Source organism: Gobius niger (genome assembly GCF_951799975.1).
Source record: "Gobius niger genome assembly, contig: SUPER_10_unloc_3, whole genome shotgun sequence".
Classification (NCBI taxonomy): Eukaryota; Metazoa; Chordata; class Actinopteri; order Gobiiformes; family Gobiidae; genus Gobius; species Gobius niger.
In genome coordinates, this window is record NW_027639330.1 from 67,605 (window position 1) to 139,693 (window position 72,089).

A 72,089-nucleotide genomic window follows, 5' to 3' on the forward strand; every position below is an offset into this window, starting at 1 on the left:
GTTTGAGTCTGATTCACAAATTCACATGTAATGGACTTTAAACATCATCGTATGACATGACAAAGAAACCACAGAACAGGATTTAAATACCGTGAAACATGTCATGCTGCCTTCACTTTACTGAATGTTAGCATCGTTGCATCGCTAGCATCGTTAGCATCATTAGCGTCGTTAGTATTGCTAGCATCGTTAGCATTGTTAACGTGATTAGCGTCGTTAACGTCATTAGCATTGTTAGCATCGTTAGCATAGTTAGCGTCGTTAGCATCGTTAGCGTCGTTAGCATCGTTAGCATTGTTAACTTGATTAGCGCCGCTAATGTCATTAGCATCGTTAGCATCATTAGCATAGTTAGCGTCGTTAGCGTCATTAGAATCGTTAGCGTCGTTAGCGTCGTTAGCGTCGCTAGCTTCGTTAGCATCGTTAGCATCGCTAGCGTCGTTAGCGTCATTATCACCGTTAGCATCGTTAACTTCGCTAGCGTCGTTAGCATCGCTAGCATCGTTAACGTCGTTAGCGTCGGTAGCGTCGTTAGTGTCATTAGCATCGTTAGCGTCGTTAGCGTCGTTAGCGTCGTTAGCATCGCTAGCGTCGTTACCGTCATTATCATCGTTAGCATCGTTAACGTCGCTAGCGTCGTTAGCATCGCTAGCATCGTTAACGTCGTTAGCGTCGGTAGCGTCGTTAGCATCGTTAGCGTTGTTAGCGTCGTTAGCATCGTTAGCGTCGTTAGCATCGTTAGCATCGTTAGCGTCGTTAGCATCGCTAGCGTCGTTAGCGTCATTATCATCGTTAGCATCGTTAACTTCGCTAGCGTCGTTAGCATCGCTAACATCGTTAACGTCGTTAGCGTCGGTAGCGTCGTTAGCGTCATTATCATCGTTAGCGTCGTTAGCGTCGTTAGCATCGCTAGCGTCGTTAGCGTCGTTAGCATCGCTAGCGTCGTTAGCGTCATTATCATCGTTAGCATCGTTAACTTTGCTAGCGTCGTTAGCATCGCTAACATCGTTAACGTCGTTAGCGTCGGTAGCGTCGTTAGCGTCATTAGCATCGTTAGCGTCGTTAGCGTCGTTAGCATCGCTAGCGTCGTTACCGTCATTATCATCGTCAACGTCGCTAGCGTCGTTAGCATCGCTAGCATCGTTAACGTCGTTAGCGTCGTTAGCGTCATTAGCATCGTTAGCGTCGTTAGCGTCGTTAGCATCACTAGCATCATTAACGTCGCTAGCGTCGTTAGCATCGCTAGCATCGTTAGCGTCGTTAGCGTTCTCTGTTCATGTAAACGCTTATTTCTGTACAAAAACATTCCCCAAAACAAAAGAGCAGAGACCCCTCCCCCCCAGAGCCAGAGATGAAGGTGAAGGTTATTTTTACAATATTATTTTTAGCTTAGCTTCTGTGTCTTCCAGGTTTTTCCCTTGGCTTCTGTTTACATTCGGGACCGCGGAACCGGAAGTAGCTTTTAGCAATAATATTGTTTAATTTAAAGAGACTATACGGAGTTTAAAAATGTTAAAAGTATAAGTATGTTCCTCCCCCTACATGTTCCTCCATGTCCTCATGTGTAGAATGAGCTCAGACCTGTTCACCACAACTGCCTCTACAAGCCTGTACGGTCAGAAAGTTGTTACTTTTTTGCACAAGCTTAATATAGAAGCTGCAGTTACACATGTGACCTGAGGTGGCAGTAGTGAGTATAAATGGGTAACTTGCATCTAGTCTCTTTAAATCATAGAAAACCATGAATTGTTTATTTATTCCGCCAGTCCGCCCCGGACCATATCGCCCTGGCCTAGACCAACCAAAGGGAACATGGGCCTCATTTGCAAAGGAAATTCGTTTTGTGCGAATCAGGGACTGACTGTTCTCTTTCCTGAAACCTTCTCCAGTGTTTCCTCTGAGTCACTACAGTCTGTGAGTGATAAACATCCATGAGCATCACCATCTTATCTTCTCTCTGTGGCTTCAGGTGGATCATCATGGCGTCCAGACTGGAGCAGGACCTGAGCTGTCCCATCTGCTGTGAGCTCTTCAGAGATCCTGTGGTTCTGAGCTGCAGCCACAGCTTCTGTAAGGTCTGTTTGGAGAACTGGTGGAAGGACAAACCCCTGAAGACCTGTCCAGTCTGTACCAGAAGGTCCTCAAGGCTTTTTGCACAACCAGGCGAGGAGCCAGCACCGAATAAGTGGACAGCCATTCTGTACTCTTTGGGCTCTGTGTCCGATTGGCCGTTTTCCCACCACAGGAATCTCAAATATTTGCGCATCTCAGTGCAGACAAAGAGCTGGTGGAACATCTTTTGGATGTCACAGATTATGGAAACTCTTTCTCTTCGAAAGCCACATAATACTCCCACCAACGAGTTAGTCATATCAGGGCCGGTGAGGAGTGAATCGTTCAATGAGATGTGTGACGAAGTGACACATGTGTGATGAAGGGACAAGTGACTTCACTTGTCCCTGTATATACACATATATATATATATATATATATATATATATATATATATATATATATATATATATATATATATATATATATATATACATATTAATATATATACACACACATATATATATATATATATATATATATATATATATATATATATATATATATATATATATATATACATATATATATATATATATATATATATATACATCAGTACACATCAGTCACTGACGGTGTTGGGACTTCTTTCACTTTGATACGATAGCTCTGATTGCCTTGTCTGTCTAAGTGGGATTTGCTGACCCAATGATACTCCAGCCCAGTGTAGTTCTTTGAGCAAACGGCTCCTTAACATTTCCAGTAACTTCCTCTAGAGGCGCTAGGGCTGATGGGCAGTCATAGCCAATCAACAACCCCACATCACAATCTTGGAGTGGCTTCATTTCATTGGCTAAGGCTTTTAGGTGTGGCCACTGAAGTGCAGTTTCTCTGGTGGGAATATGGGACTTGTCAACAGGGATAAAATCTGGAGAGTAAGCTTGATCTATTTGGACGTGGGCATCAGAGTCAAACCCACACACTTGCAAGTTGCAGGCAAGTTTACTCGCTACTACAGTGTCGACAGAGGTCATTGTACTTAGTTTTAACTGCACTGGTTTAGAATCAACATTCAGTTCAGAAGCCAAATCTCCGAAAACAAGAGACGAGTCACTTTGGGTATGGAGTAAAGCATAGGTGAGTATTTCCCTTTAGGCTGTGAGGCAGCTGAGATGAAGACTGGTACTGGATGTGGCAGATGTTTTCCTTGTTAGTACGTGAGCCATGACTTTGTGTACTCCTTTATTTGTACTTTCCTCTGTGTTTGCACTTTGTCCTGAGACATTCTCAGTTTCCTTTTGCTTTGGTTCTTGTACCTTTTCTATGTGCAGACATGTTGGGTGCGTCGGCTGCACTTACCACAGGAGTGGCTTTGCATGTTTTAGTCACGTGGCCCTTTCTTAGGCATCCGAAGCACAGGTGATTTTCACGAGTGAATGTTGTCTTTTCGTCCATAGTGTTTGCTGTAAATGTAGAACATTTCACTTTGCCGTGAGTGTCGTCTCTGCAAAAAAAACAAGGTAACTTTGTTTAGGAATGGCTACAGGAGTTGAGCTGTTTCACTTGGTTTGAGCGGTTGTGGTGAGTGCTTTGCCTCTCTTAATGGATCTCTCTTCTGAAGTCTTTTCGTTCAGAATGGAGATGCTACTCTAGCTTCCTTCTGCATGAACTTTGTGAAGTGAGCAAAGCCGGGATATTCTTGACTTTTGTCCATCTCAGCCACAACAATACGCCTCCATCTTTGTGTTATCCAATCGGGTAGTTTCTTGAGTAGCTTGTGATTTGTGAATCTCTAGACCCTTGACTTGAGGAATAGCCTCAGCACAACTTTGTAGGAAATCTGCAAACTCTCTCAGTGCTAGAGGGTCATTGGCATTTATTTTCGGTGGTCAAACCGCCTTTGCTCTGCCCAATCCCGTCAGACCTTGGAAGCTCAGCAGGGAAGGGCCTGGTCGGTACTTGGATGGGAGACACCAGGAAGCCTAGCGAATGTAGTGAGTGAGTGGTGGTCAGAGGGGCCGATGGTGCAGACTGGTTGCCTCGCTTCCGTCAGTCTACCCCAGGGCAGCTGTGGCTACAATAGTAGCTTACCATCACCGGGTATGGAGTGAATGAATAGTGCAATGTAAAGCGTCTTTGAGTGTCCAAAAAAGCACTACATAAAACCGATGCATTATTATTATTATTATTATTTTGGGCCAATTCACAAGCTTCCTTCTGAAGGCTCTTTGAACCATGAATGGACTGCCATACCTTTCCTTCTGCCGTCTCCGTCCTCGCCTAAGCCAGCCTGTGCTTCCTCCTCGTTACCCGCTCCTCTGCTTCAAATGGTTCAGTGTCCAATAAAAGCCCATGGTCCGCCACCAGCCGCCACGCTCAATGGATAAAAACTAGGTTAAAACAGCCTGCCACAGGTGTGAGGGTCCAGGTGATTAAAAGCAGGAAATAAAAAGCACAGCAACGCACCACGATAAAAACACTTCAAAATAAAAGCACGCACACAAATCAAATCAAATGTGCAAAATGCTGCGTGCAAATGTATCACCCTGTGACATCTGGGTTCACCTTTCCACAAGTTTGTGCTTTAACTTTAAGACTTTGGACACAACGCTCAGCTCAGACATTTACACCTTTTCAAAACTGAGTAAAGCAATCATACATATGACAAAACGTTACAAGCTTGAATACTGCTGATGCACTACGAGGCTTCCTACTCAGAAGGTGATGGTAAACAGATCCATACAGTTTAAGAGATTGCATTGACTCAATAATAACTTCAGGTAAGCTAACTTGTGATTAGCAACAGTCTTTGCTTAGCATTACACCAAGCTTTCCAATGTAAGCAAACCGAGAACTCAAATGGCGGCTGGCGTAGACATTTGGCTGGCTTGCAGATCCACTGGCCACACAGGGGATCCGACATGGCATGGACACCGGCTGGATGGGTCTTCTCACTCTCTGCGTCGACTTGTCGCTCATTAGCGATCGAGATCTCACTGTAGCGGCCCCAGGAATGAATGAAACGGAGAGTTTCGAACGGGTGCAGCAGTTTTTTACTGTTGGCTGCATCAACATAACGCACCGTGAAAACTACAAAATAAACACAGAAAATATGATAATTAAACATGTGCGCACGGGACGAAAAAGTCTGTTGACTTCCGGGTAAGCGAACAAGAACTAGGCGTGAGCGCCCTCTAGTGCAGGGTTTTCAACCTTTTGGAGCCGCGACCCCCATTATAACAGGTAAAGGGGTTCGTGACCCCCCACCCGGGCTATTGTCAAATAGTGGAGATAAGTTCTCATAATGTTGTTTATAGGACCGCATTTTATTTTATTTTTAATTATTATTATTTTTTATTTGTTTCATGTCTTTTAATTTCATTTAATTTTATTTATTTATTTATTTTCGGGGGGGTTTATGTTTTTTTTTTTTTTTTGGGGGGGGGGGGGGGGGATCAAAGACCTTTGTTGTAACTTGTTCTGACAAAAAGTAAAAAAAAAAAAAAATGTCTATGAACAAATAATGGCCGTCTGGTACAATAACACATGCTACAATAAAACATTAGATTATACACTAACGAAAATATGTATATTTTATCTGAATGATCTGGCGACCCCCCAAATTTGTCTCGCGACCCCTATGGGGGTCCCGACCCCCAGGTTGAGAACCACTGCTCTAGTGGACAACTAACGTACATTTACATACAGGATCGGAATGATTACTTCCATTATTGTAGCATTTTTAGACCATTTTAAACGTATGAAATGACTGATGAAATATTTGTTAAAGAATAAACTGCCTTAAAGGAAACACAACAGCTGTAAATGAATTTTCCCCATCGGCTAAAGGCTTTGAGTTTGAAGAATTTTGTCAGGTGTAAATTATATCATTAAATATATGTACCGTGATATACATTTTTGGCCATATTCAGGGGCGGACTGGGACTAAAAAACGGCCCTGGACTCTGAGCAGCCCGGCCCAAGTTAGTGTAAACACCAGTGGCGTGTGGTGACATTTTGAGTTTGGCAAGCAGTGGCCTGGGACTTAAGGAGGGAGACCCCCCCCCCCTAGGAAAATTTAAAAATCATATCTGATGTATTTTAAGTGCACCCGCGGGAAAATAAAAACAATGCGCTGTTTAGATGATGCGATCACGATGTCCGAAAATCTGTATAAAATACACTAGTTATTAATTAATATTTTAGCAATGTGATGCAAAATAAATGAATAACTGTATTTATGGTATTAACTACTGTAGGCCTATGTTTGTTTACTTTCCAAAATACTAAGACCCCCCATCAATGTGTCTCCAGTCTACAAACATTTATATTATTGCTGGAGCCTCGCCCACTCTCACCTTCAGCGTCCTGGTCCAGCCCGAAGCCTCGTTGGTCTTGTATGAAGAAAAGGTCCCGTCAATTTGAATGTCCACTCGGTGTAATAGTCCGTCCTTTCCGTTTTCTGCCCCTGCTCCAACTACGTTCCCACCCTAGGTGAGGGTGGGAACGTAGATCGATCGGTAAATCGAGAGCTTTGCCTCGACTCAGCTCCCTCTTCACCACGACAGACCGATACAGCGACCGCATCACTGCTGACGCCGCACCGATCCGTCTGTCCATCTCACGCTCCATCCGTCCCTCACTCGTGAACAAGACCTGAGATACTTGAACTCCTCCACTTGAGGCAAGGACTCCCCACCGACCTGTAGAGGGGAAGGAGAACCATGGCCTCAGATTTGGAGGTGCTGATCCTCATCCCGGCCGCTACACACTCGGCTGCAAACCGCCCCAGGGCAGCTGAAGGTCCCACAGAACAACATCATCCACAAACAGCAGAGATGAGACTCTGAGGCTCCCAAACCGGACGCCCTCCGGCCCCTGAGGAGACCAACACGCACCGGGAACAGGTCTGACTTACTGCCGGCAATGAACCAAGCTCCTGCTGCTAATACAGGGAACGGACAGCCCTTAGCAGAGGGCCCCGGACCCCATACTCCCGGAGCACCCCCAACAGGGCACCACGAGGGCCCCGGACCCCATACTCCCGGAGCACCCCCCACAGGGCACCACGAGGGACGCGGTCGAACGCTTTCTCCAGATCCACAAAACACATGTGGACTGGTTGGGCGAACTCCCACGAACCCTCAAGCACCCGATGAAGGGTATAGAGCTGGTCCAGTGTGCCACGACCAGGACGAAAACCGCATTGTTCCTCCTGGATCCGAGGTTCAACTATCGGCCGGATCCTCCTCTCCAGCACCCTGGAGTAGACCTTACCGGGGAGGCTAAGGAGGGTGATTCCTCTGTAATTGGAACACACCCTCCGATCCCCCTTTTTAAAGAGAGGGACCACCACCCCGGTCTGCCAATCCAGGGGCACTGTCCCCGACCGCCACGCGATGTTGCAGAGACGTGTCAGCCAAGACAGTCCTACAACATCCAGAGACTTAAGGTACTCAGGGCGAATCTCATCCACCCCCGGAGCCACCGAGGAGCTTTCTCACCACCTCGGTGACTTCAGCCCTGGTGATGGACGAGCCCACCTCCGAGTCCCCAGCCTCTGCTTCCTCATTGGAAGACGTGACGACGGGAGTGAGGAGGTCCTCGAAGAACTCCTTCCACCGCCCGACGACATTCCCAGTCGAGGTCAGCAGCCCCCCACCCGCACTGTAAACAGTGTTGGTGAAGCACTGCTTCCCCCTCCTGAGGCGCCGGATGGTTTGCCAGAATCTCCTCGAGGCCGACCGATAGTCTTCCTCCATGGCTTCTCCGAACTCCCCCCAGACCCGAGTTTTAGCCTCCGCGACCGCACGAGCTGCAGCAGCTTGGCCTGCCGGTACCTCTCAGCTGCCTCAGGAGTCCCACAAGCCAACAAGGCCAGGTAGGACTCCTTCTTCAGCTTGACGGCATCCCTTACTTCCGGGCGCCACCACCGGGTTCGGGGATTGCCGCCGCGACAGGCACCAGAGACCTTACGGCCACAACTACGAGCAGCCGCATCGACAATGGAGGAGGAGAACAGAGTCCACTCTGACTCCATGTCCCCAGCCTCCCCCGGAATCTGGGTGAAGCTCTTCCGGAGGTGGGAGTTGAAGACCCCACTGACAGAGGGATCCGCCAGACGTTCCCAGCAGACCCTCACAACACGCTTGGGCCTGCCAGGTCTGACCGGCTTCCTCCCCTGCCAGCGGATCCAGCTCACCACCAGGTGGTGATCGGTTGAAAGCTCCGCCCCTCTCTTCACCCGAGTGTCCGAGACTCGCGGCCGGAGGTCAGACGACACAACTACAAAGTCGATGCCTCAGACCAGTTTTTAGTAAAGTTAATGCCTATTTTTACGGTTTTGACTTGAAGTTTTGTTCTGTTTTTTAAACATTTGATTGGGCAATCCCTGCTTGCTCTGCTTGTATGGACGGCGCGCCACTGGTAAACACACACGTCCACAAAGACATTTTTTTTTTACATCAAATAGAGCTTTTAAAGAAATAGATTTTTTTTTCTGCTTTGCTGTGCAATTGCAAGGCCGGGTAGCAGCGCCCCCTTACAGGCTGATGGCCCTCAAGCCAGCAGCTCTTCTGTGCTCCTCCAGAATGGACCTATGGCCAGTCCGCCCCGGGCCATATCGCCCTGGCCTAGACCAACCAAAGGGAACATGGGCCTCATTTGCAAAGGAAATTAGTTTTGTGCAAATCAGGGACTGACTGTTCTCTTTCCTGAAACCTTCTCCAGTGTTTCCTCTGAGTCACTACAGTCTGTGAGTGATAAACATCCATGAGCATCACCATTTTATCTTCTCTCTGTGGCTTCAGGTGGATCATCATGGCGTCCAGACTGGAGCAGGACCTGAGCTGTCCCATCTGCTGTGAGCTCTTCAGAGATCCTGTGGTTCTGAGCTGCAGCCACAGCTTCTGTAAGGTCTGTTTGGAGAACTGGTGGAAAGACAAACCCCAGAAGACCTGTCCAGTCTGTACCAGAAGGTCCTCAAGGGAGAATCCTCCACTGAGTCTGGCCCTGAAGAACCTGGTGGAGACGTTCACAGAGGAGAGAAGACAAACATCTCCAGCACAGCTTGAGTGCAGTCTTCACTCTGAGAAGCTGCGGCTCTTCTGTGAGGACCATCAGGACCTGGTCTGCCTGGTCTGCAGAGACTCCAGGACTCACAAAGACCACAGCTTCAGACCCATCGAGGAGGCGGCTCAGGAGCTGAGAGAGCAGCTGAGGAGAGACCTCACACCTGTACAGGAGAACCTGAAGGTAAGAGACCTCACACCTGTACAGGAGAACCTGAAGGTAAGAGACCTCACACCTGTACAGGAGAACCTGGAGGTAAGAGACCTCACATCTGTACAGGAGAACCTGAAGGTAAGAGACCTCACACCTGTACAGGAGAACCTGAAGGTAAGAGACCTCACACCTGTACAGGAGAACCTGAAGGTAAGAGACCTCACACCTGTACAGGAGAACCTGAAGGTAACTAACTCTAACTCTCTCTGATGTTTCTCCTCAGGTCCTGGTTCTTTCTAACTCTCTCTGATGTTTCTCCTCAGGTCCTGGTTCTTTCTAACTCTCTCTGATGTTTCTCCTCAGGTCCTGGTTCTTTCTAACTCTCTCTGATGTTTCTCCTCAGGTCCTGGTTCTTTCTAACTCTCTCTGATGTTTCTCCTCAGGTCCTGGTTCTTTCTAACTCTCTCTGATGTTTCTCCTCAGGTCCTGGTTCTTTCTAACTCTCTCTGATGTTTCTCCTCAGGTCCTGGTTCTTTCTAACTCTCTCTGATGTTTCTCCTCAGGTCCTGGTTCTTTCTAACTCTCTCTGATGTTTCTCCTCAGGTCCTGGCTCGGAGCAGAGCACAGTTGGAGTCTTCAGAGGCTCATATCACGGCCCAGGCCCGACGCGCTCAGACACAGATCAGAGCTCAGTTTGAGAAGCTGCACCAGTTCCTGAGGGAGGAGGAAGAGTCCAGGATGAAGGCTCTGAGGGAGGAAGAGGAGCAGAAGACTCAGAGGATGAAGGACATGATGGCGGCCGTGAGCAGAGACATGGAGGCCGTGTCCCAGAGCGTCTCAGAGACAGAGGAGCTGCTGAGAGCAGCAGACGCCTCCTTCCTGCTCCAGTACAAGACTGCAGCAAAGAGGCTGCAGCAGCGCCCCCTGGTGGAGGACATGGGACCAGGAGCTCTGATAGACCAGGCCAAACATCTGGGCAACCTGGGCTTCAACATCTGGAGGAACATGAAGAGCCTGGTGCAGTTCTACCCTGTGATTCTGGATCCAAACACTGCAGGACGTTGTATGATCCTGTCTGAAGATCTGAGCTCAGTGAGACGAGGAGAAGCTCAGGAGGTCCCACAGTATCCAGAGAGAAGGAGAGATTATGATGTACTTGGATCTGAGAAGTTTGTCTCAGGGACTCACAGCTGGGACGTGGAGGTCGGGGAGAATAAGGCCTGGGCTGTGGGTGTGAGAGAGTTTGTTCAGAGAAGAGACGTCACTGAGGAGAGAGACTGGTCCATATGTTTCTTTTGTGGTGAATACTGGGCCTTTTCTCCCTCAGACGATCAACCTCTCTCAGTGAAGAAGCTGCAGAGAGTCCGAGTGAAGCTGGACTTTGGCTCAAAAACACTGACCTTCACTGACCCCGACACAAACACAGACTTCCACACAGTCACAGGGTTCATCTCTGAGGGACTGACTCCATATTTACACACAGATGAAGATGTTCCTCTGAAGATCTTACAGAGGAACATCACTGTGACAGAGTAGAACCTACAGCTCTGTGTTTCTCTCCTTAACCCTCGTAGTTCCTTCACCTGATGACATCACGAGGTGGTGATCTGTCAGTGCTCAGATTGCCTCCAGATGATGTAAAAGTACTTTGTATATTCTGGGTGATTTGGATCTGAGTGGATGAAACGTTGTTGTTCTGCTCATTCTGTGACTTCTGTAATTACTGAAACCACTTCAATAAAGAACGACTTTCCATCAGCCACGTCTTTCATTTCCACCTTTTCTTTAGCAAAACATTTTTGTGACGTTCAATGTATTTTCCCTGTAGCCGTTAGCATTAGCCACCAAACATCTCACATCATGAACGACTCAGATGTTTCCAGCTGTTCACCCATCGACCACGTTTAGGCCAAAGCCTCGTTAGAAATCATGAATAAATCTCCAGACCTGTGGATCAGTTACTTTAGATACAAAGTCTAAAAGTGTCGTCCGAGCCAAAAACTAAAAGCTAAATCACGTTCAAGTTTGTGATTTTCATGAGTCTGATTCACAAATTCACATGTAATGGACTTTAAAGGGGCTGGAAACAAGTTCGCCATTTTATACTCACTACTGCCACCAGGCCATATGTGTAACTGCACCTTCTATATTAAGCTCGTGCATGACGGCAATTCGGGCCGAAGTGACACATTTTTGAGTGACGTACAGGATTTTAATTTTTTAAACTCCTTATAGTCCCTTTAAACATCATCGTATGACATGACAAAGAAACCACAGAACAGGATTTAAATACCGTGAAACATGTCACGCTGCCTTCACTTTACTGAACGTTAGCATCGTTAGCATCGCTAGCATCGTTGGCATCATTAGCGTCGTTAGTATCGCTAGCATCGTTAGCGTCGTTAGCATCGTTAGCATTGTTAACTTGATTAGCGCCGCTAACGTCATTAGCATCGTTAGCATCATTAGCATAGTTAGCATCATTAGCATAGTTAGCGTCGTTAGCGTCATTAGAATCGTTAGCATGGTTAGCGTCGTTAGCATCGTTAGCATCGCTAGCGTCGTTAGCGTCATTATCATCGTTAGCATCGTTAACGTCGCTAGCGTCGTTAGCATCGCTAGCATCGTTAACGTCGTTAGCGTCGGTAGCGTCGTTAGCGTCATTAGCATCGTTAGCGTCGTTAGCGTCGTTAGCATCGCTAGCGCCGTTAGCGTCATTATCATCGTTAGCATCGTTTACGTCGCTAGCGTCGTTAGCATCGCTAGCATCGTTAACGTCCTTAGCGTCGGTAGTGTCGTTAGCGTCATTAGCATCGTTAGCGTCGTTAGCGTCGTTAGCATCGCTAGCGTCGTTAGCGTCATTATCATCGTTAGCATCGTTAACGTCGCTAGCGTCGTTAGCATCGCTAGCATCGTTAACGTCGGTAGCGTCGTTAGCGTCATTAGCATAGTTAGCGTCGTTAGCGTCGTTAGCATTGCTAGCATCATTAACGTTGCTAGCGTCGTTAGCATCGCTAGCATCGTTAGCGTCGTTAGCGTTCTCAATATTATTTTTAGCTTCTGTGTCTTCCAGGTTTTTCCCTTGGCTTCTGTTTACATTCGGGACCGCGGAACCGGAAGTAGCTTTTAGCAATAATATTGTTTAATTTAAAGAGACTATACGGAGTTTAAAAATGTTAAAACTAAGTATGTTCCTCCCCCTACATGTTCCTCCATGTCCTCATGTGTAGAATGAGCTCAGACCTGTTCACCACAACTGCCTCTAAGATCCTGCACTGTCAGAAAGTTGTTACTTTTTTGCACGAGCTTAATATAGAAGCTGCAGTTACACATGTGACCTGAGGTGGCAGTAGTGAGTATAAATGGGTAACTTGCATCTAGTCCCTTTAAATCATAGAAAACCATGAATTGTTTATTTATTCCGCCAGTCCGCCCCGGGCCATATCGCCCTGGCCTAGACCAACCAACGGGAACATGGGCCTCATTTGCAAAGGAAATTCGTTTTGTGCAAATCAGGGACTGACTGTTCTCTTTCCTGAAACCTTCTCCACTGTTTCCTCTGAGTCAAGTTGTTTAGGAATGGCTACAGGAGTTGAGCTGTTTCACTTGGTTTGAGCGGTTGTGGTGAGTGCTTTGGCTCTCTTAATGGATCTCTCTTCTGAAGTCTTTTCGTTCAGAACGGAGATGCTACTCTAGCTTCCTTCTGCATGAACTTTGTGAAGTGAGCAAAGCCGGGATATTCTTGACTTTTGTCCATCTCATCCACAACAATACGACTCCATCTTTGTGTTATCCAATCGGGTAGTTTCTTGAGTAGCTTGTGATTTGTGAATCTCTAGACCCTTGACTTGAGGAATAGCCTCAGCACAACTTTGTAGAAAATCTGCAAACTCTCTCAGTGCTAGAGGGTCATTGGCATTTATTTCGGGCCAGTTCACAAGCTTTCCTTCTGAAGGCTCTTTGAACCATGAATGGACTGCCATACCTTTCCTGTAGTACATTCCAAATGCCTTCATGTGCCTGCTCAGTGTTACGGTAGAAGTATCCCTCCACAGCTTTCTTTGCTTCACCTGCAAGATAACTCTTTAGATACAACATTTCTTCACATACAGGTAGCGGTTTGTTGCCTGCTAATGCCATGAACGATACCTTCCAGTCCACAAACTTTAGGGGATCACCACTAAATGTTGCGGGCTCAGGTAGGGGAAGGCGGCTCAGTGTCAGAGAACTTGCAAGGGTTCAGGGATCATACACCCTTACTCGAGCAGCTGCCACCTTTACCTCACTGTCTGCCTTTAGTCGCTGTAGCTTCGATTTCTCCTCCTCTATCTTTGCCTGTATTTCAAGCTCCTCTTTGTTGAATATTGCAAGTGCCTGAGATTCCATAATCTTCCAATCACACTCCATTTGAATAACTTTAGCTTCCTGTGCAAGTATTTCTTTAGCGACACTGGCCTGCTCTGCTCTGGCAGCAAGGTCAGCTTCTGCATCTACACGATTATCCAAAGTAGTAGATTTCTTTGATGTGGCAACAGAAAGGACTGTTTCAGTGTTAGTTTCTCCAAACACTGAGCCAGACTCTCCCTTATTTAGTATCTGACTCTTTCCTTTTCAAGACGATCGTTAAAGGCTTCCTCAACAGTATCTTGTCGTTTTTGAATAAGCTCACGTATTTCCGTAGTAATCACACTGCACGTGTAGCGTTTGTGGTCGGATAAAGACACTGAGAGGGTATTTTCTCGCCGTTTATTGTTCTCTGAAATCACGCCATTCTTTGTGGGGCAAAATCTAATAAGGACCCGCAAGGCCCCCCCGAGCTGCCCTCCCCCCGTGCGTGTCCGTTCCCAAAGTATCTCCTGATCAAAATTACATTTTTACATTACACTTCTTGTATGTTAAATAAAATATTAATTTAGTGTTAATTACAAAAATAAATTAATGGGTGGTGTTTTATACTCATGGGCATCTATTACCAATCTATCACCATTTGTCCCACACACGCATCCATCCTTTTAACTATTTCTGGAGTTAAAGAGTGGTTACGACGGACGGGCTCGTAGTTTAGTTGGACTACATTGTGCTTATCTCTAATGTCATGACTGGATTTATTGAGTCCTTCAAGGGAGCAAGCAGGGAAGCCTCGCCCACTCTCACCTTCAGCGTCCTGGTCCAGCCTGAAGCCTCGTTGGTCTTGTATGAAGAAAAGGTCCCGTCACTTTGAATGTCCACTCGGTGTAATAGTCCGTCCTTTCCGTTTTCTGCCCCTGCTCCAACTACGTTCCCACCCTAGGTGAGGGCGGGGACGTAGATCGATCTGTAAATCGAGAGCTTTGCCTCGACTCAGCTCCCTCTTCACCACGACAGACCGATACAGCGACCGCATCACTGCTGACGCCGCACCGATCCGTCTGTCCATCTCACGCTCCATCCGTCCCTCACTGAGAACAAGACCTGAGATACTTGAACTCCTCCACTCGAGGTAAGGACTCCCCACCGACCTGAAGAGGGGAAGGAGAACCATGGCCTCAGATTTGGAGGTGCTGATCCTCATCCCGGCCGCTACACACTCGGCTGCAAACCGCCCCAGGGCAGCTGAAGGTCCATCAGAACAACATCATCCGCAAACAGCAGAGATGAGACTCTGAGGCTCCCAAACCGGACGCCCTCCGGCCCCTGAGGAGACCAACACGCACCGGGAACAGGTCTGACTTACTGCCGGCAATGAACCAAGCTCCTGCTGCTAATACAGGGAACGGACAGCCCTTAGCAGAGGGCCCCGGACCCCATACTCCCGGATCACCCCCCACAGGGCAACACGAGGGCCCCGGACCCCATACTCCCGGATCACCCCCCACAGGGCAACACGAGGGCCCCGGACCCCATACTCCCGGAGCACCCCCCACAGGGCACCACGAGGGACGCGGTCGAACGCTTTCTCCAGGTCCACAAAACACATGTGGACTGGTTGGGCGAACTCCCACGAACCCTCGAGCACCCGATGAAGGGTGTAGAGTTGGTCCAGTGTGCCACGACCAGGACGAAAACCGCATTGTTCCTCCTGAAGGTTCAACTATCGGCCGGATCCTCCTCTCCAGCACCCTGGAGTAGACCTTACCGGGGAGGCTAAGGAGGGTGATTCCTCTGTAATTGGAACACACCCTCCGATCCCCCTTCTTAAAGAGAGGGACCACCACCCCGGTCTGCCAATCCAGAGGCACTGTCCCCCCGACCGCCACGCGATGTTGCAGAGACGTGTCAGCCAAGACAGTCCTACAACATCCAGAGACTTAAGGTACTCAGGGCGAATCTCATCCACCCCCGGAGCCACCGAGGAGCTTTCTCACCACCTCGGTGACTTCAGCCCCGGTGATGGGCGAGCCCACCTCCGAGTCCTCAGCCTCTGCTTCCTCATTGGAAGACGTGACGGCGGGATTGAGGAGGTCCTCGAAGTCCTCCTTCCACCGCCCGACGACATCCCCAGTCGAGGTCAGCAGCCCCCCACCCGCACTGTACACAGTGTTTATGAAGCACTGCTTCCCCCTCCTGAGGCGCCGGATGGTTTGCCAGAATCTCCTCGAGGCCGACCGATAGTCTTCCTCCATGGCCTCCCCGAACTCCTCCCAGACCCGAGTTTTAGCCTCCGCGACCGCACGAGCCGCAGCACGCTTGGCCTGCCGGTACCTCTCTGCTGCCTCAGGAGTCCCACAAGCCAACAAGGCCAGGTAGGACTCCTTCTTCAGCTTGACGGCATCCCTTACTTCCGGGCGCCACCACTGGGTTCGGGGATTGCCGCCGCGACAGGCACCAGAGACCTTACGGCCACAACTACGAGCAGCCGCATCGACAATGGAGGAGGAGAACAGAGTCCACTCGGACTCCATGTCCCCCGCCTCCCCCGGAATCTGGGTGAAGCTCTTCCGGAGGTGGGAGTTGAAGACCCCACTGACAGAGGGATCCACCAGACGTTCCCAGCAGACCCTCACAACACGCTTGGGCCTGCCAGGTCTGACCGGCTTCCTCCCCTGCCAGCGGATCCAGCTCACCACCAGGTGGTGATCAGTTGACAGCTCAGCCCCTCTCTTCACCCGAGTGTCCGAGACTCGCGGCCGGAGGTCAGACGACACAACTACAAAGTCGATGCCTCAGACCAGTTTTTAGTAAAGTTAATGCCTATTTTTGCGGTTTTGACTAGAAGTTTTGTTTTGTTTTTTAAACATTTGATTGGGCAATCCCTGCTTGATCTGCTTGTATGGACGGCGCACCACTGGTAAACACACACGTCCACAAAGACATTTTTTTTTTACATTAAATAGAGCTGTTAAAGAAATAGAATAGATTTTTTTTTTCTGCTTTGCTGTGAAATTGCAAGGCCGGGTAGCAGCGTCCCCTTACAGGCTGATGGCCCTCAAGCCAGCAGCCCTTCTGTGCTCCTCCAGAATGGACCTATGGCCAGTCCGCCCCGGGCCATATCGCCCTGGCCTAGACCAACCAAAGGGAACATGGGCCTCATTTGCAAAGGAAATTAGTTTTGTGCAAATCAGGGACTGACTGTTCTGTTTCCTGAAACCTTCTCCAGTGTTTCCTCTGAGTCACTACAGTCTGTGAGTGATAAACATCCATGAGCATCACCATTTTATCTTCTCTCTGTGGCTTCAGGTGGATCATCATGGCGTCCAGACGTGAGCAGGACCTGAGCTGTCCCATCTGCTGTGAGCTCTTCAGAGATCCTGTGGTTCTGAGCTGCAGCCACAGCTTCTGTAAGGTCTGTTTGGAGAACTGGTGGAAGGACAAACCCCAGAAGACCTGTCCAGTCTGTACCAGAAGGTCCTCAAGGGAGAATCCTCCACTGAGTCTGGCTCTGAAGAACCTGGTGGAGACGTTCACAGAGGAGAGAAGGCAAACATCTCCATCTCCAGCACAGCAGGAGTGCAGTCTTCACTCTGAGAAGCTGCGGCTCTTCTGTGAGGACCATCAGGACCTGATCTGCCTGGTCTGCAGAGACTCCAGGACTCACAAAGACCACAGCTTCAGACCCATCGAGGAGGCGGCTCAGGAGCTGAGAGAGCAGCTGAGGAGAGACCTCACACCTGTACAGGAGAACCTGAAGGTAAGAGACCTCACACCTGTACAGGAGAACCTGAAGGTAAGAGACCTCACACCTGTACAGGAGAACCTGAGGGTAAGAGACCTCACACCTGTACAGGAGAACCTGAAGGTAAGAGACCTCACACCTGTACAGGAGAACCTGAGGGTAAGAGACCTCACACCTGTACAGGAGAACCTGAGGGTAAGAGACCTCACACCTGTACAGGAGAACCTGAGGGTAAGAGACCTCACACCTGCTGCTCCAGTCAGTGAAATGTGTCCACAGAGCTCTCTCTCTCTGATGTTTCTCCTCAGGTCCTGGTTCTTTCTATCTCTTGTAGGGTATGAGGGTTTATTAATCAATTAATTTGTTTATTAATTAATGAATAGGTTGAAGATTAGCCTTAAAATTTAATGGGGCACCAGTTCGAAAAGCAAACAAATTCAAAGTAAGAACAGGAGGCTAAACTACAGATTTATCTGAAGGAAGTGAGGTCTTGGACGTACACATTGACCCTTAGTCTGGAATAATAAACACAGACATTACCAAACAAACTGTGGTTTATGGAGGTTTAATGATCAGAATCAATTAACAGACGGCATTAAATATTAAAGTACAAACAGAATAACCTAGAAGGAACAGGATGACTAATCAGATCAAATGTTCTAGAATTGTATCTGAAAGTCAGTAAGTTTGTGTGTGTACAGGTTATGTGAGTCTTATTGAGCCAGGTCTGTGAGATGCGCTTACGACCGTGAGAGAAAGGTTTTCCACGCCAACTGTGGTCCGGCGTTCCAAAGTCCTGGTGTTCGACGGCCTGTGGTCGTGGTCTTTCGGGTGGTGATTCTCAAGCTGATGAGGCGGGCGGGGGGGGGGGGGGCGAGGCGGGAGGCGGGGGGGGGGGGGCGGGAGTCTCTCTCCGGCTCCTCTGGGCCTTGGGGGTTTAGCTTGACATGCTAGACTCAATATTTATTTATTTATTTATTGACCTTTATTTAACCAGGATAGTCCCACTGAGATTAAGAATCTCTTTTTCAGGGGAGTCCTGGCCCTAGAGGGGAATCTATTGTACATGTTTTTAGTGGTAGGGGAAACCTGAGTACCCGGAGGAAACCTACACAGACACGGGGAGAACATGCAAACTCCACACAGAAAGGCCCGGTCCAGGTGGGAATCGAACCCGGGACCTTCTAGCTGTGAGGCGTGAGCGCTAACCGTGTTGCCCTAATATGGTTGCGCTGAAAGCTCAGCGATCAAAAATGTTGTTGTCTTGTAGGAAAAATGCAAATGTTCTTAAAAGAAGTAACTGGTAGTTACAAAATCACGTCCAATGACGGGTTCAAACTTAAAGATTCTTTTGGTCCATCTGAGACAAAGAGAGGTCAGAGTTCAGCGGGGGATGTACCATGTGCTTATCCTGCCGTCTCTCCTTCTTCTGTCCAACTCACACAAGAAGCATTTTGTTTTTATTACTGGGTCTCTCTCCTTGTACCCATCCTTTATACCGGGGGCGGCCCCTTTGTCTCTGTGGGACTCGACCAATCGATTCAGTCCGTAACTTGATCTGACCGGGACCCAAGTCACAGTGGGAGGAGGCTTATTCTTAGGAGAGAATTCAGGAAATACATTTCTATTGTAATAACATTAACAAACTTCACAAACTTTCCAAATGCATTACCGACATTTGGACAGTATGTTTGTACTTTGCATCTTTGTTGACCTGGGGAAGAATTCATCATTAGAACAGATCGGTCGAGTTCATTCTCACTGTCCATGAATTAAAGAATTGGATTATTACTCAAATCGGACGTTTGAGATTCAGTCTTTAGTCCAATTCGAAGGTCAATAAAGAGTTCTCGTCTCTGGTTGTGAAGGTTAAAGGATAAGATCATCACAGTCTTCTTGTCCTGAACTGTGTTCGATCTGATCAGCCCTTCACAAGACAGGAAGTGAAGACATTCCAAAGCCATAAAATGGCCTGGGGGTTTTGCTCATCTCTGGTATGCGGTAACCATGGTAGGTCACCCTCACACGCTACACTCTATCTGATGTTTCTCCTCAGGTCCTGGTTCTTTCTAACTCTCTCTGATGTTTCTCCTCAGGTCCTGGCTCTTTCTAACTCTCTCTGATGTTTCTCCTCAGGTCTTGGTTCTTTCTAACTCTCTCTGATGTTTCTCCTCAGGTCCTGGTTCTTTCTAACTCTCTCTGATGTTTCTCCTCAGGTCCTGGTTCTTTCTAACTCTCTCTGATGTTTCTCCTCAGGTCCTGGTTCTTTCTAACTCTCTCTGATGTTTCTCCTCAGGTCCTGGCTCTTTCTAACTCTCTCTGATGTTTCTCCTCAGGTCTTGGTTCTTTCTAACTCTCTCTGATGTTTCTCCTCAGGTCCTGGTTCTTTCTAACTCTCTCTGATGTTTCTCCTCAGGTCCTGGTTCTTTCTAACTCTCTCTGATGTTTCTCCTCAGGTCCTGGTTCTTTCTAACTCTCTCTGATGTTTCTCCTCAGGTCCTGGCTCGGAGCAGAGCACAGTTGGAGTCTTCAGAGGCTCATATCACGGCCCAGGCCCGACGCGCTCAGACACAGATCAGAGCTCAGTTTGAGAAGCTGCACCAGTTCCTGAGGGAGGAGGAAGAGTCCAGGATGAAGGCTCTGAGGGAGGAAGAGGAGCAGAAGACTCAGAGGATGAAGGACATGATGGCGGCCGTGAGCAGAGACATGGAGGCCGTGTCCCAGAGCGTCTCAGAGACAGAGGAGCTGCTGAGAGCAGCAGACGCCTCCTTCCTGCTCCAGTACAAGACTGCAGCAAAGAGGCTGCAGCAGCGCCCCCTGGTGGAGGACATGGGACCAGGAGCTCTGATAGACCAGGCCAAACATCTGGGCAACCTGGGCTTCAACATCTGGAGGAACATGAAGAGCCTGGTGCAGTTCTACCCTGTGATTCTGGATCCAAACACTGCAGGACCTGGTATGATCCTGTCTGAAGATCTGAGCTCAGTGAGACGAGGAGAACAGGAGGTCCCACAGAATCCAGGGAGAAGAGGAAAGTATTGTGTTCTTGGATCTGAGAAGTTTGTCTCAGGGACTCACAGCTGGGACGTGGAGGTCGGGGAGAGTGAGGACTGGGATGTGGGTGTGAGTGAGTTTGTTCAAGGAAGATATGGCACTGAGGAGAGAAGGTGGTACATAGAGTTCTCTTTTGGTGATTACTCAGCCTGGTCTCCCTCGGTCCCAGGTAAACTTCTCTCAGAGAAGAAGAAGCTGCAGAGAGTCCGAGTGAAGCTGGACTTTGACACAAAAACACTGACCTTCACTGACCCCGACACAAACACAGACCTCCACACAGTCACAGGGTTCATCTCTGAGGGACTGAGACCAGATTTACACACATCTCAGGACGTTCCTCTGAAGATCTTACCGAGGAACATCACTGTGACAGAGTAGAACCTACAGCTCTGTGTTTCTCTCCTTAACCCTCGTAGTTCCTTCACCTGATGACATCACGAGGTGGTGATCTGTCAGTGCTCAGATTGCCTCCAGATGATGTAAAAGTACTTTGTATATTCTGGGTGATTTGGATCTGAGTGGATGAAACGTTGTTGTTCTGCTCATTCTGTGACTTCTGTAATTACTGTAACCACTTCAATAAAAAACAACTTTCCATCAGCCACGTCTTTCATTTCCACCTTTTCTTTAACAAAACAGTTTTGTGACGTTCAATGTATTTTCCTTGTAGCCGTTAGCATTAGCCACCAAACATCTCACATTATGAATGAATCAGATGTTTTCAGCTGTTCACCCATCGACCACGTTTAGATCATTTACTTTAGATACAAAGTCTAAAAGTGTCGTCCGAGCTAAAAACTAAAAGCTAAATCACGTTCAAGTTTGAGTCTGATTCACAAATTCACATGTAATGGACTTTAAACATCATCGTATGACATGACAAAGAAACCACAGAACAGGATTTAAATACCGTGAAACATGTCACGCTGCCTTCACTTTACTGAACGTTAGCATCGCTAGCATCGTTAGCATCATTGGCATTGTTAGCATCGTTAGCGTCATTAGCATCATTAGCATAGTTAGCGTCGTTAGCGTCATTAACATCGTTAGCATCGTTAGCGTCGTTAGCATCGTTAGCATCGTTAGCATCGTTAGCGTCGTTAGCGTCGTTAGCATCGTTAGCATCGTTAGCGTCGTTAGCGTCATTAGCATCGTTAGCATCGTTAGCGTCGTTAACATTGCTAGCATCGTTAACGTCGTTAGCGTCATTAGCATCGTTAGCATCGTTAGCATCGTTAGCGTCGTTAGCGTCATTAGCATCGTTAGCATCGTTAGCGTCGTTAGCATCGCTAGCATCGTTAACGTTGTTAACGTAGTTACGTCATTAGCATCATTAGCGTCGTTAGCGTCGTTAGCGTTCTCTGTTCATGTAAACGCTTATTTCTGTACAAAACATTCCCCAAAACAAAAGAGCAGAGACCCCTCCCCCTCAGAGGCCCCTCCCCCCCAGAGCCAGAGACCCCTCCCCCCCAGAGCCAAAGGAAAAGCCCGTATGTACAGCACAAACCCATGAACAAAGTCTTTATTGCTGATTCCCAAATATGTGAAAGAGAAAAGACCTGAGAATAAACTAACCCCAACTGACCCCGCCCACATTGAGTGTGTGTGTGTGTGTGTGTGTGTGTGTGTGTGTGTGTGTGTGTGTGTGTGTGTGTGTGTGTGTGTGTGTGTGTGTGTGTGTGTGTGTGTGTGTGTGTGTGCGTGCGTGCGTGTGCGTGCGTGTGTGTGTGTGTGTGTGTGCGTACACGTTCGGGAGAGCGATGCAAACAGAGAGGAGATATAGGAGATATAGGAGATTCTTTGAAAGTTACAAATAATTGAACTCATGTTGCTGCAAACACATTAAACATGTTTTTGTCTGAGAGTAAAAAGTTTAGTAAAGAGTATTTCACTGTGATGGAGATGAAGGTGAAGGTTATTTTTACAATATTATTTTTAGCTTATCTTCAGGTTTTTCCCTGGCTTCTGTTTACAGAAGCCAGGGAAAAAAAGCAATAATATAGCTTTTAGCAATTTTATTGCTAAAAGCTATAATATTGTTATAATATAACAATATTATAGCTTTTAGCAATAATATTGTTTAATCTAAAGAGACTATACGGAGTTTAAAAATGTTAAAACTAAGTATGTTCCTCCCCCTACATGTTCCTCCATGTCCTCATGTGTAGAATGAGCTCAGACCTGTTCACCACAACTGCCTCTAAGATCCTGCACTGTCAGAAAGTTGTTACTTTTTTGCACGAGCTTAATATAGAAGCTGCAGTTACACATGTGACCTGAGGTGGCAGTAGTGAGTATAAATGGGTAACTTGCATTTAGTCCCTTTAAATCATAGAAAACCATGAATTGTTTATTTATACCGCCAGTCCGCCCCGGGCCATATCGCCCTGGCCTAGACCAACCAAAGGGAACATGGGCCTCATTTGCAAAGGAAATTCGTTTTGTGCGAATCAGGGACTGACTGTTCTGTTTCCTGAAACCTTCTCCAGTGTTTCCTCTGAGTCACTACAGTCTGTGAGTGATAAACATCCATGAGCATCACCATCTTATCTTCTCTCTGTGGCTTCAGGTGGATCATCATGGCGTCCAGACTGGAGCAGGACCTGAGCTGTCCCATCTGCTGTGAGCTCTTCAGAGATCCTGTGGTTCTGAGCTGCAGCCACAGCTTCTGTAAGGTCTGTTTGGAGAACTGGTGGAAGGTCAAACCCCTGAAGACCTGTCCAGTCTGTACCAGAAGGTCCTCAAGGCCTTTTGCACAACCAGGCGAGGAGCCAGCACCGAATAAGTGGACAGCCATTCTGTGCTCTTTGGGCTCTGTGTCCGATTGGCCGTTTTCCCACCACAGGAATCTCAAATATTTGCGCATCTCAGTGCAGACAAAGAGCTGGTGGAACATCTTTTGGATGTCACAGATTATGGAAACTCTTTCTCTTCGAAAGCCACATAATACTCCCACCAACGAGTTAGTCATATCAGGGCCGGTGAGGAGTGAATCGTTCAATGAGATGTGTGACGAAGTGACTTCACTTGTCCCTGTATATATACATATATATATATATATATATATATATATATATATATATATATATATATATATATATATATATATATATATATATGTATATATATACACATATTAATATATATACAAATATTAACCTCCTGTACTCACAAGGGTTTATCTAAGTTAAGGGTATTCTTTTCTCTTTGTTTCTACTTGGGATGTGTTTGGGGAGGGGCCGCCCAGACATCTCCATTTATGGTTTCCAGTGGTGATGTCACTGATGATGTCATCGACACATCATCAGCCTGTAGCATTTTGAAATGTATGTTAAGAAGTGACTTATCCGGTTATTTGACTTTGTTAAGTAATGTTGAGTTCCCGAACACTGCTGGTGCAGGTGTGTGTGAGACCCATGGCCTGAAGAGATGTCCTGGGTTATTGTAATTCTGTCAGTGAGGTGATTGGCCATTGTTTTAGGCAGGTGTGTGCTGTTTTGGGGGAAAGGCTGGAGGTGATGTGAGACCTGAACAAAGTCTGGAGCAGAGCACTGTAAATACATTTTGCCACGCAGGAAAAATGAACTTTGTCTTCTGACGTTTCCTTTAAAAGCCACTTTTTGGTCACTCACCGCTACACTACCTCACAAGATGCTGCAAAACTTACTGAACAATCACAAACTACTCGCAACTTGTGAGCTTCTTCGGGTGGTCCCCCCGTGGTGTGGGATGTACCACAAGGTCTCGTTCTCAGGTCCAAGAAGGGCCAGTTCGGCATCACCGTTACCAATAGTGTCTCTCATGAAGGCTTTAACCTTTAACCTCTTGTTATGTGGAAGGTCTGGTGGGAGATTGTCTTTGAAGGGGAGGGGCATCTCGTCGTGCCCGTCTGGCCTTTGCACTATTGTGTCACTCAGAAGTTGAATGAAGCGCACATCATCTTGAGACACATCCTTGTCCTCATAGTTTCTCTCATTGAAGTCTGACTAAAAGACTTTTAGCACATCAGTCGCTGACGGTGTTGGGACTTCTTTCACTTTGATACGATAGCTCTGATTGCCTTGTCTGTCTAAGTGGGATTTGCTGACCCAATGATACTCCAGCCCAGTGTAGTTCTTTGAGCAAACGGCTCCTTAACATTTCCAGTAACTTCCTCTAGAGGCGCTAGGGCTGATGGGCAGTCATAGCCAATCAACAACCCCACATCACAATCTTGGAGTGGCTTCATTTCATTGGCTAAGGCTTTTAGGTGTGGCCACTGAAGTGCAGTTTCTCTGGTGGGAATATGGGACTTGTCAACAGGGATAAAATCTGGAGAGTAAGCTTGATCTATTTGGACGTGGGCATCAGAGTCAAACCCACACACTTGCAAGTTGCAGGCAAGTTTACTCGCTACTACAGTGTCGACAGAGGTCATTGTACTTAGTTTTAACTGCACTGGTTTAGAATCAACATTCAGTTCAGAGGCCAAATCTCCGAAAACAAGAGACGAGTCACTTTGGGTATGGAGTAAAGCATAGGTGAGTATTTCCCTTTAGGCTGTGAGGCAGCTGAGATGAAGACTGGTACTGGATGTGGCAGATGTTTTCCTTGTTAGTACGTGAGCCATGACTTTGTGTACTCCTTTATTTGTACTTTCCTCTGTGTTTGCACTTTGTCCTGAGACATTCTCAGTTTCCTTTTGCTTTGGTTCTTGTACCTTTTCTATGTGCAGACATGTTGGGTGCGTCGGCTGCACTTACCACAGGAGTGGCTTTGCATGTTTTAGTCACGTGGCCCTTTCTTAGGCATCCGAAGCACAGGTGATTTTCACGAGTGAATGTTGTCTGTTCGTCCATAGTGTTTGCTGTAAATGTAGAACATTTCACTTTGCCGTGAGTGTCGTCTCTGCAAAACAAACAAGGTAACTTTTGTTTAGGAATGGCTACAGGAGTTGAGCTGTTTCACTTGGTTTGAGCGGTTGTGGTGAGTGCTTTGGCTCTCTTAATGGATCTCTCTTCTGAAGTCTTTTCGTTCAGAATGGAGATGCTACTCTAGCTTCCTTCTGCATGGACTTTGTGAAGTGAGCAAAGCCGGGATATTCTTGACTTTTGTCCATCTCATCCACAACAATACGACTCCATCTTTGTGTTATCCAATCGGGTAGTTTCTTGAGTAGCTTGTGATTTGTGAATCTCTAGACCCTTGACTTGAGGAATAGCCTCAGCACAACTTTGTAGGAAATCTGCAAACTCTCTCAGTGCTAGAGGGTCATTGGCATTTATTTTCGGTGGTCAAACCGCCTTTGCTCTGCCCAATCCCGTCAGACCTTGGAAGCTCAGCAGGAAGGGCCTGGTCGGTACTTGGATGGGAGACCGTTTAGTAACACCAGGAAGCTTAGCGAATGTAGTGAGTGAGTGGTTGGTGGTGGTCGGAGGGGCCGATGGCGCAGACTGGTTGCCTCGCTTCCGTCAGTCTACCCCAGGGCAGCTGTGGCTACAATAGTAGCTTACCACCACCGGGTATGGAGTGAATGAATAGTGCAATGTAAAGCGTCTTTGAGTGTCCAGAAAAGCACTACATAAAACCGATGCATTATTATTATTATTATTATTTTGGGCCAATTCACAAGCTTCCTTCTGAAGGCTCTTTGAACCATGAATGGACTGCCATACCCTTCCTTCTGCCATCTCCGTCCTCGCCTAAGCCAGCCTGTGCTTCCTCCTCGTTACCCGCTCCTCTGCTTCAAATGGTTCAGTGTCCAATAAAAGCCCATGGTCCGCCACCAGCCGCCACGCTCATTGGATAAAAACTAGGTTAAAACAGCCTGCCACAGGTGTGAGGGTCCAGGTGATTAAAAACAGGAAATAGAAAGCACAGCAACGCACCACGATAAAAACACTTCAAAATAAAAGCACGCACACAAATCAAATCAAATGTGCAAAATGCTGCGTGCAAATGTATCACCCTGTGACATCTGGGTTCACCTTTCCACAAGTTTGTGCTTTAACTTTAAGACTTTGGACACAACGCTCAGCTCAGACATTTACACCTTTTCAAAACTGAGTAAAGCAATCATACTTATGACAAAACGTTACAAGCTTGAATACTGCTGATGCACTACGAGGCTTCCTACTCAGAAGGTGATGGTAAACAGATCCATACAGTTTAAGAGATTGCATTGACTCAATAATAACTTCAGGTAAGCTAACTTGTGATTAGCAACAGTCTTTGCTTAGCATTACACCAAGCTTTCCAATGTAAGCAAACCGAGAACTCAAATGGCGGCTGGCGTAGACTTTTGGCTGGCAGATCCACTGGCCACACAGGGGATCCGACATGGCATGGACACCGGCTGGATGGGTCTTCTCACTCTCTGCGTCGACTTGTCGCTCATTAGCGATCGAGTTCTCACTGTAGCGGCCCCAGGAATGAATGAAACGGAGAGTTTCGAACGGGTGCAGCAGTTTTTTACTGTTGGCTGCATCAACATAACGCACCGTGAAAACTACAAAATAAACACAGAAAATATGATAATTAAACATGTGCGCACGGGACGAAAAAGTCTGTTGACTTCAGGGTAAGCGAACAAGAACTAGGCGTGAGCGCCCTCTAGTGCAGGGGTTCTCAACCTTTTGGAGCCGCGACCCCCATTATAACAGGTAAAGGGGTTCGTGACCCCCCACCCGGGCTATTGTTAAATAGTGGAGATAAGTTCTCATAATGTTGTTTATAGGACCGCATTTTATTTTTTTTATTTTTTATTATTATTTTTTATTTGTTTCATGTCTTTTAATTTCATTTAATTTTATTTATTTATTTATTTTCGGGGGGGTTAATGTTTTTTTTTTTTGGGGGGGGGGGATCAAAGACCTTTGTTGTTCTGACTTGTCAATAAACAAAAAGTAAAAAAAAAAAAAAATGTCTGAAATAAAATTCCTGAAACTATGAACAAATAATGGCCCTCTGGTACAATAACACATGCTACAATAAAACATTAGATTATACACTAACGAAAATATGTATATTTTATCTGAATGATCTGGCGACCCCCCAAATTTGTCTCGCGACCCCTATGGGGGTCCCGACCCCCAGGTTGAGAACCACTGCTCTAGTGGACAACTAACGTACATTTACATGATTACTTCCATTATTGTAGCATTTTTAGACCATTTTAAACGTATGAAATGACTGATGAAATATTTGTTAAAGAATAAACTGCCTTAAAGGAAACACAACAGCTGTAAATGAATTTTCCCCATCGGCTAAAGGCTTTGAGTTTGAAGTATTTTGTCAGGTGTAAATTATATCATTAAATATATGTACCGTGATATACATTTTTGGCCATATTCAGGGGCGGACTGGGACTAGAAAACGGCCCTGGACTCTGAGCAGCCCGGCCCAAGTTAGTGTAAACACCAGTGGCGTGTGGTGACATTTTGAGTTTGGTAAGCAGTGGCCTGGGACTTAAGGAGGGAGACCCCCCCCCCTAGGAAAATTTAAAAATCATATCTGATGTATTTTAAGTGCACCCGCGGGAAAATAAAAACAATGCGCTGTTTAGATGATGCGATCACGATGCCCGAAAATCTGTATAAAATACACTAGTTATTAGTTAATATTTTAGCAATGTGATGCAAAATAAATGAATAACTGTATTTATGGTATTAACTACTGTAGGCCTATGTTTGTTTACTTTCCAAAATACTAAGACCCCCCATCAATGTGTCTCCAGTCTACAAACATTTATATTATTGCTGGAGCCTCGCCCACTCTCACCTTCAGCGTCCTGGTCCAGCCTGAAGCCTCGTTGGTCTTGTATGAAGAAAAGGTCCCGTCACTTTGAATGTCCACTCGGTGTAATAGTCCGTCCTTTCCGTTTTCTGCCCCTGCTCCAATTACGTTCCCACCCTAGGTGAGGGTGGGAACGTAGATCGATCTGTAAATCGAGAGCTTTGCCTCGACTCAGCTCCCTCTTCACCACGACAGACCGATACAGCGACCGCATCACTGCTGACGCCGCACCGATCCGTCTGTCCATCTCACGCTCCATCCGTCCCTCACTCGTGAACAAGACCCCGAGATACTTGAACTCCTCCACTTGAGGTAAGGACTCCCCACCGACCTGGAGAGGGGAAGGAGAACCATGGCCTCAGATTTGGAGGTGCTGATCCTCATCCCGGCCGCTCCACACTCGGCTGCAAACCAGAGCAGCTGAAGGTCCAACAGAACAACATCGTCCGCAAACAGCAGAGATGAGACTCTGAGGCTCCCAAACCGGACGCCCTCCGGCCCCTGAGGAGACCAACACGCACCGGGAACAGGTCTGACTTACTGCCGGCAATGAACCAAGCTCCTGCTGCTCATACAGGGAACGGACAGCCCTTAGCAGAGGGCCCCGGACCCCATACTCCCGGAGCACCCCCCACAGGGCACCACGAGGGCCCCGGACCCCATACTCCCAGAGCACCCCCCATAGGGCACCACGAGGGCCCCGGACCTCATACTCCCGGAGCACGCTTTCTCCAGATCCACAAAACACATGTGGACTGGTTGGGCGAACTCCCACGAGCCCCCCGGAGCCTCACCACCTCGGTGACTTCAGCCCCGGTGATGGGCGAGCCCACCTCCGAGTCCCCAGCCTCTGCTTCCTCATTGGAAGACGTGACGACGGGATTGAGGAGGTCCTCGAAGTCCTCCTTCCACCGCCCGACGACATCCCCAGTCGAGGTCAGCAGCCCCCCACCCGCACTGTACACAGTGTTGGTGAAGCACCGCTTCCCCCTCCTGAGGCGCCGGACGGTTTGCCAGAATCTCTTCGAGGCCACCACGGGGTCGTACTCCCACAGGAAAAATGATGGCAAAGGCCGAAACTTTAGATCCACCTTTTTATTTTTAGTGCAGCAAGGAAAAAAAAGTATTTACAAAAAGAAACCAAAATCTTACAAATTCAAGGCCTCAGACCACAGCCCTCTCCAGACTCCAACAACCAACAGAGCCCAAATGCTCCCCTTTAATACCCCCCAGCCCCTCCTCCGGGCAGACCAACACTAATTGAAGGGGGTTATTAAACAATTACACAGGGAGACACAAAAACAAAGAAAATAATACAAAATATTCACACCACTCTAATGAAAATAACATTCTTTACAAAGGCCAACAGAAACTCACATACAAACACAAGAAATCACAAAACCATTACAAACGGACGAAATGGATTAGCCCGGGTCACGTGGTTGGCCCCAGCGCGCCACCACGGGCTACATGACGCGGCCCAGGAAGTGCCTCTGTTTGGCCACACTACTCGAGGCGACCGACTGACGGGACAGCAGGAGCAGGTGAGAAAGTGGTGTGGCATGTAGGCAACGAGTGTGCACCCTCGTGCGCTACAGCCGGGAAAACCAGTGTTACGGAGGGACAGTTTGTATGACGCATGACCGCGGGATGCATGTGAGGGCTGCGGGAACCAGTCTTGGAGCGAGAGCGCGCCCGAGCGCTCCCAGCGCCAGCACTCTCCCAGGAGAGGGGAGAGGAAGAGGCGCGCAGGGACAGAGAGTGACGAGGTGACTACTGGCGCCCCGTCACTCTGTGCAATTGCAAGGCCGGGTAGCAGCGCCCCCTTACAGGCTGATGGCCCTCAAGCCAGCAGCCCTTCTGTGCTCCTCCAGAATGGACCTATGGCCAGTCCGCCCCGGGCCAAATCGCCCTGGCCTAGACCAACCAAAGGGAACATGGGCCTCATTTGCAAAGGAAATTAGTTTTGTGCAAATCAGGGACTGACTGTTCTCTTTCCTGAAACCTTCTCCAGTGTTTCCTCTGAGTCACTACAGTCTGTGAGTGATAAACATCCATGAGCATCACCATCTTATCTTCTCTCTGTGGCTTCAGGTGGATCATCATGGCGTCCAGACGTGAGCAGGACCTGAGCTGTCCCATCTGCTGTGAGCTCTTCAGAGATCCTGTGGTTCTGAGCTGCAGCCACAGCTTCTGTAAGGTCTGTTTGGAGAACTGGTGGAAGGACAAACCCCTGAAGACCTGTCCAGTCTGTACCAGAAGGTCCTCAAGGGAGAATCCTCCACTGAGTCTGGCTCTGAAGAACCTGGTGGAGACGTTCACAGAGGAGAGAAGACAAACATCTCCAGCACAGCCTGAGTGCAGTCTTCACTCTGAGAAGCTGCGGCTCTTCTGTGAGGACCATCAGGACCTGATCTGCCTGGTCTGCAGAGACTCCAGGACTCACAAAGACCACAGCTTCACACCCATCGAGGAGGCGGCTCCGGAGCTGAGAGAGCAGCTGTGGAGAGACCTCAAACCTCTACAGGAGAACCTGAGGGTAAGAGACCTCACACCTGCTGCTCCAGTCAGTGAAATGTGTCCACAGAGCTCTCTCTCTCTCTGATGTTTCTCCTCAGGTCCTGGTTCTTTCTATCTCTTGTAGGGTATGAGGGTTTATTAATCAATTAATTTGTTTATTAATTAATTAATAGGTTGTAGATTAGCCTTAAAATTTAACGGGGCACCAGTTCGAAAAGCAAACAAAATCAAAGTAAGAATAGGAGGCTAAACTACAGATTTATCTGAAGGAAGTGAGGTCTTTAACGTACACATGGACCCTTAGTCTGGAATAATAAACACAGACATTACCAAACAAACTGTGGTTTATGGAGGTTTAATGATCAGAATCAATTAACAGACGGCATTAAATATTAAAGTACAAACAGAATAACCTAGAAGGCTAACAGGATGAATAATCAGATCAAATGTTCTAAAATTGTATCTGAAAGTCAGTAAGGTGGTTTGTGTACACGTTATGTGAGTCTTATTGAGCCAGGTCTGTGAGATGCGCTTACGACCGTGAGAGAAAGGTTTTCCACGCCAACTGTGGTCCGGCGTCCCAAAGTCCTGGTGTTCGACGGCCTGTGGTCGTGGTCTCTCGGGTGGTGATTTTCAAGCTGATGAGGCGGGCGGGGGGGGGGGGCGAGGCGGGGGGGGGGGGGGGGGGGGGGGCGGTGGAGTCTCTCTCCGGCTCCTCTGGGCCTTGGGGGTTTAGCTTGACATGCTAGACTCAATATTTATTTATTTATTGACCTTTATTTAACCAGGATAGTCCCACTGAGATTAAGAATCTCTTTTTCAGGGGAGTCCTGGCCCTAGAGGGGAATCTATTGTACATGTTTTTAGTGGTAGGGGAAACCTGAGTACCCGGAGGAAACCTACGCAGAAACGGGGAGAACATGCAAACTCCACACAGAAAGGCCCGGTCCAGGTGGGAATCGAACCCGGGACCTTCTAGCTGTGAGGCGTGAGCGCTAACCGTGTCGCCCTTATATGGTTGCGCTGAAAGCTCAGCGATCAAAAATGTTGTTGTCTTGTAGGAAAAATGCAAATGTTCTTAAAAGAAGTAACTGGTAGTTACAAAATCACGTCCAATGACGGGCTCAAACTTAAAGATTCTTTTGGTCCATCTGAGACAAAGAGAGGTCAGAGTTCAGCGGGGGATGTACCATGTGCTTATCCTGCCGTCTCTCCTTCTTCTGTCCAACTCACACAAGAAGCCTTTTGTTTTTATTACTGGGTCTCTCTCCTTGTACCCATCCTTTATACCGGGGGCGGCCCCTTTGTCTCTGTGGGACTCGACCAATCGATTCAGTCCGTAACTTGATCTGACCGGGACCCAAGTCACAGTGGGAGGAGGCTTATTCTTAGGAGAGAATTCAGGAAATACATTTCTATTGTAATAACATTAACAAACTTCACAAACTTTCCAAATGCATTACCGACATTTGGACAGTATGTTTGTACTTTGCATCTTTGTTGACCTGGGGAAGAATTCATCATTAGAACAGATCGGTCGAGTTCATTCTCACTGTCCATGAATTAAAGAATTGGATTATTACTCAAATCGGACGTTTGAGATTCAGTCTTTAGTCCAATTCGAAGGTCAATAAAGAGTTCTCGTCTCTGGTTGTGAAGGTTAAAGGAGAAGATCATCACAGTCTTCTTGTCCTGAACTGTGTTCGATCTGATCAGCCCTTCACAAGACAGGAAGTGAAGACATTCCAAAGCCATAAAATGGCCTGGGGGTTTTGCTCATCTCTGGTATGCAGTAACCATGGCGGAAAGGGCATAGGTCACCCTCACACGCTACACTCTCTCTGATGTTTCTCCTCAGGTCCTGGTTCTTTCTAACTCTCTCTGATGTTTCTCCTCAGGTCCTGGTTCTTTCTAACTCTCTCTGATGTTTCTCCTCAGGTCCTGGTTCTTTCTAACTCTCTCTGATGTTTCTCCTCAGGTCCTGGTTCTTTCTAACTCTCTCTGATGTTTCTCCTCAGGTCCTGGTTCTTTCTAACTCTCTCTGATGTTTCTCCTCAGGTCCTGGTTCTTTCTAACTCTCTCTGATGTTTCTCCTCAGGTCCTGGTTCTTTCTAACTCTCTCTGATGTTTCTCCTCAGGTCCTGGTTCTTTCTAACTCTCTCTGATGTTTCTCCTCAGGTCCTGGTTCTTTCTAACTCTCTCTGATGTTTCTCCTCAGGTCCTGGTTCTTTCTAACTCTCTCTGATGTTTCTCCTCAGGTCCTGGTTCTTTCTAACTCTCTCTGATGTTTCTCCTCAGGTCCTGGCTCGGAGCAGAGCACAGTTGGAGTCTTCAGAGGCTCATATCACGGCCCAGGCCCGACGCGCTCAGACACAGATCAGAGCTCAGTTTGAGAAGCTGCACCAGTTCCTGAGGGAGGAGGAAGAGTCCAGGATGAAGGCTCTGAGGGAGGAAGAGGAGCAGAAGACTCAGAGGATGAAGGACATGATGGCGGCCGTGAGCAGAGACATGGAGGCCGTGTCCCAGAGCGTCTCAGAGACAGAGGAGCTGCTGAGAGCAGCAGACGCCTCCTTCCTGCTCCAGTACAAGACTGCAGCAAAGAGGCTGCAGCAGCGCCCCCTGGTGGAGGACATGGGACCAGGAGCTCTGATAGACCAGGCCAAACATCTGGGCAACCTGGGCTTCAACATCTGGAGGAACATGAAGAGCCTGGTGCAGTTCTACCCTGTGATTCTGGATCCAAACACTGCAGGACCTCGTATGATCCTGTCTGAAGATCTGAGCTCAGTGAGAGGAGGAGAAGAACAGGAGGTCCCACAGAATCCAGAGAGAATAGAATATAACGAGGTACTTGGATCTGAGAGGTTTGTCTCAGGGACTCACAGCTGGGACGTGGAGGTCGGGGAGAATGAGCGCTGGACTGTGGGTGTGAAAGAGTTTGTTCAAGGAAGAAACGTCACTGAGGAGAGAAAGTGGTTCATAGAGTTCTTTAATGGTTATTACTTAGCCTTTTCTCTCTCAGACTTAGGTGAACGTCTGTCAGTGAAGAAGAAGCTGCAGAGAGTCCGAGTGAAGCTGGACTTTGGCTCAAAAACACTGACCTTCACTGACCCCGACACAAACACAGACCTCCTCACAGTCACAGGGTTCATCTCTGAGGGACTGACTCCATATTTACTCACAGATGAAGATGTTCCTCTGAAGATCTTACCGAGGAACATCACTGTGACAGAGTAGAACCTACAGCTCTGTGTTTCTGTCTGTTTCTCTTTGACGTCGTTCCTGATGAAACAGTCCTGGTTCAGACGGGCCTATTGTACATGTTTTAGTGGTCGGGGAGAGGGATGTTTGTACCTTGTTATATTGTTGCACTTTGTGATTTTATCTGTGAGAGTTTTAGAAATAAACTTTTCTTCCCTCGAGTCGAGTCATGATCTGTTAAACCCCTTAACCCCCACCTGAACCGTGAGCATTTTCTCCAGTTTGGCTTTACCCCAATCCAAAAGCTTCTGGAAAAAAGGTGTGAAAATAGCAACAAAACTGAGACGAAAACAAGGATGGAAATGTGACAAAAATGTGACAAAAAAATTACAAAAAAATGACCAAAAAAATGACAAAAAAATGACAAAAAATGACAAAAAAATGACAAAAAATGACAAAAAATGACGAAAAAATGAAACAAAAAATGACAAAAAAAATGACAAAAAAATGACAAAAAATGACAAAAAATGACGAAAAAATGACACAAAAAATGACAAAAAAAATGACAAAAAAATGACAAAAAATGACAAAAAATGACGAAAAAATGAAACAAAAAATGACAAAAAAAATGACAAAAAAATGACAAAAAATGACAAAAAATGACAAAAAATGACGAAAAAATGACACAAAAAATGACAAAAAAAATGACAAAAAAATTACAAAAAAATGAAAAAAATGTGACAAAAAAATGACAAAAAATGACAAAAAAATGACAAAAAAATGACAAAAATGTGACAAAAAATGACAAAAAAATGACAAAAATGTGACAAAAAAATGACAAAAAATGACAAAAAAATGACAAAAAATGTGACAAAAAAATGACGAAAATGTGACAAAAAAATGACAAAAAAATGACAAAAAAATGACAAAAAAATGACAAAAAAATGACAAAAAAATGACAAAAAATGACGAAAAAATGACACAAAAAATGACAAAAAAAATGACAAAAAAATGACAAAAAATGACAAAAAATGACGAAAAAATGACACAAAAAATGACAAAAAAAATGACAAAAAAATGACAAAAAATGACAAAAAATGACAAAAAATGACACAAAAAATGACAAAAAAAATGACAAAAAAATTACAAAAAAATGAAAAAAATGTGACAAAAAAATTACAAAAAATGACAAAAAAATGACAAAAAAATGACAAAAATGTGACAAAAAATGACAAAAAAATGACAAAAATGTGACAAAAAAATGACGAAAAAATGACGAAAAAATGACAAAAAATGTGACAAAAAAATGACGAAAATGTGACAAAAAAATGACAAAAAAATGACAAAAAAATGACAAAAAAATGACAAAAAAATGACAAAAAAATGACAAAAATGTGACAAAAAATGACAAAAAAATGACAAAAATGTGACAAAAAAATTACAAAAAATGACGAAAAAATGACAAAAAATGACCAAAAAAATGACAAAAAATGTGACAAAAAAATGACAAAAAAATGACAAAAAAAATGACGAAAAAATGACAAAAAAATGACACAAAAATGTGACAAAAAAATGACAAAAAAATGACGAAAAAATGACACAAAAAATGACACAAAAAATGACAAAAATGTGACAAAAAAATGACGAAAAAATGACAAAAATGTGACAAAATATGACAAAAATGTGACAAAAAAATGACAAAAAAATGACAAAAAAATGACGAAAAAATGACAAAAATGTGACAAAAAAATGACGAAAAAATGACAAAAATGTGACAAAAAAATGACGAAAAAATGACACAAAAAATGACACAAAAAATGACAAAAATGTGACAAAAAAATGACGAAAAAATGACAAAAATGTGACAAAATATGACAAAAATGTGACAAAAAAATGACAAAAAAATGACAAAAAAATGACGAAAAAATGACAAAAATGTGACAAAAAAATGACGAAAAAATGACAAAAATGTGACAAAAAAATGACAAAAAAATGACAAAAATGTGACAAAAAATGACAAAAATGTGACAAAAAAATGAACCAAAAATGAACAAAAAAATGACAAAAATTTGATAAAAATTTGATGAAAAATGACAAAAATCATCTGAAGATGTTCCTCTGAAGATCTTACCGAGGAACATCACTGTGACAGAGTAGAACCTACAGCTCTGTGTTTCTCTCTGTTTCTCTTTGACGTCGTTCCTGATGAAACAGTCCTGGTTCAGACGGGCCTATTGTACATGTTTTAGTGGTCGGGGAGAGGGATGTTTGTACCTTGTTATATTGTTGCACTTTGTGATTTTATCTGTGAGAGTTTTAGAAATAAACTTTTCTTCGCTCGAGTCGAGTCATGATCTGTTCAACCCCTTAACCCCCGCCTGAACCGAGAGCATTTTCTCCAGTTTGGCTTTACCCCAATCCAAAAGCTTCTGGAAAAAAGAAGTTGTTTAGACGCCGAGCTTTCGTTTAGTTTAATTATGACACCGAGATTTATTTTACTATTTAGTCTGATGACAAAAAGTGTAGGTTTAGTTTGATTTCACTCCAGATTTAGGCCATTAGATTATTATTCTTTTTTTAATTTATTCATTATTTTTATTATGTATTATTATTATTTATTTTTAGTCAGCAACAGTGGCATGTAGGGAGAGATGGATAAGGTTAACTTCCATTTATATTCTGTAAATTTAATCTGAAAAATTTGATCTTCACGTCATTTGAATTGGCCAGATGAAAAAAACTGTCCACTTTCCAAATAAAATGCCATAAAAGATGATTTTGAAAGTGTCAGTTCAACATGAAGTCTGTCATAAATCCATTTTGAACTCGTACCTTTGTAATAAAAGTTAGAAAACCGGTTAAAGTGGCTGCTCTGTGATAAACAACAGTGTTTCTTGAAGTTTGCGGAGGAGCGAAACAGCGCCCCCAATGTGACGCTGGTGGCCGAAAGGTGAACTGCATCCACACCGTCAGGGCTTGGCAGTGAGAATGACTGGGAAAAGTTAACCCCTTAACTCCCACCTGAACCGAGCACATTTTCTCCAGTTTGGCTTTACCCCAATCCAAAAGCTTCTGGAAAAAAGGTGAGAAAATAGCGACAAAACTGAGATGAAAACAAGGATGGAAATGTGACGAAAAAGCGAGAAAACTTTGATTAAAAAAAAATGACAAAAATGTGAAAAAAATTGATTCAAAATTGATTCAAAAAATTACAAAAAATTACAAAATGTGACAAAAAAATGATTAAAAAAATGATAAAAAATTGATATAAAAATTACAAAAAATTGATAAAATGTGACAAAAAAAATTACATGAATGTGACAAAAAAATGACAAAAAAATTACAAAAATGTGACAAAAAAATGACAAAAAAATTACATGAATGTGACAAAAAAATTACAAAAAAATTACAAAAAAATGACAAAAAAATGACAAAAATGTGACAAAAAATGACGAAAAAATGACGAAAAAATGACCAAAAAAGTGACAAAAAAATGACAAAAAAATGACAAAAAATGACGAAAAAATGACGAAAAAATGACCAAAAAAATGACAAAAAAATGACAAAAAAATGACAAAAAAATGACAAAAATGTGACAAAATATGACAAAAATGTGACAAAAAAATGACAAAAAAATGACAAAAAATGACAAAAAAATGACGAAAAAATGACCAAAAAACAAACAAAAATGTGACAAAATATGACAAAAATGTGACAAAAAAATGACAAAAAAATGACAAAAATGTGACAAAAAAAGGACAAAAAATGACAAAAATGTGACAAAAAATGACAAAAATGTGACAAAAAATGACAAAAATGTGACAAAAAAATGACAAAAATGTGACAAAAAATGACAAAAAAATGACGAAAAAATGACCAAAAAAATGACAAAAATGTGAAATGTGACAAAAAAATGACGAAAAATGTGACAAAAAATGACAAAAATGTGAAAAAAATGACAAAAAAATGACGAAAAAATGACCAAAAAAATGACAAAAATGTGAAAAAAAAATTACCAAAAAATGAACAGAAAAATGACAAAAATTTGATAAAAATTTGATGAAAAATGACAAAAATCATCTGAGGACGTTCCTCTGAAGATCTTACCGAGGAACATCACTGTGACAGAGTAGAACCTACAGCTCTGTGTTTCTCTCTGTTTCTCTTTGACGTCGTTCCTGATGAAACAGTCCTGGTTCAGACGGGCCTATTGTACATGTTTTAGTGGTGGGGGAGAGGGATGTTTGTACCTTGTTATATTGTTGCACTTTGTGATTTTATCTGTGAGAGTTTTAGAAATAAACTTTTCTTCCCTCGAGTCGAGTCATGATCTGTTAAACCCCTTAACCCCCACCTGAACCGTGAGCATTTTCTCCAGTTTGGCTTTACCCCAATCCAAAAGCTTCTGGGGAAAAGGTGAGAAAATAGAGACAGAACTGAGACGAAATGATGGAAATGTGACAAAAATGTGACAAAAAAATTACAAAAAAATGACGAAAAAATGACCAAAAAAATGACAAAAAATGACGAAAAAATGACGAAAAAATGACAAAAAATGACAAAAATGTGACAAAAAATGACAAAAATGTGACAAAAAATGACAAAAAAATGACAAAAAAACGACAAAAATGTGACAAAAAAATGACAAAAAAATGACAAAAAAACGACAAAAATGTGACAAAAAAATGACAAAAAAATGACAAAAAAATGACAAAAAATGTGACAAAAAAATGACGAAAAAATGACAAAAATGTGACAAAAAAATGACGAAAAAATGACAAAAAAGTGACGAAAAAATGACAAAAAATGACAAAAAAATGACAAAAATGTGACAAAAAATGACAAAAAAATCACCAAAAAAAATACAAAAATGTGACAAAAAAATGACAAAAAAACGACAAAAATGTGACAAAAAAATGACAAAAAATGACAAAAATGTGACAAAAAATGACAAAAATGTGACAAAAAAATGACAAAAATGTGACTGTAGGAGCCTAAATTATGTTTTGTTCTGTAAATAGTTTCAATCAGTTTAAGACATAATTATTTTTGTTTGGTAACTTTATGGTTAACTTTTGGTTTATTTACTTTTCTTTATTTTGGTATTTGGTAATTGGTTTTTTGTCATATTTTGTTTGGTCAGGCTATAGGTGTCGCTATATCATGACGCCGCACAGTGTCGCATTGGTGGGGATGGCACAGAATGGAGCCAAACAGTTTTTAGACCACTGCTACCCCTTTTTTGTAATCCCCTGTCAGTCTGTCATGTAATGTATGTTTTTTCTCACTAAAGAGTTTTTAACTGCACTTCTTGACTCCATGGATTTTATTATTGACGGTGTTTGGATTACTTTACGACATGCTAAGGGCGCAGCGAGTCAAGCTGGCTTCATATAATTTTAGAACCTACATTTAGTCTAAAAACTAGCTCCAAATGGACTACGGGACAGTGGAAATACCCGACAATCAGATGAGTACAAGTGGATCATGAACTTTTGTGCCAAAACGGTGATTGAAGACGAAAACGCCGAAGCACTAGCCTCTCTTTGTTTGCTGCTGCTAACCTGGACCACGCCGTGGCGCGGCTATTACGCACGAGTGAATACCTTGGATAAAAGCCGTTTTCGTGGATATTCTGGACATTTCTGTGGATTATTCGTTCCTTCCTAATTTGTGGATTATTATTGTGGAAAAAGAACGATCAAAATGTCGGAAGATCTGGAGCAAATTGGAGAAAAACGGACAATAAAGTTGACCGAGCGGGCTATGGAGGACTACAAAACAAGGTACCTAAATGCACGCAAACAAAAGTTGTCTCAAATATCAAGAATGATTAATCACCTTGATGAATTAATGAAAACGGATGAAAATGCAGATGTTGTAAAAAACAAAGTACGTGTGGATTATCACAGTTTGCATCAAGAGTTCTGTGAAATAAATGCGGGGCTTATGAACTATATGTCCGAAGAGGATTATGTGGAGGATCAAAATACGTGGTTTGAACCTAAAAACAAGCACATAAATGACTACTTTTGGAAATGTGAGAACTGGATGAAGAATGTTTTGAAACCTACGGCACAAACTGAGCACGCAGCGGTGGGTGTGCTTGGCGCAAAGGCACCTGCACCAGCGCCCATGGTCGAGGTCAGATCTTTACGCGCTGACCAAGTGGACAATAAGTCAACAAGGAGCGGAGCGCAAAGTCGGCGTTCGGGCTCATCTCATGGAAGCCGTAGTTCAACATCATCGATCAGGATAAAGGCAGAGCTGGAACGCGCGTCATTACAAGTTAAAGCTGCTGCGCTACAGGAAAAGCTGGCTATCGAAAAAGAACAAGCTGAAATAATGGCACAAGAAAAGCTGAGAGCCGTGGAGTTTGAGACGCATCAAAAACGACTTGAGGCGGAAATTAAAGCAAAGAAAGAAATGCATGACATTCAAACCGCATTGGCTGAGTCGGAGGCTAAAATGGAGGTGTTGCAAAAGTACAGCTCACAGTGCGTCCAAGCTCGTTCTGACTTTAGCAGTGATGGCGGTGATAATGAGGATGGTGATGGTGGTGGGAACAACGATGCTGATGGAGATGTATTGGACATTGATTATTCAGAGGCGCAACCATTGGAAAGGCAACAGCCGCTGCCATCTGCTGGATCAGAAATGAACAACATGCACAGAGAACTACCACCTGTATCCCAATTTTCATCTCGGCATGTTTGGCCAGCACCTAATGTTTCATCAGCACCCAATCCTAGAAACAAGACACCACTGCCAACAGTCATGCCACCAAGAGCCTCAACAGCCCTTAACCTGGAATTAGCTGACGGGCCAGCCTTTGACAGCTTGTGCAAAGCCATAAATCAACAGGCCAGTGTTACTGACTATTTGGTGAAAAATCACAAGGCTACTCTACTTCCTGAAATAAAAATTTCAACGTTTAGCGGTGACCCACTTCAATTTCAGACCTTCATCAGATCTATTGAACACAGCATTGAGGGCCGCACAAGTGATGCATGCGACCGATTGCAGTTTCTTTTGCAATACACCAGTGGTCAACCACATGAACTGGTAAAAAGCTGTATTCATATGGAGCCGACAGCTGGATATACTAAGGCAAAGACTTTGCTAAAAGAGTTTTTTGGAGACGATTTTAAAATTGCAGATGCCTATATGAAAGAAATAATGGACTGGCCAACAATTAGGTCAGAAGATGGCACTGCACTACACTCTTTTGCACTGTTTCTCACTGGATGTTCCAATGCCATGTCAGATATCACTTACCTGGAAGATTTGGACAACACTACAAACATCAAGTTGCTGGTAAGCAAAGTTCCTTACAAACTTAAAGAAACTTGGAGGAAATGTGCATGTGACTTACAAGAAAGAACAAAACGGAGAGTAAAATTTAAGGATTTTGTCGATTTTATTACAAAACAAGCCAAATACATGGTACATCCACTTTATGGAAGCATAAAAGAAACAAATAGTGACTTTGTACCCTTCCACCAAAGATCAAAATCAAGGGTCCAAGATCCACCAAAGTCCAAGAAAGTCTTCAGCACAGCAGTTGTTTCTTCCTTGGTGGAAAACAAAGATGATACATCACAAAATCAGAAAGTGTCATACATACCTGTGGATGCAAATGCTAAACCTTGTGCTTACTGTAAAGGAGAGCATCACAGTCTTGCTGTCTGTAGGAAGCTCAAAGCCAAGTCGCACAAAGAAAAAATTGACTTTTTGAGACGCAGAGGTTTATGCTTTGCTTGTTTGAAACACGGACATATGGGCAATGGTTGTAAAGAAAAGGCAACTTGTCAAGAGTGTTCAGGACCACACCCAACTTTGCTGCATATGAATTTTAAACCAAACGAATCACAATCTACAAATGAAAACCATGAGCAACAAACAGTGTCAAGTGCTCTGGTACAGACTATGGAGACTCATCGTCACACAGGGGCCGGTAAAGAAGACCGCACACTCTCTATTGTGCCGGTGTGTGTGAAAGCTGTAAAAGGGACTAAAGTAGTAAATACCTATGCATTTCTGGATCCAGGAAGCACAGCTACTTTTGCCACAGAGTCACTGATAAATGAACTGAATATGAATGGACATAACACAAGTATTTTGCTCAGGACAATGGGAAGAGAATCTGTTGTGAACACTTGTATTGTGAACGGACTGGAAATCAGCAGTTTGGATAGTGAGCACTTCATCCAGTTGTCTGAAGTTTACTCACAAAAGTCGATTCCAGTAAGCAAAGAGAACATCCCTCGCCAAGAAGATGTGAATAATTGGTCCCACCTGAAAGAAGTGAAAATCCCTGTTATCCAAGCCAACATTGGATTGCTCATCGGAGCAAATGTACCCAAAGCTATGGAACCACATCAAGTGGTAAAAAGTGTGGATAACGGACCATACGCTGTGAGGACAATACTAGGCTGGACAATAAACGGGCCGCTGCGAGGTGGAGGAGAGACCAAACAGGATGATGCATGGACTAAAGTGACTGTAAACAGGATTTCAGTTGCCAGGTTGGATGAGTTGTGGCAGCTTCAGTTTAAACAGGACTTTCCTGATGCTGGACAAACTGAGGAGCTTGAGATGTCAAAGGATGACCATCAGTTTATTTCCATGGTGTCTCGATCTGCAGAGCTGAAAAATGGACATTACAGTGTTTGTCTCCCAATCAAAAATGAATTTCTGCAAATGCCAAAAAATCGATCAGTGGCAGAGCAACGTGCACTGAATCTAAAGAGAAGATTTTCCAAAGATGACAGCTACTACAAGGAATATGTGGCATTTATGGACAACATTTTGGAGAAAGGCTATGCAGTGGAGATAACAAACGCTGAAAATGCAACATCTGCTGGTCGAAAATGGTACTTACCTCATCACGGAGTCAGACATCCTGTTAAACAAAAGCTGCGTGTTGTCTTTGATTCTGGAGCCAGTTTTCAAGGAACATCTCTGAATCAAGAACTACTGCAAGGACCAGATCTGACAAGCTCATTAGTTGGAGTGCTTTTGAGATTTCGTCAGGAGATTGTTGCCATGATGGCTGATGTGGAGACCATGTTTTATCAAGTACGAGTGAGTGATGGTGATACAGACCTCCTCAGATTTCTCTGGTGGCCTCATGGCGATTACAGTAAAGAGCTGGTGGATCACAAGATGTTGGTACACATTTTTGGGGCTACGTCATCACCAAGTGTAGCTACTTTTGCAATGCAAAAATGTGCAACTGATTTTGGAGCTGAGTTCGGCCAAGAAGCAACAAAAACAGTCTTCAAGAACTTTTACGTGGATGACTGTATTAAGTCCGTCAAGGATGAAGACAGTGCTGTTTTACTTGCTGCTGCTCTGACGGAAATGCTGGCTAAAGGAGGCTTCAAGCTGACAAAGTGGTCCAGTAACAGCCGAACACTGCTCAATACCATACCAGTAAATGAACGAGCTACTGGATTTCAAGATTTGGATTTGGACAAAGATTACCTACCAGTGGAGAGAGCTCTGGGAATACAGTGGTGTGCTGAAATGGATCAGTTCAAGTTCAAACTCAATCTCAAAGAGCGTCCGCACACCAGAAGAGGATTGCTTTCCCTGGTTAGTTCCATTTTTGATCCACTGGGTTTGCTCGCTCCTGTCATTTTACCAGCGAAGAGACTTCTTCAGGAGTTGTGTCGTCTGAAATATTCCTGGGATGAAGAGCTACCAGATAACATCATCAAAAGTTGGAAAAAGTGGCTTTCTGGCCTCAAGTTGCTGGAAGGATTTGGAGTGGCCAGATGCATCAAAACTAAGCACTTTGATAAACCAGTCTCTGCACAGCTTCACCATTTTGCTGATGCGAGTGAAGATGCCACGACAAGCTACCTGGTGCTGCACAATGACACTGGTGATGCACAGTCCACTCTGCTGATGGCCAGAGCCAGAGTCGCACCTCTGAAAACGCCCACTATCCCAAGGCTGGAGCTCACAGCTGCTACAGTGGCAGTGAAGATGGACACGCTGTTGAGAAAGGAGCTGGAGTTGGAGCTAAAAGACTCAATATTTTGGTCTGACAGTACAGCAGTCATTAAGTACTTGAACAGTGAAACGTCAAGATTCAAAACCTTTGTGGCGAACCGTGTTACAGCCATTCTGCAGCACTCACAACCGTGTCAGTGGAGGTATGTGAAATCCATCTCTAACCCTGCAGATTGTGCCTCCAGAGGGCTCACAACAGAGGCCTTCCTGCAGAGTGAAAATTGGCTGTCTGGACCGAACTTTATTCTCCAGTCACCTGATCTGTGGCCCACCAATCCAGATCCCACAGTTTTGGTTTGTGAAGACCTGGAGGTGAAGAGAGTGGCTCAAATACACGCGGTTCAGGTACAACTCAGCAATGCGACAGGCAAGTTAATGCTTCATTTTTCTTCCTGGATCAAGTTGAAGCGAGCTGTTGCTTGGTTTCTCAAGCTGAAAATGCTGTTGATGGAGCTGAGGATGAAAAGAAAGGAAATGTTGACTTCAAATAATGATCACAAAATGATGGATGTGAAATCAAAATTCAAAGGAGTTGATTTGACTTATGCTGATTTGGATGAAGCTGAAACAGAAATTGTGAAATATTTCCAAATGCAGTACTTTCAAGAGGACATAATGACATTAAAGGAACACAACAGAGTCAAGAGAAGTAGCCCACTACACAAATTAAGTCCGGTGTTTCAAGACGGAGTGATGAGAGTGGGTGGAAGATTGAGTCGATCAGCCATGCCAGCTGAATTCAAACAGCCAGTTATTCTACCGAAGCAGTCACATGTTGCCTCTCTTGTGCTGAGAAACGTTCATGAAGTTACAGCTCATGCAGGCAGAAATCACATGTTGGCTAAATTAAGAGAAAAGTTTTGGATTTCTGGGGCCGGTGGAGCTATCCGGAAGTTGCTCTCAAAATGCATTGTCTGCAGAAGGCTCCATGGCTCTACTGGGAAACAATTAATGGCTGACTTACCTGAATGTAGGCTGCTACCTGACGATCCGCCTTTTACCAGAGTTGGGATGGATTACTTTGGTCCTTTCCTGGTGCGAAGAGGAAGAGCTCAAGTAAAAAGATATGGAGTCATCTTCACATGTCTTGCTGTGAGAGCTGTCCACCTGGAAGTTGCATCTTCGTTGGACACGGATGCATGTCTTAATGCAATAAGGAGGTTTGCTGCAAGACGAGGACAAGTGAAGGAGATGTACTCTGACAATGGCACCAACCTGAAAGCAGCGGATGCGGAGTTGAAGCAAGCTATTCAGCAATGGAACAGCAGCCAAATTGCAAAAAATCTGCAACAAAAGGGAGTTGCATGGCATTTCAACCCACCAGCAGGCTCGCACCATGGTGGCTGCTGGGAACGATTGATACGCTCTGTAAGAAAGATACTGAATGTGACATTGAAAGAGCAAGTTTTGGAAGAAGAAGGCCTACATACGCTGTTATGTGAAGCAGAAGCGGTCATTAACAGCAGACCTATTACAAGAGCGTCTTCAGATTTGCATGATTTGGAGGCCCTAACGCCTAATCACTTGCTTTTGCTCAAAACTAAACCATTGTTGCCCCCTGGTGTTTTCAATAAGGAGGATCAATATGCCAGGAGAAGATGGAAACAAGTCCAGTACCTGGCAGATATCTTCTGGAAGCGCTGGTGTAAAGAATACCTCACACAGCTACAGGAACGCCAGAGGTGGTCCACAACTGGAAGAAATCTTCACGTGGGAGATATAGTGATGATCGTGGATGAGAGCTCACCCAGAAACTCATGGCCACTTGGAAGAGTGGTAGAGACTTTTCCCGACAGAAAAGGTCTCGTCCGTCAAGTCAAAGTCAGGACCAAAACCTCTGAGCTGTTGCGGCCAGTGACAAAGCTGTGTCTACTACAAGAAGCTGAAGAGACATAGTTCCATAACCTGATTAGACTCCTTGAACCATCTATGTTTGAGGCTCCCTTTAATGAATTAATCTGTTGGTAATTGTTACGTAAACTTGCTAACAATTAGGGGCCGGTAATGTAGGAGCCTAAATTATGTTTTGTTCTGTAAATAGTTTCAATCAGTTTAAGACATAATTATTTTTGTTTGGTAACTTCATGGTTAACTTTTGGTTTATTTACTTTTCTTTATTTTGGTATTTGGTAATTGGTTTTTTGTCATATTTTGTTTGGTCAGGCTATAGGTGTCGCTATATCATGACGCCGCACAGTGTCGCATTGGTGGGGATGGCACAGAATGGAGCCAAACAGTTTTTAGACCACTGCTACCCCTTTTTTGTAATCCCCTGTCAGTCTGTCATGTAATGTATGTTTTTTCTCACTAAAGAGTTTTTAACTGCACTTCTTGACTCCATGGATTTTATTATTGACGGTGTTTGGATTACTTTACGACATGCTAAGGGCGCAGCGAGTCAAGCTGGCTTCATATAATTTTAGAACCTACAGTGACAAAAAATGACAAAAAAATGACAAAAAAACGACAAAAATGTGACAAAAAAATGACAAAAAAATGACTAAAAAACGACAAAAATGTGACAAAAAAATGACAAAAAAATGACAAAAAAATGACAAAAAATGTGACAAAAAAATGACGAAAAAATGACAAAAAAGTGACGAAAAAATGACAAAAAATGACAAAAAAATGACAAAAATGTGACAAAAAATGACAAAAAAATGACAAAAATGTGACAAAAAAATGACAAAAATGTGACAAAAAATGACAAAAAAATGACAAAAATGTGACAAAAAATGACAAAAAAATCACCAAAAAAAATACAAAAATGTGACAAAAAAATGACAAAAAAATGACAAAAATGTGACAAAAATGTGACAAAAAAATGACGAAAAAATGACAAAAATGTGACGAAAAAATGACGAAAAAATGACAAAAAATGACGAAAAAATGACAAAAAAATGACAAAAAATGACGAAAAAATGACCAAAAAAAATACAAAAATGTGACAAAAAAATGACAAAAAAATGACCAAAAAATGAAAAAAAAAATGACAAAAATTTGATAAAAATTTGATGAAAAATGACAAAAATCATCTGAAGATGTTCCTCTGAAGATCTTACCGAGGAACATCACTGTGACAGAGTAGAACCTACAGCTCTGTGTTTCTGTCTGTTTCTCTTTGACGTCGTTCCTGATGAAACAGTCCTGGTTCAGACGGGCCTATTGTACATGTTTTAGTGGTCGGGGAGAGGGATGTTTGTACCTTGTTATATTGTTGCACTTTGTGATTTTATCTGTGAGAGTTTTAGAAATAAACTTTTCTTCCCTCGAGTCGGGTCATGATCTGTTAAACCCCTTAACCCCCACCTGAACCGAGAGCATTTTCTCCAGTTTGGCTTTACCCCAATCCAAAAGCTTCTGGAAAAAAGGTAAGAAAATAGAGACAAAACTGAGACGAAAACAATGATGGAAATGTGACGAAAAAGCGAGAAAACTTTGACAAAAATTGGACAAAAATGTGACAAAAAATGACCCAAAAAAAGCAAAAAAGACTACAAATTGACAAAAAAAATACAAAAAATGGACAAAAAAATGATTTTAAAAAAATGACAAAAAAATGACAAAAAAATGACAAAACATTGACAAAAATGTGACCAAAAAATGACAAAAATGTGACAAAAAATAAAATAAAAAAAGCAAAAAAAAATACAATTTGACAAAAAAAAATACAAACAAATGTGACAAAAAAATTACAAAAAAGGTGTGAAAATAGCAACAAAACTGAGACGAAAACAATGATGGAAATGTGACAAAAATGTGACAAAAAATTAATTAAAAAAATGACAAAAAATGACTAAAATCGGACAAAAAACTGATAAAAAATATGACAAAAAATTTATTAAAAATTCATTAAAAAAATGACAAAAAATGTATAAAAATGTGACAAAAAAATTACAAAAGTTGGACCAAAAAATGACCAAAATTTGATACAAATGGGACAAAAAATGACCAAAAAAGCAAAAACAAAAGACTAACAATTGACACAAAAATGTGACAAAAATGTGACAAAAAAAGTGAGTGAGAAAATGCTCTGGGTTGGTTAAGAGGTTAAAGTTCACATGTTTGTTTAAACCAGCGCAGTCGAGATCTGTGTCTTTAAGAACCTCAGCTGTGTCAGATGTTTGTGTTTGAGTCACTGGACACGCCCCCTCCCAGACCAGGAAACAGAGACGACTGTGAGGACGAGGACTCAAGACTGGAGACTGAAGACTCTGCACTCGCTCTGAAGAGTGAAGACTGTAGAGAGAAGACTGTAGAGTGAAGACTGTAGAGTGAAGACTGAAGAGTGAAGACTGTAGAGTGAAGTCTGTAGAGTGAAGTCTGTAGAGTGAAGACTGTAGAGTGAAGACTGTAGAGTGAAGACTGTAGAGTGAAGACTGTAGAGTGAAGACTGTAGAGTGAAGTCTGTAGAGAGAAGACTGTAGAGTGAAGTCTGCTGCGACTGGACTGAGGTGAGTCTGGAACTTCAGCCGCTCAGTGAGAACAGGAAGTGAGATCGTGTTGTTTCGAGGCTCCTGTTCCTCCTGTTCCTCCTGTTCCTCATGTTCCTCATGTTCCTCTGGACTTTGGAGCCTTTATACAAATGTGTTTATCTTTCACAAATAAAACTGGAGTAAAGCTCAGAACCACCATGACTGACTCCATAAAACCTCTGGTGCAGATGTGGAACCTGTGCTCGTGGATTCTCGTCTGTTTCCGGTTTGTTTACGTCACTTTAGGATTGACTCTTCTCTGTTCACGTCCCGCTCTCTCAGGCTCTACAACTTTACACATTTTTATTTCATTATTTATTCACAGATTTAGGAAAATTCAAAACAAAACCATCAGATTTAGGATTTATTTCCCTCTGAGTCTAAACTCTGTGTTTGTTTGTTTTTGTGGTTTGAGTTTCTTAGATTTTCGGTTCCATAAATGTGCTCCTCTGTCTGTGGCTTCAGGTGGATCATCATGGCGTCCAGACTGGAGCAGGACCTGAGCTGTCCCATCTGCTGTGAGCTCTTCAGAGATCCTGTGGTTCTGAGCTGCAGCCACAGCTTCTGTAAGGTCTGTTTGGAGAACTGGTGGAAGGACAAACCCCTGAAGACCTGTCCAGTCTGTAAGAGCCAGATCTCCATGGATCCATCACTGAGCCTCACCCTGAAGAACCTGGTGGAGACGTTCACAGAGGAGAGAAGACAAACATCTCCATCTCCAGCACAGCCTGAGTGCAGTCTTCACTCTGAGAAGCTGCGGCTCTTCTGTGAGGACCATCAGGACCTGGTCTGCCTGGTCTGTAGAGACTCCAGGACTCACAAAGACCACAGCTTCAGACCCATCGAGGAGGCGGCTCAGGAGCTGAGAGAGAAGCTGAGGAGAGACCTCACACCTGTACAGGAGAACCTGAAGGTAAGAGACCTCACACCTGTACAGGAGAACCTGAAGGTAAGAGACCTCACACCTGTACAGGAGAACCTGAAGGTAAGAGACCTCACACCTGTACAGGAGAACCTGAAGGTAAGAGACCTCACACCTGTACAGGAGAACCTGAAGGTAACTAACTCTAACTCTCTCTGATGTTTCTCCTCAGGTCCTGGTTCTTTCTAACTCTCTCTGATGTTTCTCCTCAGGTCCTGGTTCTTTCTAACTCTCTCTGATGTTTCTCCTCAGGTCCTGGTTCTTTCTAACTCTCTCTGATGTTTCTCCTCAGGTCCTGGTTCTTTCTAACTCTCTCTGATGTTTCTCCTCAGGTCCTGGTTCTTTCTAACTCTCTCTGATGTTTCTCCTCAGGTCCTGGTTCTTTCTAACTCTCTCTGATGTTTCTCCTCAGGTCCTGGTTCTTTCTAACTCTCTCTGATGTTTCTCCTCAGGTCCTGGTTCTTTCTAACTCTCTCTGATGTTTCTCCTCAGGTCCTGGTTCTTTCTAACTCTCTCTGATGTTTCTCCTCAGGTCCTGGTTCTTTCTAACTCTCTCTGATGTTTCTCCTCAGGTCCTGGCTCGGAGCAGAGCACAGTTGGAGTCTTCAGAGGCTCATATCACGGCCCAGGCCCGACGCGCTCAGACACAGATCAGAGCTCAGTTTGAGAAGCTGCACCAGTTCCTGAGGGAGGAGGAAGAGTCCAGGATGAAGGCTCTGAGGGAGGAAGAGGAGCAGAAGACTCAGAGGATGAAGGACATGATGGCGGCCGTGAGCAGAGACATGGAGGCTGTGTCCCAGAGCGTCTCAGAGACAGAGGAGCTGCTGAGAGCAGCAGACGCCTCCTTCCTGCTCCAGTACAAGACTGCAGCAAAGAGGCTGCAGCAGCGCCCCCTGGTGGAGGACATGGGACCAGGAGCTCTGATAGACCAGGCCAAACATCTGGGCAACCTGGGCTTCAACATCTGGAGGAACATGAAGAGCCTGGTGCAGTTCTACCCTGTGATTCTGGATCCAAACACTGCAGGTCCTGAGATGATCCTGTCTGAAGATCTGAGCTCAGTGAGACGAGGAGAAGCTCAGGAGGTCCCACAGAATCCAGAGAGAAGGAGATATGAGGTACTTGGATCTGAGAAGTTTGTCTCAGGGACTCACAGCTGGGACGTGGAGGTCGGGGAGAATCAGTACTGGTTTGTGGGTGTGATAGAGTTTGTTCAAGGAAGAGACGTCACTGAGGAGAGAGAGTGGTCAATATATTTTGATAATGGTAATTACTCAGCCTGTTCTCCCTCAGTCCCAGATAAACGTCTCTCAGTGAAGAAGAATCTGCAGAGAGTCCGAGTGAAGCTGGACTTTGGCACAAAAACCCTGACCTTCACTGACCCCGACACAAACACAGACCTCCACACAGTCACAGAGTTCATCTCTGAGGGACTGACTCCATATTTATACACATATATTAAGCATGTTCCTCTGAAGATCTTACCGAGGAACATCACTGTGACAGTAGAACCTACAGCTCTGTGTTTCTCTCCTTAACCCTCGTAGTTCCTTCACCTGATGACATCACGAGGTGGTGATCTGTCAGTGCTCAGATTGCCTCCAGATGATGTAAAAGTAGGGGAGACCGGGGTCAGTTGCAACACTTTTTGCATTTCCTTCAGTTCTTCAGGGACTGTGTGTGGTACAACAATAAAATTTTAACACTACAAACCCACATCTGTCACCTACACACGTGCATTGTTGAAACATGTGTGGAGATGGTGAAATTTTAAAAAAATCTATTTGAACACACATTGGCACATGTTACAACTGCCCCCATGTCTGGGGACAGACAACCATATGGGACAGTTGCAACACATTTATTTGTCATGATATGCTTAGTAAAACACCGTAAACAGACGAGAGAAACATTAATGACTTTTTATTTTTATTATTGAAATGAAAACTTGTAATTGGCTGTCATTTTTATTTGCCTAAAGGTAGAACAACAATGTTTTTTTGAGAACAAACAAGAGGTAAAAAATTGTGAGTTGGCTCCTTGTAACAAACTGCAGTGGAACGTATAACGATGGTTGAGTAGAGATATTAAAGTAGGGAAAGTGTAGGATTATTTCTTAATCCACATCCGACTCACAATTGTGGCACTGGTACATGCCCTCTCCCTTAGTGCAAGCCAGATGGGCCCATCCCTTACACTCAAAACACTGGACCCAGACCTCTTTAGGTTTGGAATATGACTCGGGACACACAAGGCAGAAGTATTCCTCCTCCTCTTCTTCATCTTCATTCCCATGTTCCAAATGTTTAGTTTTCCTGTTTTTTTTACCTCCTTTGGGGGTTTCATGTTGCTTATTTGTGTCCAATTTCCTCCTTACTTTCTTTGGCTTCATTTCTGATTCAAGAGAATTTTTTTCTGGTGTGTCAGTCCAAATTGCAGTCTTTCGCCTCCTCTTGTTCTTATGTCCTTGCCTTCTTGGACCGGCTTTAGGGTGAGGGCGGACTGACTCTGGTTCAAAAACCACGGGTTTGGATTGTGGAGTGTGATGGCATATCAGCAGCTGGCAACACCCGTGGGTTTTCAGGAGCTTCAGGAAGTGCAGGTGGCACTGAAACATCAGGAGCAGGTCGGTCAGTGACCAAAGATGGTGCAAAGTCACTATCATTAAAGATAGTGTCATTAAATGGCCAAATTCCTGTGCACCTGAATCCTGCCTGAATATTTGAACAGGTTGCTGCCACAGGAAGTGCCACTTTGACAATTCCAGGAATGTCATATGTAGACATTGTCAGCCCTGGGTGGCTCTTCATCCACGAGTCGCAGGAGGAATTCACGGCCCGTTTCAGTGGCCCAAACACACTGCAGATCAGATCAGTTTCAGTTTATTCGGTCAAAATTATGACAAAAGATTTACATTCAGTTAAGTATACTTCTTCATAACATAACATACAAAAATGACCGAAAAGGTATAGGCTGAAGCTAATGCTTATTTTGCCTACCCTTGTTTTGTTTTTATTAAACTTACAGCACGTGTTTTTGTTAAAATCCTTTTGAATGTCTGATGTTATGTTGGAAAGTTATTATATATATATACATATATATATATGTATATATATATACACATACACACATACATACATATATACACATTTTAAAGTAAGTTGACAGTCTTAAACAGACTAGTAAACAGAATTAAGGTATTTTTCAAGTATAATACTTTTATACATTCTCTTTAGGTGGAAGAGAGCGGGACATGATTTGAGATCCTCTGTACGGTCGTTCCAGAGATCGACCCCTTTAATGGAAACACAAACTCTCATGGTGTTTGTTTGAAATGTTTTCTTTACAAACATCTCCTCTGAGCTCATACCGGCTCTGTCTGACGGTGAACATGTTTTGTAGTGTTTGTGACACAAGTTTATTTTTTACTTTGAACATCATTTTATTGTATACAAATCTACTAAATCATAGAATTTCAATGTTTGCAGGTTTATGAACAGGGAATGGGTTGGTTGGTTGTAGGTTGAGAATGTGATGAGTCTTATTGCCTTTTTTTGTAGGGTGAAAAAAAATTTTGTGTTTGATTTATAGGTATTTCCCCAAATTTTTCTAAACAATAAGTGATATATGGCATGATTAATGAGTTATTTATAAGAATTAAGCTCTTTGTTTAAAATATATCTGGATTTATATAATATCGCTATTGCTTTTGATAACTTCATTCTGATATTATTAATCTGTGACTTCCAATTTAGATCATGATCTATTATAACTCCAAGAAATGTGTTTTCATAAACTCGTTCTAAAGGCAGATTGTTGAGCATTAGGTTTACTTGGCTGTCAATTTTTCGGTTCGAGAAAATCATAAGTTTTGTTTTCTTTATATTTAGAGACAATTGATTAATATCAAACCAGACTTTGAGGTTGTGTAACTCTCTCTCCACCATTTCTAGGAGCTGGTTTAGATCGTCACCAGAACTGTACAAGGTGGTGTCATCAGCAAACAAAACAGATCTTAGCCTTTTAGAGACATTACATAGATCATTTATATAGAGAATAAATAATTTAGGTCCAAGGATGGATCCCTGTGGAATTCCACAGCTTACTTTCAACATTTTAGATTGTATATCATTTATTTGAACATATTGATACCGATTTTCTAAATAACTGTGCAGCCATGTATGAGCTGGTCCTTGAAATCCATATTTCTCTCATTTTTGTAAAAGGACATCATGATCTAAAGTATCGAAAGCCGTCTTCAGATCAATGCAAATACCTACAGTGTGTTGTTTTGCATCAATTGCAGCGGATATTTTCTATTAAGTCCATTACAGCCATTGAGGTGGAACGATTTTTTCTGAATCCATATTGATGTCACTCAGAAGTTTATTTTTTTCTATATATTTATCTAGTCTCAGAACAAACACTTTTTCACTTATTTTGGAAAATTGGGGAAGTATTGAAATAGGTCTATAGTTTGCAAATGAGTGCTTGTCACTGTTTTTGAATATTGGAATAACTTTTGCAATTTTCATGCCATCTGGAAATATCCCAGTTTTAAATGACTGATTACATATAAATGCTAAAGGCTGCGCTATAGATGCAATTGTATTTTTAATTAATTTCATGTCTATTTCATTTACATCTTTGGATGTTTTCGATGTAAATTTACAAACCAGTTTTACAATTTCTTCTTCGTCTGTAGGATTCAGATAAAACGAGTTCATATTTCTGTAAACAGCACTACCTGGATTTATATTGTCCCCGTGTTGGTCAATGGCTTTTGCCAGGTTATAACCCACATTCACAAAGTATTTATTAAACCCATTAACAATTTCGTGGATGGTTTCAAGTTTGCTGTTCTCATTTACAAAATATTTTGAAATTTCAGATTTTTTATGCCCTTCTTTTATGATTGTATTAATCACCGTCCATGTCCCTTTTATGTTTTGCTTTTGTCGTTCTAATAATTGATGAAAGTACTCTTTTTTTCTGTTCCTCATAATACTTACTCATTTATTTTTATACTTTTTATATTTGTTCTCTGCTTCTTCTGTTCTGACATTTATAAACTTTTTATACAGTTTTTTTTTTTGTCTTACAGGCATTTTCTAATCCTTTCGTTATCCATGGATTCTTCTTATGTTTATTACTTAATTTTGCTCTTTGCATGGGACAATTTTGGTTAAATAAATCAATGTATCTGCGCAGAAACATTTCATATGCCTGATTGGGATCAGACATAGAGTAAACGAGGTTCCAGTCTTCTTTGCTGAGGTCCCGTTTAACATTTTGCAATGATTGTGGTGTCATATTTCGTTTATATTCATATTTTGGCTCAGTTTCATTTCTTGAATTCAATTGGTTATGGAAGACAGCAAAAACAGGAAGATGATCACTTATGTCGCTTATCAGTAGACCTCCAACTATTTTACCCTCAATTTTATTTGAGAAAATATTATCTATCAAAGTAGTGGTGTCTATGGTAATCCTGCTAGGTTTACTGATAATTGGAAACAGCATGTTACTATACATCATGTCAATGAAATCTGTGGTTTTGCTGTGGATTGAGGCATTGAGTAAATTTATATTAAAGTCCCCACACACTATTTGATCTTTTGCTGTAGTTGAATTGACCAGTTCATTAATTTTTTCATTGAAGATGTCAATAGAGGATCCTGGAGTTCTATATACACACAAGACTTGTACATTTTTAGATTTTTTTTTCACAATTTCCACCGTTATACATTCAAATGTGTCCAATGCTATTGATTTGTTTTCAACACATCGACATTGTAAAGCTGAGTCAACATATAAGGCAACTCCACCCCCCCTCTTGCCCTTCCTATTTGTTGTAAATAATTCATAGCCATCTATTTGCACCTTATCATCGTCCAGCCATGTTTCTGATGCTGCTATGATGCTAAATTTGGAAAATAATTGCAGTAATTCTTTTATTTTATCTATATTTTTCCAAATACTCCTATTAAAATGAATAATGGAAAGATGTCCATCCTTGTCCACTCCTTGGAACTGTTCCTCTGTATAATAATCACAGCTCGTATCTAGATCATTATAAAATTGTATTTCAGGGTCCAAGTCATTTTCCATGCGACTCATTTTATATGTTGTTTGGTCAAAGGTGTTTTAATGTAGTTTATACTGTTGGTGTGTTCACCTGTTCTCTTCTCCGCGGTGCGTAATCTGTGCGTCACAGGCGTTTTTCTCCCGTTGCACTCTCTGTTTAAAGTTACAGTGTTCATTTTCATCTGTCGGTCGTATCCAGAAACTAAATCCAAACGAAATTTCCCAGAACGATTAAGAAATCCGATGGGTATCTCCACTGTCGTCCATATAATCCAACTCGAATGCGTTTTCTTGGCCTCGCACAGTTCAAACGTTAAGGTCCTTGATATTATCCGAAACATCCAAACAAAATCTTCATTTTTCATCCACATAAAGTCTAGGGTCATTTTCCACATGTAAGAATTGTTCATTTATACAGGTCCAAGTCTTTCAGATCTCTTATAGTAGTCTGCGATCTAAGGGTTGCAGTTTATGGCTACAGTGGGGAGGGAAGGAGAGAAGCACAATGCCATTCTCTCTGCAAAAATGTATTCCTCGTAGAGATAGATGTGAGGAATGGTTGTCAAGTATAAGGAGCACCTTACTATCCACCGACGCCTTTGTATGATGCTGGAAGTGTTTTAGGAATGCCAAAAAGTCCTCCTCCATCATCCACCCAGACTTATTGGCTGTTCCGATGCAGCCAGATGGGGCGTCCCGGACAAAGTGATCATGGAAATGAACCCTAGGAAAAACAAAGTGGGGCGGTATTGCATTCCCTAACGCATTGACGGCCAGTGCCATGGTCACCAGAGTCCCCCTCTCAGCAGATGTTGTTGCCCCGATCTGACGATCGCCACACCTGGCGACCACATTCGATGGCTTTTGGACCGTGGTAATCCCTGTTTCGTCAACGTTCCAGATGTCTTTTCCTTCAAAATGGTGCTTTGTTATGACACTGTCTAAGTTTTTAAAAAATGGTGCCACGTAGTGTCTGTTAAAGCTCGTGGAACGTGAAAGGCTTGTGGCCTGTGGCCGCCTGATGGACAGCGTGGCATTCCTTTTCATGAAGCCATTGAACCAGTCATAGCTGGCCATTGACGTTTCAGACCATGATGGAGGAAACGTGCACTTGTATTGCACAGCCAACTGAAAGGCAAATTGACGGACCTGAAAAAAGAGTGGGCGATGAATTCAATTAAAAAAACTTAAAGAGGACACATTATGGCAAACAAGTATATTGATGTAGTTCTAGAATGGAATTGAATTGCAATACTCTGAGACCTAGCACACTTACCTCTTTTGTGTTAAGACCGTAATATAGATCTGCTGCTTTTTAAGGTATTCTGCAAGACTCCTTTCTTGATCTTCAGAGAAGACTCTTTTGGGAGTCCAATACCCTGTCTTTACCTCCTGCCCTGGCTCAACTCTCTCAAGCTTTTTTAAATACCGGTGTAAGGTTGTGTGGCAAATGGCATACTCCTTTGCCACAGATCTCACTGTCCTCTTTTCTTCCCTTATGATGGTTGCAGCTCTTTTTAAAATGGCTGCAGGGACACCCCTATCAGTTTTCCTGATCCTTACTCTTGGCATACTGTAAACAGAATAGTTCAACTGTAGATCCATTACAACACGGAGTAAATTTACAAAAAAAATTAAAATGGCATTGGTGCAAGGGACAGTTGTAACAACCCGTTGCAACTGTCCCTATACTGCTTGCCTAGCTAAATCTTGTTATGCTAGCTTTGCACATTGAGATTGACTAAAACAAACTACATGAATTGGGTGCTGAGAAACTCCAGTTTTTGAATGATATTACTAAATGTAGCATCTCTCAAACAGTTTTCATTCAATAACAAAACACATTGACATTTAAAAAAATACTTTTTTTACCTTGAATTTGGTTTCCATGTGAAGCAAAGCACGCATGTGGCTGAAACTGTGGGAAAAGGAGGAGGGGCCTCACTGAGCATGTGCAGTATACATTTTTTATCTGTAGCTCGTTCCTGATTGGAGGAATTACCCCTGTTGCAACTGTCACATGTTGCAACTGACCCCAGTCTCCCCTACTTTGTATATTCTGGGTGATTTGGATCTGAGTGGATGAAACGTTGTTGTTCTGCTCATTCTGTGACTTCTGTAATTACTGAAACCACTTCAATGAAAAACAACTTTCCATCAGCCACGTCTTTCATTTCCACCTTTTTAAACCTTTACAGTTTCACTTCCTTGTTGGAAACTGTTGCCGTGACGACCGCGTTGAGTCAAAGAAATGACAGAAACGCCTCAGTACAGACGACACACGTTATGTTCATGTGATGTTTTTTCACTCAAATATTTCCTTTCATTTTACTCAAAGTCATGTTTTTGTGACTGAAACTAAAGTTGTTCCTGAGACTAAAATGTGACTAAAGTCAAAGAAAGTCAAATGATCCAAAGTGAGTTTGAAAAAGCCTCAGATGATTCAGATTCTCTGAGCTTTGTTCATGTGGAGAAACAGGAATAAATATGATTCTAATAAACGTTAGAAACACGAGACTCAAACACAGGAGAAATATTTCACTCAAACTAAACTCAAACGTGTCAGAATCAACACTGATCCAAAACAAGTCTGTGGCAGAAAAGAAAAGTCACAAAGCTGTGCTTTTATTGTGAAGGCAGGAAGTCCTTCCTCTCGGCCAACGTCACCTCAGACGCAGAAAACTGTGAACTCTGAGACGGCAAAAAGTGCCCGACTAAAAACAAGGAAAAACATCTTAAAACAAGACCTTTTGTTTTGTTTTAAGGAAAAACTTCTGCCAATGAGGTCAGAGTTTTTACTTGCTAAGAATTCTTATTTGGAGAATATTTTTCTCATAAAACAAGAAAGAAACACTAAATTTAAGCAAATAAAGCTGGAATTAAGCAAAATGTCCTCAGAAAATGGAATAATTTAAGGAAAACATTCTTATTTAGTGAAAAAATGTGGGTATTTTACTTAAATGTTGCTTGATTTAAGTCAAATGTTGTTAATAAATACTAATATTTAAGGAAAGTATTTCCCGGAGACCCGCCTCCATGATGTGGAGCCAGGCTGATGGTCAGAATCACCTATTGTACATGTTTTTAGTGGTAGACAAGGGGAGAACATGCTCCACACAGAAAGGCCCCGTCCTGGTGGGAATCGAACCCGGGACCTTCGAGCTGTGAAGCTGAGGCTCTAACCGCTGTGCCACCGAGCCCCCACTTTAAAGAATGGAATGTTTTATCTGTGAGAAGCAGTTCTTACATTAAGAGTTTTGATCTGAGTTTTTCTTAAAATAAGAACAAATATTCTTTGTCTAAAACTGAAGAAGATTCAAAAAGGTTTTTCTTTCTTGTTACAAGAAAAATCATCATGTTTTTAGCAAATTTATCTGAACAAGAAATGGACAGATTTTATTTCCTAAAATAAGATTTTTTTTTTCTCAAGAAAACTTTGTTCAGTTTAACATTATTACAAAAGTAATGTGAAAAAATCAGAACTTATTTCTTAAAGACATTGTTAACTTGCTTAGAATCCACTTTTTGCAGTGAAACATGGATTCTCCCGGTAATGACGACATATTAGAGGAAACGACCACACAGAAAATGGCCGACAGTTGCCATAGTTACCGTCATGGCCGCCTCAGTTTGAAACTCTCCTCCTCGTCCTGGAGGTTTGTGTTATTTTCTGAGGACAAAGTGTGAGGATTGTTCTGGATCAGTTTTCAGGCTGTAATTGTCCGACACAGACAGCAGGGGGCAGCCTTCACACCCACATCTGCTCATACGTGTTCTGTTTGAAGTCACGCGTGTTTTCTCTTCATCATTTTCCCTCTTTCTGTTTGAATGGACTCGTTTAGATGAAGAGTCAAAACTGCAGCGACACAAACGAAGGTGAATCAGTCTCTCACACGGGTCACGGGTCACGGGTCACACGGGTCACACGGGTCACGGGTCACGGGTCACGGGTCACGGGTCACGGGTCACGGGTCACGGGTCGGTCTGGAATCTGGTCAGTCTGGCCCAAATCAGCGTAAATGTGACACTTCCACAAATACACATTAACCTCTGACCCCCCGCCTTAACCCAGAGCATTTTCTCCAGTTCGGCTTTACCCAAATCTAAAAGCTTCTTGACTGGAGAGCGACACTGTGAGGACTCATTTGAAAGTGAAAATCTAGAAAAGTGACGGAAACTTTTTGTCACGTTGTCGCTGCTTTTTTGTCATGTTTTTGTTGCTTTTTCATCACTTTTTTGTGCCTTTTTACCGTGTTTTTGTCTCTTGTTTTTCATGTTGTTTTTTCATCACTTTGTCGTCACGTTTTCGTCACATTTTGTTGTGTTTTTGTCACTTTTTTGTTGCTTTTCCAGCACATTTTTGTTTTTGGAGGCTTTTCTTTTAACCCCTTAACTCCCACCTGAACCGAGCACATTTTCTCCAGTTTGGCTTTACCCAAATCCAAAAGCTTCTGGGAAAAAGCTGAAAAATAGCAACAAAACTGAGACGAAAACAATGATGGAAATGTGAGAAAAAAGTGACGAAAAAATGTCAAAAATTCGACAAAAAATGAAAAAAAAAATGAAAAAAAATTGCATTAAAAAAAACCAAAATTAAAAAAAAAAAATATGACCAAAAATTGAAAAAAAAAGGAAAAAATGTGACAAAAAATTGAAAAAAAATTGAAAAAAAAAGGAGAAAAAAAAAAAAAAAGGAAAAAAATGGACAAAAAATTGACGAAAATATTGCAAAAATATTACAAATATGTGACAAAAAAAAAAAAAATATTTCACAAAAATTTGACCAAAAAATTTGAAAAATGTGACAAAAAATGTCCAAAAAAATGTGATAAAAAATTGACGGAAAAAATGACAAAAAAAGTGACAAAAATGAGTTGAAAACCCAACAAAAAAATGCTGGAAAAACAATCATGACGTGAGGAAAAAGCTCCTCTCGGTTCAGGCGGGAGTTAAGAGGTTAAGCTGTTAGATTTGGGTAAAGTGAGAGGCCAGACTGGTGGTCCCCCTGTGCTCTTCCAGGACGGACATGTGGCCCGTCCGCCCCTGCTGCTGCTCAGGATCAACAAGACCTGAAACAAAGGGAGACGGAGCAGCTTCACCTTCACACATGAGACCATCTGACCTTCAGGCCGTCCACGTGATGGTCCGTCCCGTCTGGAGCTTCTGTGGTTGGAATGGAATGGTCTGTGTGATGACCTGGAGAACGAGCTGAAGAACCGAGCCCGACACAAAGGTCCAACACCAGGCAGATGTTCAGAGGGTTTTATTCAGACCTTTGCTCCAATCACAAAGCGTTCTCTGTTCATGTAAACGCTTATTTCTGTACAAAACATCCCCCAAAACAAAAGAGCAGAGGCCCCTCCCCCCCAGAGGCCCCTCCCCCCCACAGCCAGAGGCCCCTCCCCCCCAAAGCCAAAGGAAAAGCCCGTATGTACAGCACAAACCCATGAACAAAGTCTTTATTGCTGATTCCCAAACGTGTGAAAGAGAAAAGACCTGAGCGGCTCCTCAGACTGTACAACGCTTTACAAACACATTCACCAACGAGTCATTCTGAAGAGGCTCCGCCCACCACGCCACGGACACACTCTGCGTTCACGCCCATCGGAGGTTCTGCCTTTAGAAGCATCACGTGATCCAGGAGGGGGCGCTGTGAGGCCGTCTGACTGAACACACCGGTTTAACCTGTTAAGGACCACCTGCTCTGATGTCCTCTCGCCGGCTAAATGAAACAGTCCCCTCTCCATATTAACATTACTGTTATTGTTATTGTCTTATGTGAACCGTCATAGGAATCAGGACAAGCAGCAGCTTCTTTGTGCATTTAGACTTTGTGACAGAAACATGTAAAAAGGTTCTTTAGTTATAAAATTAATACAAATATAGCTTTTTTATATCTCGAAAATTACACATAAACTGAAATATCTTTCCTGAAAATATACTTCATATCACAGACTCCAAACTGAGCACAGTGTTAACCTTACTGGTGCTCAGCACGTGTGCACAATCTCAGAAGTCCAGGTCCAAGTGTGTTGGATTTGTAAACTTTTCCATTTTTGGTGCTATATCTCATTAGCATCGAGCACAAACCAAAGTGCCAAATGTGATAAAAGCAAAAATATTTTCACAAATGTGTCAAACAAAGTGCAGCAGCAACAACAAACCTCCCAAACATGGACTAAATCACAGAACAATGAAGTGGGTCATTTCTTTTCCATATTTATCTCAGTGCACAAAGGTGCGTCAGTCACACCTTCCCCCGAAACAAAATGGCCGCCTTGTTTACTCAGAAAAGCTTTTACACGTCTTCATTCACTGTGGATCTGGAGACAATGGACGTCGACACCATGGATCTATAATAATAACAGATGCACCACTGTCACCTGGGAAATCAACAAGTCTGTGCTAAATGCTAATGTGGCTAACGTGTGGCTAATATATGGCTAACATGTGGCTAACATGAGGCTAACGTGTGGCTAACATGTGGCTAACGTGTGGCTAACATGTGGCTAACGTGTGGCTAACATGAGGCTAACATGAGGCTAACATGAGGCTAACATGTGGCTAACATGTGGCTAACATGAGGCCAACATGAGGCTAACATGTGGCTAACATGAGGCTAACATGTGGCTAACATGAGGCTAACATGTGGCTAACGTGTGGCTAACATGTGGCTAACATGTGGCTAACATGTGGCTAACATGAGGCTAACATGTGGCTAACATGAGGCTAACGTGTGGCTAACATGAGGCTAACATGAGGCTAACATGTGGGGTGGCTAACGTGTGGCTAACATGTGGCTAACATGTGGCTAACGTGTGGCTAACATGTAGCTTACATGTGGCTAACGTGTGGCTAACGTGTGGCTAACGTGTGGCTAACGTGTGGCTAACGTGAGGCTAACGTGTGGCTAACGTGTGGCTAACGTGTGGCTAACATGTGGCTAACATGAGGCTAACATGAGGCTAACATGTGGCTAACATGAGGCTAACATGAGGCTAACATGAGGCTAACATGAGGCTAACATGTGGCTAACATGAGGCTAACACTGAGCACCGCCAGCACAAATATCAGTGGATTTCTTTGGGAAACGGCTCATTTTGAAGAGAATAGTCATTAGGATTAAGTGAACAGAACTGGAATTGACAAAAAGTTTGTTTACAAGAAGATTTTCTCATTTGTGGAGTATTTTTAGGTCATTTCTGACCGTGAAAATTGAAAATAATGAGCCAAATATTCCAAAAAGATAATTTTATTGAAATTTTTGTTAAATTATATTTTACTTGAGTATTTTGGACCAAAAACATCCAGTCGACCTATGATTGGACCACAGATAATTTAATATGGAAAAGAAATGCTTCATTTTAATGCTCGATTTTCAGTTTTTTTTATTTTTCTGTCCTTAATTAATGCTTTGATTTAAGTGATGATGCTCCATGACTGGAATAGATGTTTTGGGGAGAAGCGCCTGTTTAAAAATCTGTGCCACATGTTTATATTGGTCGAAATATAATTTGCCTAAATACTGTATGAAAGTAAATGGACCTGGAGTCAGTCCCGGATCAGGGACGGTCCTGAACAGGTTAAACCTCATCACATTTATTACACTTCATAACACTTTAGTAAAAGCACATTTAGAAGCTTCTCTTTCTGTTCGGAGCCAGTGAGAAACTCTTTACGACAGAGTTTGTTTTTCAGACGGACGTGAACGCAGCGTCACTGGAACCAAACGCAGAAAAAACAAGTTTAATATTCATAATAATCATCATCTGTACAGCACTGCAGCCTCCGAAACACAGGAAACGCTCGCCGCCTTCACAATAAAGGTCAGACCCTCCACTATAAGAGCCCAGACCCTCCACTATAAGAGCTCAGACCCTCCACTATAAGAGCTCAGACCCTCCACTATAAGAGCCCAGACCCTCCACTATAAGAGCCCAGACCCTCCACTATAAGAGCTCAGACCCTCCACTATAAGAGCTCAGACCCTCCACTATAAGAGCCCAGACCCTCCACTATAAGAGCCCAGACCCTCCACTATAAGAGCTCAGACCCTCCACTATAAGAGCCCAGACCCTCCACAATAAGAGCCCAGACCCTCCACTATAAGAGCTCAGACCCTCCACTATAAGAGCTCAGACCCTCCACTATAAGAGCTCAGACCCTCCACTATAAGAGCCCAGACCCTCCACTATAAGAGCCCAGACCCTCCACTATAAGAGCTCAGACCCTCCACAATAAGAGCTCAGACCCTCCACTATAAGAGCTCAGACCCTCCACAATAAGAGCCCAGACCCACCACTATAAGAGCTCAGACCCTCCACTATAAGAGCTCAGACCCTCCACTATAAGAGCTCAGACCCTCCACTATAAGAGCTCAGACCCTCCACAATAAGAGCCCAGACCCTCCACAATAAGAGCTCAGACCCTCCACAATAAGAGCTCAGACCCTCCACAATAAGAGCTCAGACCCTCCACTATAAGAGCCCAGACCCTCCACTATAAGAGCTCAGACCCTCCACTATAAGAGCTCAGACCCTCCACAATAAGAGCTCAGACCCTCCACTATAAGAGCTCAGACCCTCCACAATAAGAGCTCAGACCCTCCACTATAAGAGCCCAGACCCTCCACAATAAGAGCCCAGACCCTCCACAATAAGAGCTCAGACCCTCCACAATAAGAGCTCAGACCCTCCACAATAAGAGCTCAGACCCTCCACTATAAGAGCTCAGACCCTCCACTATAAGAGCTCAGACCCTCCACAATTTAATTTTTAATTTAATTTAACGCTCTGGTCAATTTCACACTTTGAACCTGAGCTTTAGGGGCGGGGCTTTAGGGGCTGGGCTTTAGGGGCGTGGCTTTAGGGGCTGGGCTTTAGGGGCGGGGCTTTAGGGGCGTGACCCGTGAAGCGGCGAGCGTTTCCATAAGTGCTTCGCCTTTAACCTCTGGATGGGCTTCCTGATTGGTGGCTTTAAAAAGAGTCCCGACCGCTCTGGCCCCGCCTCCTGGCAGGACGCCGTACCCGTGTTTTATTGTGAAAGTCCACACAAAGCAAAAGTGTAAAATAAGACAGTCCTCTCTGTACAAACTCTGAAACCGGACGTGTCTTAATACGAATAAGTTAAAGTTGAATCACAAAATACTATGTTTGTTCTGCTTTAGAAAATCTCCGTCTCCGTTAAATATCTGTGTTCGACCCGCCAGAAAAACCCAAAGAAAATGTACAAAGTTCCTCCTCAAAAGTCCTGCGAGCCTCGTTCCCCACAGTCTGTTTCTGTCCCGATCCGAGTGTCAGAGTCGCCTCCAAACCCACAGTCTGTTTCTGTCCCGATCCGAGAGTCAGAGTCGCCTCCGAACCCACAGTCTGTTTCTGTCCCGATCCGAGTGTCAGAGTCGCCTCCGAACCCACAGTCTGTTTCTGTCCCGATCCGAGTGTCAGAGTCGCCTCCGAACCCACAGTCTGTTTCTGTCCCGATCCGAGTGTCAGAGTCGCCTCCAAACCCACAGTCTGTTTCTGTCCCGATCCGAGTGTCAGAGTCGCCTCCGAACCCACAGTCTGTTTCTGTCCCGATCCGAGTGTCAGAGTCGCCTCCAAACCCACAGTCTGTTTCTGTCCCGATCCGAGTGTCAGAGTCGCCTCCGAACCCACAGTCTGTTTCTGTCCCGATCCGAGCGTCAGAGTCGCCTCCAAACCCACAGTCTGTTTCTGTCCCGATCCGAGTGTCAGAGTCGCCTCCGAACCCACAGTCTGTTTCTGTCCCGATCCGAGTGTCAGAGTCGCCTCCGAACCCACAGTCTGTTTCTGTCCCGATCCGAGTGTCAGAGTCGCCTCCGAACCCACAGTCTGTTTCTGTCCCGATCCGAGTGTCAGAGTCGCCTCCAAACCCACAGTCTGTTTCTGTCCCGATCCGAGTGTCAGAGTCGCCTCCGAACCCACAGTTTCTCCCACGGTTTGTCCTTGAAAACCTTTGGAAACTGGGCCTGGAGTCGCAGGAGAGAAGGCTGTCCGAGCAGGCGTCTGTACGGGGGGGTTTGTTCATGAGCCTCTGAGCCCCCACCTCCACCTCTGGCTTCTCTTTGTGGGTCTTAGCTTTCAAATGAGGCGTCACGCTGGCCTGTAGGCTGAGGGCGGGGGTTCAGAGGTTAAAGGGGCGGAGCCTTTAGAGTCGATATGTGAGGAAATGGCTGATTTTCAGAGTCCACAGTCACATGACCAGCCTCCTCTAGTCACATGACCAGCCTCCTCTACAGTCACATGACCAGCCTCCTCTACAGTCACATGACCAGCCTCCTCCACAGTCACATGACCAGCCTCCTCTACAGTCACATGACCAGCCTCCTCTACAGTCACATGACCAGCCTCCTCTACAGTCACATGACCAGCCTCCTCTACAGTCACATGACCAGCCTCCTCCACAGTCACATGACCAGCCTCCTCTACAGTCACATGACCAGCCTCCTCCACAGTCACATGACCAGCCTCCTCCACAGTCACATGACCAGCCTCCTCTACAGTCACATGACCAGCCTCCTCTACAGTCACATGACCAGCCTCCTCTACAGTCACATGACCAGCCTCCTCCACAGTCACATGACCAGCCTCCTCCACAGTCACATGACCAGCCTCCTCTACAGTCACATGACCAGCCTCCTCTACAGTCACATGACCAGCCTCCTCTACAGTCACATGACCAGCCTCCTCTACAGTCACATGACCAGCCTCCTCTACAGTCACATGACCAGCCTCCTCCACAGTCACATGACCAGCCTCCTCTACAGTCACATGACCAGCCTCCTCTACAGTCACATGACCAGCCTCCTCTACAGTCACATGACCAGCCTCCTCTACAGTCACATGACCAGCCTCCTCTACAGTCACATGACCAGCCTCCTCCACAGTCACATGACCAGCCTCCTCCACAGTCACATGACCAGCTCTGCTCGTGATGCAGACGCTGCGAGCGAGGGGGAAACAGCCAAAAGTCGTCAAAAGTGTGGGAGTATTTCCAGAAACGGCCTAATAGCAGGTGTGTCTCGCCTGGATGATCGAGAGTCGCCGACGCAACGGGGGCGGAGAAAAAAGTCTGAAGCCCGTCCGACCCTCCACATGCAGAACAACGAGAGCCTCAGATCAGCAGCGTCTCGTTCAGATATCGTTCATTTAAAGTTTCTCCTAAATAAAAGTCCTTCACCTCCTGCTCTGTTTCCTTTAGTCCAGAGACGTCCTTTTAAATCATAGTTTGTTCTGAAAGCATCAAACATGAGCAAAGAGAAGGGGGGGTCACATGTTTCTGATCACACAGACTTGTATCCAATCACCTGAGCGTGAGGACAGGTGGGTGTTTTCCCATCATGCACTGGGCCGAGGAGCCGCTGCAGTTCCTCTGGAGAGATGCAGCGGCTGGTCCAGTCGGCTGCTCTCGTTGGGGTCTCAGATCTTTCCGTGACGTCAGAGCCTCTGGAGCAAGAACAGAATCTAACCGACACCGAGAGTCTGCAGTCGCTGTAAAACTGCTCCGTCTGGATCAGAGGTGTGTTAGAGATGAGTCAGACGGACTCATCTCTAACACACCTAATGACTTCTGTCTGTGTGCGTGTGTGTGAGGGCATGTGTGTGAGGGCGTGGCTCCTGCGCACGTGTCCTGCATCTAACTAATGAGTCTCACCTGTTCCTTCAGGAAAGAGCTCATCCTGCCTTCACAATAAAAGGGCGCTTCCTGTCTGACAACCTTTCACAATAAAAGGCCAGTGTTGGGCGGTTCCTCTGGAGCAGGGGTGCCCAAAGTGGGCGGGACCTCCAGAGAGTGACCTGCTTTTGCCCCGCCTCTGGTTAATGCTGATACTAATACTAAATAATAATAAAAAATAAATAAATAAACTGACTCATTCATTCTCAATGGTGAATATGGGTGCAGTACACTTTTTGGCCACCAGCGTCACATTGGGGGCGCTGTTTCCCTCCTTTCGCAGAGTGAGATCAACAAAGGAACAAACATGAACTTATGAAAGAGTTTCTTCTGAACTGACACTTTCAAAATGATCTGATGTCACATGATCTAATGTCACATGATCTAATGTCACATGATCTAATGTCACATGATCTAATGTCACATGATCTAATGTCACATGATCTGTAGTTAAATGAATGAAGTCACTGCAGACACAGGTTTGTTATTCACATTGTGGTCACTGGACCCGCTCCACACCCTTCATCTGTGGGAGAAACACAAACGGGAGACTTTCCTGTTGGACTCGATGGCGGGTGTTTCGGCTCCGCCCTCGGGTTCTCCTGGAATCCGGTCGAGGCACATTTCATCTGAAACACACCTTAGATCAGAGTCTGTGATGAGCTCAGAGGTTTCTGTGGGAGTCACAAAACAGCAAACACTCATCAGAGCAGATCATTCCAGAGAAGAAGAACCACAGCATCCTCTGACCCTGAAGACTCTGAGACTGAAGACTCTGACCCTGAAGACTCTGACCCTGAAGACTCTGACCCTGAAGACTCTGAGACTGAAGACTCTGACCCTGAAGACTCTGAGACTGAAGACTCTGAGACTGAAGACTCTGACCCTGAAGACTCTGAGACTGAAGACTCTGAGACTGAAGACTCTGAGACTGAAGACTCTGAGACTGAAGACTCTGACCCTGAAGACTCTGAGACTGAAGACTCTGAACCTGAAGACTCTGAGACTGAAGACTCTGACCCTGAAGACTCTGAGACTGAAGACTCTGAGACTGAAGACTCTGACCCTGCAGACTCTGACCCTGAAGACTCTGACCCTGAAGACTCTGACCCTGAAGACTCTGACCCTGAAGACCCTGACCCTGAAGACCCTGAAGACTCTGAGACTCTGAGACTCTGACGACTCTGAAGACTCTGAGACTGAAGACTCTGACCCTGAAGACTCTGAGACTGAAGACTCTGACCCTGAAGACTCTGAGACTCTGAGACTCTGACCCTGAAGACTCTGAAGACTCTGAGACTCTGAAGACTCTGAGACTGAAGACTCTGAGACTCTGACTCTGAGACTCTGACCCTGAAGACTCTGAAGACTCTGAGACTGAAGACTCTGACCCTGAAGACTCTGAGACTGAAGACTCTGAGACTCTGAAGACTCTGAGACTCTGAGACTCTGAGACTCTGAGACTAAAGTCTGCTCTGAGGTGAGTCTGAACAGTCTGAGCTCAGGCCGGTGTTTCTGATTCTGGGAGAAGTGGGTTTGTTTCTGTTTCTAGTTTGGGACGTCCAGGGCTGAAGGCAGGAGGGAGTTACTGCAGCCGCCGCTTTCTAAAACGAGTGTTTGAGTGACGTCACAGCTCTAAAGCCGATGATGTAACGTGAGGTTTAATGATTTAGTTTAGAGGAAATGTTGGGTCTTGTCCAGAGAGATGCAGTGACTCATGTTCATCCGGTCATTTACACGTTTCCTTTAAGATACGACTTTTGAAAGTGTTAATAGGAAGAACTGGCTCCGCCCACACTGGGTTCGGTGACATCATCACCTTCTAGAACCTGTAATTCTCGCCTGCCCGAAACTGAGCTGCAGTTTATGATGTGAATGTAAGATATCAGGTTTGTGACGCAGCAGAGAAACTCCCTCCCAGGCGGCGGTGACGTCTGCAGACACCAGGGGGAGCTCCACACTCAGACCAGGCAGTGACGTCTGCAGACACCAGGGGGAGCTCCACACTCAGACCAGGCGGTGACGTCTGCAGACACCAGGGGGAGCTCCACACTCAGACCAGGCGGTGACGTCTGCAGACACCAGGGGGAGCTCCACACTCAGACCAGGCGGCGGTGACGTCTGCAGACACCAGGGGGAGCTCCACACTCAGACCAGGCGGTGACGTCTGCAGACACCAGGGGGAGCTCCACACTCAGACCAGGCGGTGGTGACGTCTGCAGACACCAGGGGGAGCTCCACACTCAGACCAGGCGGTGACGTCTGCAGACACCAGGGGGAGCTCCACACTCAGACCAGGCGGTGACGTCTGTAGACACCAGGGGGAGCTCCACACTCAGACCAGGCGGTGACGTCTGCAGACACCAGGGGGAGCTCCACACTCAGACCAGGCGGTGGTGACGTCTGCAGACACCAGGGGGAGCTCCACACTCAGACCAGGCGGTGGTGACGTCTGCAGACACCAGGGGGAGCTCCACACTCAGACCAGGCGGTGACGTCTGCAGACACCAGGGGGAGCTCCACACTCAGACCAGGCGGTGGTGACGTCTGCAGACACCAGGGGGAGCTCCACACTCAGACCAGGCGGCGGTGACGTCTGTAGACACCAGGGGGAGCTCCACACTCAGACCAGGCGGCGGTGACGTCTGCAGACACCAGGGGGAGCTCCACACTCAGACCAGGCGGTGGTGACGTCTGCAGACACCAGGGGGAGCTCCACACTCAGACCAGGCGGCGGTGACGTCTGCAGACACCAGGGGGAGCTCCACACTCAGACCAGGCGGTGACGTCTGTAGACACCAGGGGGAGCTCCACACTCAGACCAGGCGGTGACGTCTGTAGACACCAGGGGGAGCTCCACACTCAGACCAGGCGGTGACGTCTGTAGACACCAGGGGGAGCTCCACACTCAGACCAGGCGGTGACGTCTGTAGACACCAGGGGGAGCTCCACACTCAGACCAGGCGGTGACGTCTGTAGACACCAGGGGGAGCTCCACACTCAGACCAGGCGGTGACGTCTGCAGACACCAGGGGGAGCTCCACACTCAGACCAGGCGGTGGTGACGTCTGTAGACACCAGGGGGAGCTCCACACTCAGACCAGGCGGCGGTGACGTCTGTAGACACCAGGGGGAGCTCCACACTCAGACCAGGCGGTGGTGACGTCTGCAGACACCAGGGGGAGCTCCACACTCAGACCAGGCGGTGGTGACGTCTGCAGACACCAGGGGGAGCTCCACACTCAGACCAGGCGGTGACGTCTGCAGACACCAGGGGGAGCTCCACACTCAGACCAGGCGGTGACGTCTGCAGACACCAGGGGGAGCTCCACACTCAGACCAGGCGGTGACGTCTGCAGACACCAGGGGGAGCTCCACACTCAGACCAGGCGGTGACGTCTGCAGACACCAGGGGGAGCTCCACACTCAGACCAGGCGGTGACGTCTGTAAACACCAGGGGGAGCTCCACACTCAGACCAGGCGGTGACGTCTGCAGACACCAGGGGGAGCTCCACACTCAGACCAGGCGGTGACGTCTGCAGACACCAGGGGGAGCTCCACACTCAGACCAGGCGGTGACGTCTGTAAACACCAGGGGGAGCTCCACACTCAGACCAGGCGGTGACGTCTGTAGACACCAGGGGGAGCTCCACACTCAGACCAGACGGTGACGTCTGCAGACACCAGGGGGAGCTCCACACTCAGACCAGACGGTGACGTCTGCAGACACCAGGGGGAGCTCCACACTCAGACCAGGCGGTGGTGACGTCTGCAGACACCAGGGGGAGCTCCACACTCAGACCAGGCGGTGGTGACGTCTGCAGACACCAGGGGGAGCTCCACACTCAGACCAGGCGGTGGTGACGTCTGCAGACACCAGGGGGAGCTCCACACTCAGACCAGGCGGTGACGTCTGCAGACACCAGGGGGAGCTCCACACTCAGACCAGGCGGTGACGTCTGCAGACACCAGGGGGAGCTCCACACTCAGACCAGGCGGTGGTGACGTCTGCAGACACCAGGGGGAGCTCCACACTCAGACCAGGCGGTGGTGACGTCTGTAGACACCAGGGGGAGCTCCACACTCAGACCAGGCGGTGACGTCTGCAGACACCAGGGGGAGCTCCACACTCAGACCAGGCGGTGACGTCTGCAGACACCAGGGGGAGCTCCACACTCAGACCAGGCGGTGGTGACGTCTGCAGACACCAGGGGGAGCTCCACACTCAGACCAGGCGGCGGTGACGTCTGCAGACACCAGGGGGAGCTCCACACTCAGACCAGGCGGTGACGTCTGCAGACACCAGGGGGAGCTCCACACTCAGACCAGGCGGTGGTGACGTCTGCAGACACCAGGGGGAGCTCCACACTCAGACCAGGCGGTGACGTCTGCAGACACCAGGGGGAGCTCCACACTCAGACCAGGCGGTGACGTCTGCAGACACCAGGGGGAGCTCCACACTCAGACTGAAGCTTCTCAGAGCGACTCCTTGTTCATGTCCTGATGTTACTGTGAGACGTTACTTTACATCAGATAAACATAAAACAACCCTTCCTACAAATATAAACCTGTACATGTGCAACATCATCCGACGTCACGGCCTTGACTTTCACTGCTACGTTGACGACACACAGGTCTACATCTCCACCACATCCAGAGACTCCAATATCCACCTCACCCACTGCCTGAGGGACATCAAAACCTGGATGAAACACAACTTTCTTAAACTTAACAGTGACAAAACAGTGACATCATCATCATCAGCGGTGCAAAAAACATCACCAAATCTGCTCAAGACTTCTGCCTCAATCTCGACAGCACCACCGTCACTCCGTCCCCACTCACCCACAACCTCGGTGTTCTCCTCCACCCCGCTCATCCACAACCTCAGTGTTCTCCTCCACCCCGCTCATCCACAACCTCAGTGTTCTCCTCCACCCCACTCATCCTCAACCTCAGTGTTCTCCTCCACCC

At 44.8% G+C, this 72,089-nt stretch overlaps 4 protein-coding genes across 4 annotated transcripts; all 4 read left to right on the forward strand.

Annotated features, from left to right (window-relative positions):
• Positions 1-1,979: 1,979 nt before the first annotated feature.
• LOC306969797 (E3 ubiquitin-protein ligase TRIM39-like) lies at positions 1,980-10,812 on the forward strand (the record flags this gene model as incomplete). Its single annotated transcript, XM_079583026.1, has 3 exons — positions 1,980-2,137; positions 8,862-9,507; positions 9,880-10,812. The coding sequence occupies 3 exons, from the start codon at positions 1,980-1,982 to the stop codon at positions 10,810-10,812; spliced, it is 1,737 nt and encodes a 578-aa protein (XP_079439152.1).
• Positions 10,813-16,942: 6,130 nt separating this feature from the next.
• LOC306969798 (E3 ubiquitin-protein ligase TRIM35-like) lies at positions 16,943-25,488 on the forward strand (the record flags this gene model as incomplete). Its single annotated transcript, XM_079583027.1, has 4 exons — positions 16,943-17,377; positions 19,835-20,538; positions 22,992-23,145; positions 25,441-25,488. The coding sequence occupies 4 exons, from the start codon at positions 16,943-16,945 to the stop codon at positions 25,486-25,488; spliced, it is 1,341 nt and encodes a 446-aa protein (XP_079439153.1).
• Positions 25,489-30,299: 4,811 nt separating this feature from the next.
• Positions 30,300-33,971, forward strand: LOC306969799 (nuclear factor 7, ovary-like; the record flags this gene model as incomplete). The annotated part of the gene is made up of 2 exons (XM_079583028.1): positions 30,300-30,734; positions 33,014-33,971. The coding sequence occupies 2 exons, from the start codon at positions 30,300-30,302 to the stop codon at positions 33,950-33,952; spliced, it is 1,374 nt and encodes a 457-aa protein (XP_079439154.1). The 3' UTR covers positions 33,953-33,971.
• A 14,412-nt stretch (positions 33,972-48,383) lies between these two features.
• Positions 48,384-50,874, forward strand: LOC306969800 (nuclear factor 7, ovary-like; the record flags this gene model as incomplete). The annotated part of the gene is made up of 3 exons (XM_079583029.1): positions 48,384-48,393; positions 48,880-49,327; positions 49,909-50,874. Exons 2-3 carry the CDS (start codon positions 48,890-48,892, stop codon positions 50,872-50,874), a joined length of 1,404 nt encoding a protein of 467 aa, XP_079439155.1. The 5' UTR covers positions 48,384-48,393; positions 48,880-48,889.
• Positions 50,875-72,089: the final 21,215 nt, after the last annotated feature.